This window comes from Sus scrofa, chromosome 5 (assembly GCF_000003025.6).
Source record: "Sus scrofa isolate TJ Tabasco breed Duroc chromosome 5, Sscrofa11.1, whole genome shotgun sequence".
Taxonomy (NCBI): domain Eukaryota; kingdom Metazoa; phylum Chordata; class Mammalia; order Artiodactyla; family Suidae; genus Sus; species Sus scrofa.
In genome coordinates this window covers 39,214,745-39,286,833 of record NC_010447.5, presented here as the reverse complement: position 1 = coordinate 39,286,833, position 72,089 = coordinate 39,214,745, and positions in this window count along the sequence as shown.

Here is a 72,089-nt window from a genome sequence, read left to right as displayed (position 1 = left end):
GTAAAACAGTCATGGCCACAGGCACCAGAACAATTAAGACTGGAAAAAATGCCAGGATTTTTTTTTTTCCCTCTTCTGATGATCTGATAATATTTTTCATTTATTTCTTGGTTTTGTATGGTTTTATCATTAGAGAACAGCAAACATTTTTTGAGCACCTACTATATATCTGAGATAGTTGCTTTTCATAAATGTTATCCCATCTAGATATACCATCTTGGTTCTTTAAAATGGTTCTAATTTTATTAGTGGAAAGAGAGGCTTAGGTCTGAAATGCTGCATGGCGGGAGGCAGTAATAAAAGTCAGACAGGCAGGATACATCTAACTCTATAGATGTTACATCCAGGAAAATGCTGATTAGATGTTGCCAGTTGGAAGTTGTTATTTCTTTTTCCAAGTACAATTGTGTTTGAAATCCTTCCGAGGTTACTTTGATAGAGAAGCCCATATTGCTGTAATCTGATTTCTGGCATGAACACAAAAACTGTCTTAACTTTTTTTATAATCTTGTAGAACTGAACAGGTGATAGATTTCTTAGAAATAGATTTTGGCTGGATTATGGTGTAGAGATGATAGATAAACCAGGAACAAGGCTTGCATCCTCAACGACAGGATGCTCTTTTGGTGTCTTAAGTACCCCTGTTTTTTAACTCAGTCACTGCAACCTGTTTGTTCTCTTGCATTTAGTAAGATTATCAATACAATTAAAATTCACTTGAAGATTCATCTAGCTAAATTAACCACCAGAGGAAAATGTACTTATTTGGTAAATATGCAATTTAATTCCATTTTAAAAAACATTTTTATGGAGTTCCCATCATGGCTCAGCAGAAATGAATCTGACTAGCATCCATGAGGACACAGGTTCTATCCTTGACCTCACTCAGGATCCGGTGTTCTCATGAGCTGTGGTGTAGGTTGCAGATGAGGCATGGATCCTGCATTCCTAAGGCTGTGGTGTAGGCCAGCAGCTACAGCTCCAGTTCAGCCCCTAGCCTGGGAACCTCCATATGCTGTGAGTGCAGCCCTAAAAAAGAGAGACATTTTTATTAGCTATTTTTTAGCTTTCTGAACATTAGTAAGCATGCTGAAATGCTGAAAGATGACCAAGCTCAGGGTCGGCAGGGTACAGTGCTTGAAGAAATCCTGCCACCATCTGTTCTTTCACTGACTTGGTGTCTATGGCTGCTTCTATGTTAGGGTGATAGAGACAGATCCAGTCATCCCATCCCTTGGCATCTGCAGAGACTGATTCCAGGATCCATGGATACCCAAAGCCATGGATGCCCAAGTATTATAGTTGGCCCTCCATATCTTGGATGCCACATCCTCAGATTCATCTGACCACAGAACTTGTAATACTGTAGTATGTATTTATTGAAAAAAAAATCCATGTATAAGTGGACTGGGAAGTTTAAACCCATGTTGTTCAAAGGTCAGCTGTATTTGCAGAGTTGAATAGCTCTGAGGGATAGGGCTAGCATCATGGGCAAGCAACTTGAACAGCTGTAGAGAGTCCCAGGTAGAAGTGTTGGTTCTTGGTTGAATATTCTGCTATAGCCATCTTAAAGCTATTAATAATTTTTGAACAAGGGACTCTGCATTTTCATTTTCCCCTGTGCCCCACAAGTCATGCAGCTGGTTCAAGAGATAGAGACTGTGTGGCTCCAAAAGCCCTCTTTACAGAAAAAGTTTGCCAGTCTCTGAGTTAGCTGGTCATGTTTTCTTATATTTGTAATTATTTAAATCACTTAATGTGTATAAGAACTATACTGGAGAGTATGTTTAAAATAGGAAGAGCTGGGCCCAGACTCAGAGATTCTGGTTCTACAGAGGTCTCCCTATGGCCCAGATATCTATGTTTAAAAAAAGCCTAATGCTGGTTCTGTTGTGGCTGCTCCTTGGGCCACACCTGGAGATAACCTGGTGGGCCTTTTCTACAATGTGTTTGGGCTTTCTCATTAGATAAAGGTTTACTGATTCACCTGCCACTAAACTTTCCCTTTTCCAATCCATTCTTTATACTGTGGTTAAGTTAATCTCCCCCAGATACTGCTTTCAATATCTTACCACCTTGCTCAAGATCTTTTAATAGTTATCTGAGCCTGTAAAATAAGCACTCTAACTCATCTGTTTGGCATTCAAGAGCCTCCCACATTGACTTCCCCAAAGCCTCTTTCCAGATGTCTCTCTCCCGAGTCCTATCTGGAAGCAGCAAATGACAGAGTCAAAAGAAAATTCCAGTTTTCCCATTTGAGTTTTACTACTTACCAACTGTATACTCAGTTAGGGTCCTCAGAATCTTTACCTTGAAAATGGAGACAATAACTTGATGTGAAGCACTAAGAAGGACACAACAGCAAATGCAACACCATTTCTCTAGCACACTTGCCGAGTTTCTTATAAATTAACCTACATTTAACATAAAATATGGCATTCCCACTCCCAGATATTTACACAAGAGAAATGATGGCGTATGTCCACAAAAGAACCTATATGTGAATGTTTTCTAAACACCTTTATTCAAAATCAGCCCCAAAGTGGACACAACCCAGATGTCTATCCACTAATGAATAGATAAACAAATTGGAGCATGCTCATGCTACTTAAAAAAGAATGGACCACCAATCCATGCAACAACATGGATGAATCCCAAATGTGTTACGTTAACAGAAGCCAGACTCAAAAGGTATCTTATATGATTCCTTTAATGCAACTCTTGGGGAAAGCAAAACTATAGTGACAGACCAGGATCAGGGAGATTAGCTATAAATTTTGTAGCATAACAATCTCTCTCTCTCTTTCTCTCTCTCTATATATATACATATATATATACACATATATACATATATATATATATATATATATATATATATATATATATATCTTTGTCTTTTTGCCTTTTCTAGGGCCGCTCCCGAGGCACATGGAGGTTCCCAGGCTAGGGGTACAATCAGAGCTGTAGCCGCCAACCTACACCATAGCCACAGCAACTCCGGATCCGAGCAGCATCTGTGACCTACACCACAGCTCATGGCAATGCCAGATTCTTAACCCACTGAGTGAGGCCAGGGATTGAACCCACAACCTCATGGTTCCTAGTCAGATTCGTTAACTGCTGAGTCATGATGGGAACTCCACAATCTCTATGCAACTTGCCACGATTGTTCAAGTTCATAGAAATGTATATTTAATAAAGTCAATTTTTACTGTATAGTTTGATTGACCTAACTTTAAAAATGTGTTAGCCATTTAATACTTCAAATAATTGGCCACTCAATTTACACTGTTGCTCTCAGAAATAGCTGGATTAAGCAGGAGAACCTAATATGTAAGTAGATCTTGGTTTTCCCTGGACAGTCCAAATCAATGCTTGTTTTCCAGTGACCCAATTGGTGAACCATTCGTCTCAGACAATAGAGACTTGGTGGATGACAGATTGTGTAGTCATGTTAGGGTTAGGTGATGTTCTCATGGTGCTTTAGATAAACTCCTGAGATACCAGGCCATTAAGCAAAGTGTTTGAGTATATTAGACCAGTGCTCACCTTTCTTCTAAGGAAAAGTATAAATTAGAGCACATTCTCAGTCTATGGCTTAGTCTGACTGATAAAATATGTGGCACAGACTTTGGAGTCCAGTAGCTTTAGGACTAAAAACTAGGGCAATTCCCAAGGAAGTGGGCGTGTGTATTTAATCTAAATAACCTCATTTTAATACCTGACTTGCAGAGGTGTTGTAAAGGAAAAATGACTTAGTAAATTGGTGCAAATTCAATGCTCATCGGTTGCTATGATCACTGTTGTCACTTGTTGTCACGATCATCCTTCCCTGTGAGTAAAGAGAACTTTTCCATTTATGATGAGCTGCCTCACCACACTGAGGACAAATAGATTATGCCATGGAAACACACACAGTTTCCATTCACTTCAGTCCTATGTGCTTTGGCCTTTGCTGCCTCTTTTCTTGCCCAAGAAGTGGTCTTGTTGAAGACTTGGTCCTCACTTAAAACTGGGTCCCTCCCTGCAGAATTGCTGGTATTTCTAAGGACCTCCTGTCTCCCTGGCTGTCCATTTGCTGGTTGTTTGTCTGGTGTTTTCAAGACAGGGTGAAATCCATTTAAATCATTTCAGAAATGCAGCACACTCAAGATGTAAGACAGCCAGAAACATGCTTCACCTGTGCCCTCGCTTGGTCACTCTGTGTGTGATCAGATCACTAGTTAGATATCCAAGTTAGTGAGTCAGGATATTCAAAAGAAAGTGTGAAATTCAAATATGATTCATTTGAACCTATAGAGAGATTGTTGATTAATGTTTTATTAAGAGTCCACAATGTGAGCCACCATAATCCCCAGGCAATAAAACAAATAAGTATTTTCTTTGGAGCAATAAATGAGTGCTGTGTTAAGGTATAGATAGGGAATAAAAAGAAATATAAATCTAGAACCAGAGTTGAAGGAGTTTACACTGTAGCTGGGATGACAAAATGAAAACACACAAATCAAGGGAATAATAATACAGTATAGAATTAAGTGTTACATGTCATGGAAAGCCCAGTAGTAATAATATAATAACAATAACAATAATAATAATAATTGTCAGTTAAAGGAGCGAGACAATATAATTGAGAAGTGGTCAGGACAGCTGTTTAAAACCTCCCCTTTATATGACTTAAGTGTTTTTTTACAGGTGGGTTAAGAAATTAAGTTCCATCACCAACTGAAATTTCAGTTAACATCCTAGTCCTGTACTGAAGCTGAGCAACGGCAGTCAGTGTAGCTAGGATTTAAAATAAAATGCAGTTGGTTGGCAGATGCCAGATTGATCAGAGTGGGAGACACTGATGCAAGGAAATAGAATACTTTCCAAGTTTTCCAAAGGTCTATGTGTGAATTTTAATTGTAAGGTACTATGAAAACTTCCAATTTTGTTGTCGTTTTAATAAATTATGGGAATTCTACTTTGCTGTGAGGGAGATGAGAAGCAGAGGTTGTGAAGAAGAAGCTTCAAAGGGCAAATGAAGCCTTTCCTTTGATAGTTTGTCTTGGATAAAGTTGTTTTCTAATGAAAAAAAAAAAAAAAAGGAGGAGGAGGAGGAAGAGGAGAAGAAGAAAAAACCCAAAGACCAAAGAAAACTGCCTGCAAGAGTATATGCTACAGGAGTGTTTGATGCTGACACACCCTGAGCCCCTTCAAGCCCAACGTTTGGTATGTACTACGAGAGAACCAAAGTTCTCAAAAAGGCTCAGGATCAGTGGTAAAGTTTTGCTTTTACCATCTAGAGTGAAATTAAATAGTGACTGAAAACAGCAAAATGTCAATGTGTAAATCCTACACTTATATTTCTTTTTTTTTTTTTTTTGTCTTTTTAGGGCCACACCTGTGGCATATGGAATTTCCCAGGCTAGGGGTTGAATTGGAGCTGCAGCTACTGGCCTCTGTCACAGGCACAGTAATGCCAGATCCAAGCCAAGTCTGCAACCTACACCACAGCTCAAGGCAACGCCGTATCCTTAACCCACTGAGGGAGGCCAGGGATCGAACCCGCATCCTCATGGATACTAGTTGTATTTGATACCACTGAGCCACTATGGGAACTCCTTATATTTCTTTATATTTTGCTATACTTTAAAAATATATATGTATGCTGGTGGGAAAGTAAAATGATACCACCACTGTGGAAAATAGTATCATAATTCCTTAAACAGGATTATCATATGACCCAGGAGTTCCACTTCTGGGTGTATACATGGAAGAATTGAAAGCAGGGACTTGAATAGATACACTCATGTTCATAGCAACATCATTTATAGCAGAAAAAGGTGGAAACAACCCAAATGTTCACTGATGGATAGTGAATAAATAAAATATGGTATATATATATATGATGGAATCTTATTCATCCTTAAGAAGGAAGGAGATTCTGCTGCATGCTACAATATGGATGAACCTTAACGACATTATGCTAAGTGAAAAAAACCAGTACACCGAAGGACAAATATTGTATGATTCCACTTATACGAGATCTTTAGAATAGTCAAATTCATAAGACAGAAAGTAGAATGGGAGGAATGGGGAGTTATTGATTAATGGGTAGTTTCTGTTTAGGAAGACAAAGAAGTTCTGGAGTTGGCGGTAATGGTTGCACAATAATGTGATTGTACTTAATGCCCCAGAACTGTACTCTAAGAAATGCTTAAAATGGTAAATTTTATGTTTTGTGTATCTTAGCAGAATAAAAACCCCCAGACATTTCACATAAAAAAATACATGCATATGCAATGATTTTTTTCCTTGAGTTAATAGCTCCTTTCCTCATAATGCATAGCTGAGAATAAAAAGTGTTTTGTCCAATTCAGTCAAGCATTCCTGTGGGAATCCTAGTTAATTAGATTACAATGCCAAGCCAGGCGATGGTTACTATGATGGGGGATAAAGGAGCCTTGGGAATTTTGCAAACTCAGACCTAGAATTGATAAGGTATAGAGTGCAGTACCTTTATTGGTATTTGTTTATGGGTTCACTTGTGCATTGAGGATATTCCAGGTGCGTGGAAAACATTAAGTAGAGGCATATGGGCTGGAATAAGTATGAGGTGGGGGAGGGGAAGTGAAGGGGGTTAGAGGGTTGATAGAAGGGGCAGTAAAGAAACCATCCTGATTGGAGGGACGATTATATAAAAGCCACTGGTGAGTCAAAAGTGTGTGTTGTGTGAGGTTAGGCTACAGACTGAGTTCAGGTTTGGGTATAATTAATAGGCATCTGTGGCAATTTCTTATTCTGGTTTTTGGGTGCAGCATATATCAAAATAGAAGTCCTTTCCAATGGTGAGATTGCATTCTTCTGAAAAGAGGGAAAGAAATGCCCTTCAGCCTTCAGAATACTTCATTCCTTTTTTAAGGGCTCTGCTACGTGCCAAGATTCTTTAAAATGCACAGCCTCCGTGCATGGAAAAATGAAGCCATTGCAAAGAAGGCAAATTATATTTGCACAGCGCACAATGACTGCACTCCAGTAATCTTAGTAAATGACAAAACTGATAACTGGGTTCTTGAAATCCATTCCTGTGACAAACTCAATGCCATTTCTGGTTATCTGATTTGCTTTCTTTAAAGACTGAAAGGAAGGTCATGATGCATTGACTTGTGGCATAAATATAAATGTTTCCTTCACTTTTTTCTTCTGACATCATCTACGAGTTGGAGAACATGGAGGCTTTTTGTTTGATTTGGAGAAGGCAGCATATTTACCAATGGCTGAAGGGCGATTAGGAAATAATGTAACTTCAAAGAGCATATGAAGAGAGGCCTAGATAAAGATTGCCTGGATCTCTTCTAGATATTATGGGAAGTTGACTTAGGTTAAATTTGAACAAGTCCTGTTGGATAGGTCATTGAAAGTAAAGAATAAGCTTGAGTGTTCTGGGTGTTGTAAAAACATTGTCGACAATAGTCATCCCTTGCACTGTGTAAGAGGCTGACTGTTGTTAGGATCTTGTGATGAAATTTTGAATCCCAGTATTTGAAAAATGCTTGCTCCTACTTCATAGGTGTTTTTGAAACATTTTTCAAATGCTGCAGTTAAAGGTAGAGTGAATCATTTGAGTGTAATCAATAAATATTACTAACAGAGCGAAAAAAGGTCTTCAAACAAGCGTCTACAGGGACAGGCTATATGTTGGTGAAAACTGGTATTAATTTTCTGGGATTACTGAGAGCCAGGCTCAATCAGATTTCTTCTTTTCGGCGAATAAAAAGCGACCATGAATTAGAATAGTGCAGAAAGGACCAAAGTATAGTTTCCAATTCCAATAAAAATATTTAAAGGTTAGGAAGTGCTCAGCATGTGTCATCTGTCCTGAAGCCTAAATTTTAGTACAGCTAATGGTATTTTGCCAAAAAGTAAAGACCAGAAGAGAAAAATCTTCAGTTTAATTTTTAGGCTGCTATGTTGGTAAAGACCTACCATTTCCAACATGGTAGCTACATATACCCACATGGGGCTATTGAGCCCTTGATGTGTGCCAGGTCTGCACTGAAAAGTGCTATGCATATAAAATATACACTGGAGTCTACATTTTTTAGTACAATAAAGGAGGATATTTTATTGATGATTTTTGAAATATTGATTTCATTGAAATATTTTTGTTATATTGGGTGAATGCTAAGTAAATCATTAAAATTAATATCAACCGTTCACTTTTTGTTTGTTTGTTTGTTTGTTTTTGGCTGTGTCCGTGGCATATTGAAGTTCCCAGGCCAGGGATCCAACCCACAGCAGTATAGTTACAGCGCCAGCTCCTTAACCTACTGTGCTGCAAGAGAACTACCTTGGTTTACTTTTTAATACATTTACTAGGAAGCTCAAATTACAGAAGGCGCTTGCATTATAGTTCCATTGGATAGCCCTGGTATGGATGGTACTGTATTGACTATAAGCAGTGTATAACATTGGTGCATTGATGCATTTCATTCTGCCAGTGTAGACATGATAAATTGAAACTCAGTTACAAAATAGGAATCAGGCTTTTTAACCCCTATATTATCATTTTAATAAATGAACTCTTTTATCTTACAGAGGATTAAAAACTACCCAATGTGGCAGTTATGCTTCATCCAGTTTATTCTGCATTTGTTTAATGATTTTTTTTCAGTGTGCTGTCATCATGATAACTTCCTATTCTTTGGAAGAATTAGATCAGATGATTAAATCCCCTTCTGAGCATTTAGAAGGGAGCAGCCAAAGAAAGCTGATTTGAATACAGGGAATAAACAGTAATTAAACTGTAAATGTTGATTTTCTTTTTAAGTCCACTGGCTATTTGGTGTGAATAAAGAGCACATTGTCGTTCTTCTTTCTGCTGCCACAGTTATGGCACATGAGCATCTGAGAATCGTTGAAAGGCTGTGTTAAATTGGGGAGTTTCCCAGGGCTACTGAACTGAAACTGCCTTTGTTTATATTAAAGCCTGTATAATTTTTTCCCCCCTCAAACAGTACACATTGATTTTAGATAAAATCTGAGAGCTTTTTTTTTTTCTTTCTCCTCTTCAAACTCCTCTACTTCACTATAGTCTGGAGAGGAGCTCTGAAAACCTGGAAACATGGCTTCTCACCCCAAACCAAAAAAAGTTTATTTCACTGTGCATTTTTGGGAAACTTTAAAAAATTTTAAAAACCTTGGCTGTTTTTTGGACACACCTGGGGGATTTTTTAAAACTCCCGGGGTCCAAGCTACACCCTGATCAGTTATATTGGACACTCTGAGATAGGATCTGGGGATCTGTTAAATAATTGTTAACACTCCTCAAATACCTCAAGTTATTCCAGAGTGTAGGGAGGCTGCAAAACACTGCTGCCTTAACAGCCTACGGTAAACACCTGTGTTCACCAGCTTTTTCCAGAAGGACTCTGGGAGCCTGGCCTGAAGAATGTAAGTTTCTAAGTGGTTTTTTTCCTCCAGTTGAAAATTAGAGAGGCTGTACTTTGTTCACCCTGAAGCACATAGCAATGCATACTTTTCTTATGCTCTAAAATAAACACTGAAGAGACTTTGATGATTATAAAACTGTTACACATTCCATAATTAATTTGGCTCACTTTATTCAGAGCTATTGGTCTCTTAAAACCACACACACAACACACACACATATACACACACAATGTCAGGCTTTATCCATCACAAATATATTTTCACAGGTTATCACAGTATTCACAGTTTCTGCTGGTTTCTAAAGAGGACATTTTTAACAGAGTGAGCATGACAGGAATTATACTAAATTATTTTGGGTTGGGTTGGGTATTACTGTCTTTGCAAAAGTAATTATTATGACGGAAACCACATTTTTCTATTGTCAAACTCTTTGATTCTCTCAGTATTGGTTCTACTGCTTTTGAAAGACATTTGTGTGGTGAAGGTATTTTGCAAACTGTGGAGCACTAAGCAAGGTAAGTGAATGTAAGCATTCTGTATGTTTTATGAAGTTTAGCATATTCATATTTAAAATCAATATTAAACGAGGCAATTCCTGTTGTGGGGAGCCATGAAAAATGATTTATTCTGGGGTTGCTCACTTGGGAGTGAGGTGAGCTTCTTTTAGGTATTTCAAAATGGATGGGGTGTAGAGTATAAAAATCCTTGAGTCAGTGGCAGTTTGGCGTGGGCCATTTTATTATCCACAGCTTTGAGAGTTTTCATTCATTTGTTCATTCATTCATTCACTCAGTAAATATTCAGTGATGGTCTACTAGGTGTCAGGTAATATTCTAGGTGCTAGCAATGAACAAAGCAGAACAAAAACAAACCAACCCTGCCATCATGGAGTTTATGTTTTAGTTGGCTGAGACCAACAATGCATAAGCATATTCTAGAGAAAATGAAAGAGAAGACAGGGGATAGGAAGAGCCAGATTATAATTTTTCATGTGACTAGTGCCAGTCTCCCCAAGGTGATATTTGAGCAAAAAATTGCAGTAGGTGTGGGAGTGAGTCACACAAATACGAGAGGAAGGGTATCCAGGCAACAAGGACAAGGACTACAAAGGGCTCGAGGTGGAAGCACACCTGGGCTTCCCAAAGAAAATATGGGAAATATGAATTTCACATAAATAATGCAGAATTTTAAAATACAAATATGTGCCATGAAATGGAGGGGCATGCTTCTACTAAAAAAATAGTGTCCTGTATGTTTATTTCCTAAATCTGGCAACTTAACACTACCTCATATATTCAAAAGAGTGAAAGGAGGCCAATGTTTGGAGGGGAGTGAGGAAAAGGGAAAGTAGAAATAGACCAAGTAAGAGAGGCTCTGGGGCCAGAATGTGTGGGGCTTTGTTGGCCACTGTAGGACTTTACCTTTTACTCCAACTGAGACTGGACATCCTTGCATCTTTGGAAGGTCTGAGCACAGAGATGCAATGACCTTTCTTAAAGTTTAAAAGAACCAGTTGGCCTGCAGTGTTACATGGGGGCAGAAAGGGGCAGAGGCACAGAGGTCAGTTTGGAGGCTATTGCAAAAATCTAGGTGTGAGGTTGTAGAGGTGGTGAGAATCTGGGTCTATTCTGGTGGGAAACCAACAGTGTCTGCAGAGGGACTGCATGTGGGGTACAAGGAAAAGAGAAGGGACTGAGTTAAATGAAAAGGGGAGACTTCAGGTGGAGTAGGAGGGGAGGATCATGAGTTTTTTTTTTTGTCTTTTCTAGGGCCACACCTGCGGCATATGGAGGTTCCCAGGCTAGGGGTCTAATTGGAGCTGTAGCCACCGGCCTACTCCAGAGCCATAGCAATGTGGGATCCAAGCTGTGTCTGTTACCTACACCACAGTTCATGGCAACGCTGGATCCTTAACCTACTGGGCAAGGCCAGGGATCGAACCTGCAACCTCATGGTTCCTAGTCCGATTGTTAACCACTGAGCCACGATGGGAACTCCAAGTTTTTTTGTTTTTTTTTTTGTTTTTTTTTTGTTTTTTTTTTTTTGCCACACTTTTTTTGGCCTACGAAATTTCCAGGGCCAGAGATCAAATCTGAGTTGCAGCTATGACCCACACCACAGCTGGTGGCAACTGCTATATCCTTAACCCACTGTGCCACAGCGGGAACTTCCATGAGCTCATTTTTGATGAGCTCTGTTGGCTATGTCTATTAGTTTTCCGAGTGGAAATGTCAGGTCAGCAGTTAGACATGCCTTTCAAATAGCAAAGTCTGGAATGGTACCCTTTCACCTCAGTGAGAAAGGGAAATGAAAGCAAGGGTAAGGAATGGGTGAGAAGGCTGCTCAGAAGAAATAGATGTTCTTTGCTATGCTTTGGGGGACTTTACTGAGGAGTGCGGTTGTCCTAGGGAGCTGATAACTAGGGGCAGCTGCCAGTGTATGGCAGTCTCCTGAATGCCAGGGGAAGATAGGCCAGTGGAGCTCTCGGATGGCAGATGCAGAAGCTGAGCTGGATGTCAGGTCTCCATGCTTTGAGCTGCCAAGGTCCAGTTGATGGGGTGAATGCCACCACCACCTCAGGCTCCTGCAGCCTGGCCAGGTCAGCCCCTCCTGCCACGTCCCCTCAGAACAGAGTAGTTGTGAGAAAAATGTATGGGAGTTACTCTCCCTGTAGATTACCTCATAAGAAAAAAATCTCCATGGATCTTGTAGTCTCTGCGTTTTTTTTTCTTTTTGTCTTCTTAGGGCTGTACCCCTGGTATATGAAGGTTCCCAGGCTAAGGGTTGAATAGGAGCTGTAGCTGCTGGTCTACACCACAGCCACAGCAATGCCAGATCCTAGCCGTGTCTGCGACCTACACCAGAGCTCACAGCACCCGATCCTTACCCCCCTGAGTGGGGCCAGGGATCAAACCTGCATCCACATGGATACTAGTCAGATTCATTTCCGCTGATCCATGACAAGAACTTCTCTCTCAATTTTATTTCATGTTTATTGTTGTTATTATTATTCACAGCCATTGTCCTCAGTCCAGTGCTCTGGGATGACTGAGGCTCTCCCTACCTTCAACTCACACAGCACAGTTCCATTTGGGCTCCAGGAGCCCTGTCCTTCCTTCAGGGTTGTAAGAAGGCCCTGATTCTTCCTGTCAGAGCTGAGGCGGCCAGCAGATGTTATCATTTCATCTCTCCCACCCACTAAAACTTGGCTCCTCCTCAAGGCACTTTTGCGTTTTCCCACAGTTTCCTTCTTGAATCTTTTTTCTCTCAGTCACTGTGCTTTCTCCTCCCATTCTCTGTAGATTCTGTGAGAACTTGGCAGTTTTCTCTTTGGCTCATTTTGTTACTTTCCCTCCACCCTCTCCCGCTCCCCGATTTCATTTCTCATGGCTTGTTATATACTGCAATTTGGTTTGCATTTTTTGTTTTGACTCTCATCAATAAGGCTCAGAATGGAGCCTTTTGTTTTCAACCTTCCTTATGTTACTTGTGGATTTTTCAGTTTCCTTCAGAAATCAATTATAAGTCCCTCATGAGGAGACTTCATTTGGGCAAGTTTTGGTGATTCTCCCCATGCCAAGTCTGTGATGGGGCTGCCAGCTGGGATAAAATATATAACAATTGTTGTTAATATTTTCTTTCAAGATTATCAAACTACACTCCAAAGTTTCCCACCGGCTTTACATGGGGAAGAAATTATTTGATCCAGAGATCTGGGTGTAGGAGATCTACATGGTTCAAGTCACTTGGTTAATGTTGTTTAATGACTCGGGCTTAACTAGAACTCAGACTCTAGTTCCACATGGTTCTTGGGCTCCCTTTGTTTGACCCTCTCTTTCTGCCAATTAGCCGGCTTTGAATTCAAAAGCCTTTTTCTTTGACGCCAGTGATTGTCGGTTATCTTAGCAAATTCCCCCTCTAGAGCTTAGAGAAGGGGCGAATTCTCAGTCTGTAGCCACTGGTGTCCTCTTTCAGGTCCGTGGGAATGTGATATGGGTGAACTTTTCTTGGAAGGAAGTGCCTCAGTAATCACTAAGGCCACTGTGGATGGGTCCTAAAGAGACTTTTCCTACAGCAAAATCTGTTCTGTAGCCAATATTTTTGTGGTCAATTTTTATTGTTCTGCATAGGCCATCCTGTCTTTGGCATCTACAGTTTTCAAACTGGTTAACTATAAAAAGAATGTGGACTCCCTCCCTCCTTCCTTCCTCTTCGCTCTCACTTCCTTCCTCCCTCCCTTCCTTCCCTTCTTCCTTCCTTCCCTTTCTCTTTGTGCCAGACACTGTGCTAGACTTTTTACATAGAAGATGCATTTAGTTCTCACAACCCATTTTATAGATGGAGACTGATCCATACAGAGATAACTAACTTGCCTGAGTTAGAGCTGGTTAGCATGGGAAACCAGAGTTTGAACCAGATCTGTCTGACTCTAAAACCATTGTTCGTAAGGACCAAACTTCTGATACAATTTGGGGTCTACACCAGATCAGAAGAGGATCAAGACAATTTCTTTTTTTCTTCCAAAGGTTTTAGTTTCCTTAGAATATTTCCAACTATTGTGATACTCATTTGAAATCCAAAACTTGGGTTGTCCTTGTAATATTCTTTCTCTAGTCCCAAAGTCAGAACCCTGATTAGCCACAAGAAATCCTAAACCTCTAAGCTGCTAATTAAACAAAAATATTGTTTTGAACATAATGAGTTCCTAAATCAGAAACCAACTGTATTGTACATCAGCAATAGACTAAATAGCTACTAAATGCCAAGCTATGGGGAACAGGTACTCATTAAAGACAGACTGTCTAATTCTTCCATGATTGCTACACAGTGATTTTTATCATCTTAACACATATGCCAGATGTGAGGACATTGTTGAAATGTCAGCTCCGGTTAAACATGGAGGTAGAAGGTGAGAGAGTCATTTGTCTTCTCTTTACTGTTGCTCCCAGCAGAAGGTCAGTAGATGAATTCCAAATGAGAAGCTGAACTTACTTGGCCCCTTTCAACGTGTGCTTGATGAGGTGTTTCTGATGGGGTTTTTATTGGTTAAGCTTGAAAGATCATCTTTTCAGAAAGGTCAAATTCTCCATTATCAAGGAATAGGGAAATCAGGCTAGAAACTGCTATGACTTCTGCTGCCAGTTTTCTTCCTTTCTCATTTCTTACACATAAGCAAGAAATATAAAAGGCATACAGGTAACAGGTGGGATGTCCACATGGAAATAAGACTATATTATGTTTCCCTTCTTCTGCCTGCTATGATTATACACCTGAATGTAAGGAAAAGTTGAGCAAAATTAATGGGGCCAGGAATACAATTCACTTTTTTCTTCTTCTACCCCAGCTGCCTAGGATCCTTAGTGTGATGGTAAAGAGCTCAGATTCTGTAGTTGACAAGCTCTGGGCTTAAATCCTGGCTATTTCCCTACTTGATTTTGGGCAAGTGACACAATTTCTAAATTTGGAGTTTCCCATTTATAAAGTAGGGATGAAAATAGAACCTGTTATAATATGGTTACTATGAAGATTAAAAGGATTAATATCCCCAGACATTAATCCTTTAGCATGGGAAGTATTGACTAGATAGGTGGTAGCCATTTTAAAAATGTATTATTATTATCACAGAAAAAATACGTATTCATTAGTTGAAGATACTGTTGGAAATAGGGATAGGAGCTCGTAAAGGTTTGCATCTACTAAACCCTAATGCCCTGTCCATCCAATTCCCTCCCTCTTGGCAACCACAAGTCTGTCTCCATGTCTGTGAGTCTGTTTCTGTTCTGTAGATAGGTTCATTTGTGCCCTATTTTAGATTCCACATATAAGTGATATCATATAGTATTTGTGTTTCTCTTTCTAACTTACTTGACTTAGTATGAGAATCTCTAGAATGAATAAGAAATGAGGTCCTGCTATATAGCACAGGGAACTATATCCAATCACTTGTGGTAGAACAGGATGGAATATAACATGAGAAAAAAATGTATATATGTATAATTGGGCCACTTTGCAGTACAGCAGAAATTGACAGAACACTGTAAATCAACTATACTTTAATTTAAAAACATGGAAAGAAAAGTTCATAAAGAGAGTGGGAAGATAATACTGGGACACCCTGATACCAATTGTATGTAAATCACTTAGCAGTATGCAGAGTAGTGTTTTCAAAATCCTGTGCTCTGAGACAAGACTGAATCACTTCTATTTCCATCAGTAAATGCTGAAGGCAGTAACAGGATGTGGACCCAGAGGTCCTGCCTGTCTACCTAGAAATGACTAATCTCCTTTCTCTAATTTAATAAAGGAGGATAACATTGGAGTGGGTAAGAAGAGAGAATATGAAAGTGAGGAAAGTGGCTAGAATGGGAGGTGGGGATGGAAGGAAGAGGAAAGGTTCTAGACCCCAATCAGTTCCTGAGCTGTGACTGGAACATCATTTGCTATCCCATGTCCTCTATCAACTTGAGTTACCAAGCACAAATCAGAGCTCTGCATTAAGCTGTGTGACATACAAGTGCCTAATTCCCACCCTCCCAACTAGCCAGGGAAGGGGTTTCTTAGCCTAGTTCATCCAGAAGGCAAGGGCTTGGGTAATGTGGCGGGGGGGGGGGGGTGTTGGTTGGTTTTTTTGTTTTGCCAAACCCACAGACAGCATGCAGAAGTTCTTAGGCCAGGAACTGAACCTGCACCATGGCAGTGACCCTAGCCACAGCAGTCACAACACCAGATCCTTAACCTGCTGAGCCACAGGGAAATCCTTGGGTGATGTCTTTTGAGGGCTGGTATATTCTTTTATAATAAGGAAATATAGAAATATATATTTCTATATATATATTATTTCTTAATATAGAAATATAGAAAGCTTTTGTAGGCCCATATGGGGGAGAGACCACCATTAGAAAGCTCACCCTGGCATGGAGGGAAATGCCTTTGAACTCTACATCCCAGCAGGATGAGCAGAGAACTGGGAGATCAGCTCACCTCCATGGACTATCCCCACATGAAGTTGTATTCAGTAATATAGGCAATTAAAGAGTTTCCTTCTTTTCCCCTAGGTTTCCTTCTTCTACTCTGTGCATGTTTTTGGATGAACTATATTTAGCTTTTAGGTGAATGTTTTGAAGGCATCCTGATTTTGTTGAAAACTGAAATCATCCCCCTGGAGTACTGGGTTGTATTAGGACAGCCTCTGCCAATCTTTGTAAACCCTTTGCTTTTCTGAATACAGACATTGGACTCACATCTTCTTAAATGTAAATGATTCCATCAAATTCATTCCAACTTTCGTACATGTATGAGTTTGGTCTACTTCTAAGCAAGCCAAGCAAATTCTTCAAATTCCAAACCCAGTTACTGATGGAAGGAGTTCCTATGATTGCCTAAAACAGCAGGATTCTGCCAAATTGTCCTCAATGCCAGTTCAACAGCTAGGGTTTTTTGGTATCATAAAATCAGTGCTTATCCTGATTCTCACCCCCTGAGCTGTGTTATCCAGACCTCTGCCAATAGATCTGCATCATTGTTGTGTGCCTTGTTTGACTGCCCTGTCTCCAGCTCTGTTGAGACTGTCTGTGGGTGGCTTCCCTGTGCCGGGATGACAAGGGCAAAGGTCAGAAGCTTCCATGATTCATTTCCTTTTTGCTGCACGCAGTGGATGGTTTTCTGGGTGAGTCACTCAGATGCCAAACACAGGAGGGATTTTCTTCACAGAGAGGCCCTGAGGCTCTGCTATGCCCTGAACTGGAAGAACTGAGTTCTTAATATCTTTTTAAAAATTTTTGTATTTATCTCGATGATTTCATAACCCCCTTTGTATCCCCTGTCTTTGTGTCTGATGACTGCTTTGTGAACACTGCCAAACCTTTGTAGAACTTTCTGGTATCTTGTGGAGCCCCATTGAATTCTGACTCGAATAATTGGACTCTTAAATATATACTCCCAACACACTCCAGTACTAAAAAAAATCTCTGGTATGCCATCTATACTGGAGCTTTAACAGTAGTCTACTCATGGCTCCTCAAAAATCCACCCTCTTTTTCTCCCAGAATAACAATCTATGGAAGGAACCTAGATATCAACAGAGAAAGATGTTTAAATAACTAGAGCTAAGCTCTGCAGTAAAGTGTTTTTTCCTCAATAAAGGGAGGGTTATTATTTTCTTTCCTTTTTTAACCTTTTGAAAATTATGAAATAGAATATACAAATAGAAAACATAAATATATAGCATAATGTATACTTACAAAGTGAACACCCCTCAATCAAGAAAGGGAACATTGCCAGCCCAGATACCCCTCCTTTGTTGACCTTCTAGACCACACCCCCTCCCTCCCTCCTAGAAGTAACCACTATCCTAACTTTGGTGATGATCACTTCCTTGCTTTTCTGACCACCTCTGGTTGCAAGGTTATTATTTTCTAAAACAGTATCGCTTCTATCTTCTACTGGTGGCACAATATCTTTCATTTGTATTAAGCAATGACCACAGGATGACATTGGGCTGGAGTTATGTATATGCACTGTTTTCTTCCTCACCCCCAAATTCCAAAGAACTGCTTATCTATGTTTTCTGTGTCATGAACTAACAACATTCCTGGTACGACACATGTTTAAAATAATGACAGAGAAGAGGTAAAATAAGCACGAAACTTTCTGCGGCCTACCTCTTGCATTCTGGGTTTTCTGAGCTGCAAGTAGAGTGGTGGATGATAGGAACCCTCCTCTCCTTCCTATGACATCCTCATTCTTTAATTTCCCTGGGAAGTAGCCCAGAAAGTTCTAAAATATGTAGAACCTGGGCATGAAAAGTACCTATTTACTTGTTCTTGGACTACTCATCCCCCTCACCTTTGCCTCCAACTGTGAGAACAGTCATGTCATTTCAATTATATCATCACACTATTCATTGCAACTCACCCCAGGGATTCTTTGACCTTCTTTGGTCTGATACATTCTCTACTGAGCTAGGAATAAAGATATATGGGAATAGGACTTAAAGCCTCATTCTTCACATTTTTGTTACCTCATCTTCCTCTACTTCCTTGACTGGCTCAGGCAACCGTTGGCAACCACGTTTTAAAGTGCTTCCATTTCTATGAAAATGAAAAGCTTGGATTTATTAGTAGTAATGGATTCAAGATCCTAGGCATTTTTCTTCTTAAGAGCCTGGCTTAGACTTGGGAACCTACAAGATAACAGGCCTCAGATTTTGGTAGCTCCATTAGGGTTGGAGGGAGGATGGTCAGTCTTTGAAGCTCTCTTTTGATTCAAGGCCACATTCTGTGTTTCCTGCCAGCACAGGTCTGGTGATCTCTGTGACCTCGTGCCCAGAGCTTGTAGATAGCTTTATAAGCTTAATGGGAGAAAAGTCAATTATAAGACATCAAAGGTGATGTGGGTGGGATTGCCCTGGAAACACCCACTGGACTATAATGCTGCTCACTGTGGAATACCATTTGGTGAAATGCCTCTCCATCCTGGGCTTTATCCAAGATGTGGTCACTGAATCCCCACAAGGCCTTTATGTTCCCCACTGTGGTCCTCATAGCCAGAGTTTCCCCATGAGTAGGTTAGATACTTGTGTAAAACAGTTTGGTTAGTGGAGGAGCAGGTATTGGAAAAACAAACAAGACAGGGATTTAATTTTGGAGTAAGTCTGGAGGTGGTATTAACGGAGGAAGTTAAAGTTATTTTCAGAGGTGCTTGTGAATTGTCCAGATCCATGTCCTTAACCTTGGGATGGGGTAGCATCTGAGTCACACTAAATGCGGAACCTGAACAGGGCTCCGAGCCTGTCACAGGGGCCAGGATCTTGGGCAGGTGGCTTTCATTCACCACATGAGTTTTGGGGCCCAGTGTTAAAGGTCCCAAAACCTTTTTATTTTATTTTTTTTTCAGAGGAGGAAGTTGGAGAGAAACAGAGGTGGCAGCTCCCACGTTAACATACCTCTTGGACTTTTTCACCCGTGTGAGATGAGGAACCCTTTTTCATCCTCTCCCTGACCCAGGCTCTGCTCTCCAACTCCTCCAAAGCGATTCATTGTTATCCTCTTACAAAATGCTTTCCCACCTTTTCTAATATGTAGTTTGAATGATTTGTTTATTCTTGATTTGCTCATTTGATCAACACAGTTTTTGAGCTCACACAAATTGCCAGGCACTGCCTCAGACCCTAGGGATGCACAAGTGAATGACACAGATGAACAACACCATTTATTTACTTTTAAAATTTTTTCATTTTTTTTCAATGAAATTTTTTACTTATTTATTTTTTGTGGCCACACCCACGATATATGGAAGTTCCTGGGCCAGGGATTGACTCTGAGCTGCAGCTGCAAACTTTGCCACAGCTGTGGCCATACTGGATCCTTTAACTCACTGTCCCAGGCCTGGGAATGAACCCATACCTCTGTAGGAACCTGAGCCACTGCAGTTGGATTCTTAACCTATTGTGCCACAGTGGAAACTCTTCAATGAACTTGTAACACACAATGGTGCAATTATAAATGCTATGAAAAAGTTGCTTATGTCAGTTATCATAGGAATGTTAGGAAATAATGCCATACACCCAGATCAGTGTCACACACCAGGGAAATAATAAGGATTTTGCCAAGAGATGGAGCCTGAGCCTGACAAGGAAATAGCGCATGTGTCATTTTCCTTGTTATCTTCCATGCTCTTTCTATATTGGCAGCAAAGTCTTGGATTTTGTTTCTGTGAATTTTTGTGGATTTTGTTTGTGATTTTCAATTTGTGATGTCATTGTAGGAGCATTGTTATCATTTTCATTTTACAGATGAGAAAACAAATTAGAGAAGCCAAGTCGATGGTTCCCTTACTAGTGATAAAAACTAGATTACATCGAACAATAAAATAAGTAATAACAGCATTGGATCAAAACTCAGAATAGGATTAATATCCATGAGCCATGCTATCAGTAAATAATTGAATAAATAAATAAATTGAGGAGAAGGAACAGTTAGTTAATTACAGAAGAATTCCAGTTAGTAACTGTAGAAGGGATGAAGGAAACGGAAGATCACAATTAGAACACCACAGTAATCATTGTTGCAAATATCAGCGCATGAAAGTTTGAGGACCAACAATGTTTGCAGCTTCCCAAAGTATCTCTCTCAAGGTATTTACTAATTTAAAAAGGAAGAATGGTAACTTTACTATTAATAATGTTAATAGTAATCCAGTAGATACCACCCCAACTAAGTGAACAAGTTTACCACCATCATAAGATATAGTGATGTCTTGTACCCTTGATATGATGCACTAGAAGGAAACTTTGCTTTTGTGGTATTCTTGCTAAATATCAGTTTCATATCATATAACATCTCATACAATATCAATTTCATCATAAGAAAATCTCTGACAAAAACAAATTAAGCAACATTCTACAGTTATCTACCACTGCTCTCACAAGTGTCAAGGTCATGAAAGTCAAGGAAAGTTTGAGTAGCTTTCACAGTTTGCAGGAGACTAAGGGGACATTGCTCAATGCAATGTGGAATCCTGGAAAAGAAAGAGGATGTCAGTGGAAACACTGGTGGAAACCAATAAGTATAGTGTCATTTTAATTTCTTTATTTTGATAATAGTGTTATGGTCACACAAAATGTTAACATTAGGAGAAACTGGGTAAAGGATATACTCAGTTTCTGGAAATTCTCTGGATCATTTTTGCAACTTTTTGGTAGTCTAAAATTATTTCTAAATTGAAAGTTAGGAAGTAGATTATAGAGTAGATTGCTAGATCCCATCTCAGACTTACTAAATTGGACATTTTCAGGTTGTATGACTCAGAAATCTCTAGTGGAGAACCCCTGTGTACAAAGCCATACATAGAGGAAGTGGTAGGACCTGTATTTGAACCCAGGTCTGCCTGATTTCAAAGCTTCTGCTCTTTACAGACTTGAAGTCAATGGAGATTCAGATTGAAAATATAATTGGTATTAAGATAAAAACGCTCAGTGCAAATACTGTGTTTTTATATCCTGTTCTTTTGAATATATAGCCATACATGCATTTAATGAACGGAATAGATCGAAAACTAAATCATTCTTCCTGACATAGGCAGCATATTTATCCCAACCAAATGCTGTATGTGCAAGTTATAATGCCAACGTCTGCTCCATTGTTGGTAGAGAGGAACTCACAACTATGATTGTAAAAGTCACTTTTGTAAAATATAGTCAAATCATAAGATTTTAATGATACACACACACACACACACACACACACACACACACACACTCACACATGCATTTTGGACTATGTAAAAAGAGCTAAATCAAAATGTGATTACCCAAGAGTGGTAAAAAGTTGATGGCTATTTTAATATGTCTTCTCTCCTATTGGGCACAGCTCATCTCTCAGATTACTTCAGGGTCTGGCACGTAGAAGTTCCTAGCAGACTGGAATTACCCACACTGGGATGGGGGATTGGTTGCCAAAGAGATGTGGTGAGAAGTTGTCAAAAGGGTCTGTGTCTTCTTCCTTGTCACTAAATTTATACCCTGCACTGTATTAGTCCCTAGAGATATAAAGATGACTACGGCAGAGTCCCAGCCTTTAAGGAACTCCTGGCTTGGTTTGGGTGAGGAACATATAGTAGATGCATGGGTCAGACTGGGGAATGGGCAAATGAAGGCAAAAAGAAGGAAAACATTGCTACTGGGGGAACAAAAATGGTGTCACTATTTTCACACAGTAGAATGTTAATATAATTTATCCCGGTCTGATGGCTCTTTTCTTAGAAGTTGGATTTGAACCCCTCCTTTGTGAATAGTGGTCCTCCTCTCTGCCACGGGTGGGGCCATGGTCTGGGAAGGAGAGGATGAGATTTGGAGAGAGCCTTTTGCTCTGCACAATGTAGCGGCAGGAATTGGGGACTGTCACTAATAACTCAAAGGCAGCTGGAAACACACAGGCATGTGGCAGCAGGGGGCGGGGGGCAGCCCATGCCCTACATTTTCCCATATGTATTAGAGAAACAAGGACCTTGGAAGGGGTGGGGTGGCAGACACTTGGGCACCTTTGGAATTAGAGAAGTGGGGTACTAACACTGTAAGTTGGCGGAGTCAAGTGCTGATTATGGTGGGACCACAGAAGAGAGGATCTGCCACTTTGACGGGGCGGGGGTGGGGGCCAGGGGCCTGTAAACTTCACAGAGTACATGATATGTGCGGTGAATCCTAAAATAGGAGTAGGAGTTCATTAAATGTCTGAAAGAAAAGAGTTTTCCAGAAAAGGGGCTTATATACATCAGTGGGTTCTAGTCCCACCCCCAGTACCCTTTGAGCTTTTCTTTGCGTGAGCTATTCTATCTGCACAGGGCTCCTGCCAAAATACAACCAAGTTCCCTGGGAGGGTATTATGATCTTGTAGCAGCAGTTTCAGAGGAACATGCCAAGTGAGTTTTGTTAAAGGAAGAGAAAAAAACAAAACAAAACAGGGCATTCAGCTCTGGGAGGTCAAATCCCATCCATACTTTACCCTCATCTGGGGGTTAAGTGGAGGTCCTGGGTACCAGGAGGGAAACTGAAGAATAGTGGTGCTTGGTAGGGGAAGAGTAAAGTGTGTTTGTTGAGGGGGACAGGGTCCAAAACAGACTCTGAAGATGAACATTACCTCCTGAGCCATGCTGGTTTTGACAAAACTGCTTGGCCCTAGTTTAGATGGCAGATGACTAATAATTTGACCATTCCAAACCATGACTGTGTTTGAAATGAACAACATGCAGAACAAACATATGATAGTAATAATAAATTTGCTTGTAGTCATTGGGAACTCATTGGGTACTTTATATGCAATTTCTCATTTCAAACTTCTTGCAAACTGGTGAAACAGATACTATCATTAGCATCTCTATGTTTCAGGGGAAGGAACACAAAAAAAGTGAACTGACTTGGTAGTGGTCATAGAGCCTATAGCAACAGATCCTGGATCTCAGTCCAGGCTTTTAACTGCTGGCCATGCTGTCTTTCTGCTGCTGGAAGATTCAAGCCAAGATTTGAGCATTATCTTAGTGATTGCATAAGCACTAAAGGTCTTGTGTGAGTTTGTTTTGGGTGAGACATTTCTTTACTATGATGGGTTGTCCTGTACAGTAGCACCTACAAGTCCTCCTCACCAACTACCCCCTGACCATGAACCATGAACCATACCTATCCACACCCACTGCCCCGTGCTCCACAGGCTGAGAGCCATGGTGGGCTCATGAAGCAGAACCTGAGCCAAACAAACCTGGAAATCGACCCCAGGCAAGAGCTTGGGGCAAAAGCTTGTGACGCTGGGCAAGTTTATAAGTTCTCCAAGAATCAGTTCCTCTCATCTGGATAGTGAGATTTGTTCTCCAGATCTCATAGGATTGTGGTGAGGAGCCAGCAGTGCTTCAGAGTAAAGTAGAATTTTGTGCAAAGTAAAAAGACTAATAAAAGTCGCTGTTCAAGGAACTCAGAGTTTAGCAAAGTGAGTGAAGCCTTCAACTGACCCTTGTGCACAATGAAATGATGTAGAGTTTTGCTGTGTGTGATCTGTGGCCAAGAATATCACCATCAAATATAGACTCTTAGGCCATTTCAGCCCTACTGATTAAGAATATGTATCATGACAGGATCTCCAGGCCATTTGGATGTACGGAGTTTTTTTTTTTTTTTTTTTTAATTTGTCTTTTATTGACGTATAGTTGATGTACAATATTTTTTGGGGGGTGGGGGGTGGCTTGGCCATGCCTGCAGCATGTGGAAGTTCCCGGGCTAGGGACTGAACTTGTGGCACAGCAATGACCTGAGCCATGGCAGTAACAATGCCAGATCCTTAACTGCTAGGCCACCAGGGAATTCCAACGTACAATATATGGATGCACATAAATTTTGACAATCTCTGGTTGTAGAGCACTCGGGAGGAAACAACTAAGTCTGTTTGTTGCAGTAGCTGAGGCCATCTTCTTCCAGAAAAGGGAACACTAGACTTTGAAAAAACAAGCTTTTAAGAAAGCTTAAGAGGGAGTTCCCATTGTGGCGCAGCAGAAGCGAATCTGACTAGGAACCATGAGGTTGCGGGTTCAATCCCTGGCCTTGCTCAGTGGGTTAAGGATCTGGCGTTGCCGTGAGCTGTGGTGTAGGTTGCAGCTGCGGCTCGGATCTGGTGTTGCTGTGGCTGTGGCATAGGTTGGCGGCAATAGCTCTGATTAGACCCCTAGTCTGGGAACCGCTACCAGTGCGGCCCTAAAAAAACAAAAAAGAAAGCTCAAGAGAAAAAAGTATGAGTCTGCTAGGTAGGAGCATAGAGTTTCTGTTCTTGGAATTATTTCTTAGTTTGAGACATTTCAGCTCCATAAATGGTGAACATAAAAAAAAAAAAATCAGGAAACAGGAAGGTCTTTGAGTATCCAGGTTTATGTCTGATAATAGTTTTAATTTAGTTGAACAAACATTATTGGACACAAATTACTGATTGTTATTCCATATGTGTGTTCCAGGAATGAAGGGTGAACAAAACAGGTGTGTCCTTTCCCTGAGTTCTGAACCCAGAAGAGCTCAGGTTGGAGTTCTGGGAAAACTATACACCAGCTGTCTAAAGGTGGGACGTTTTTATGCCTCTCCATTCCTCAGTTTCCACATCTGTAAATGGGATCATAGTGGTACCCATCTCATTGGCTTTGTGTGAAACTTGCATGAGTAATACACTTAGAGCACTGAGAATAGGAACAGGCACATAGAGAAGTTTATCGGGCACTTTCTATAATTAGTTGTTAGTGTGGGCAGATTAATTGGAAATTTTGGAATAGGTTAAACATTTCTGAAGGCTTTTCAAGATTCCCTGGATGGCCAAATTACTTGTGTTGCTTGCTACTTGACTGCAGAGAGAGCATTAAACAAGAGGGTAGATAATATTTAATATTCACCATGGTACCTAGTTATGAGCCTGTCGAAAGATTTTTCCTCTTTAGCAGTTTAGTCCTGGCTCATTCCTTGCTAATTGTGTGACCATGAGCCAGTTACTTAACTCCCTGGGCCTCAGTTTCCTCATATGTATAAAGATGATAATCATTGTACCTGCACATAAGGTTGTTATCAGGATTAAATGAATTCCTCTACGTAAAGGGCTTAGAACACTGCCTGACCCATATTAAGAGATTGATAACTCTTAGCAGTTATCTTCATCCTCATACTTCTTCTTTTTATAATTTCCCTTAGTTTAAAGAGCTGTCTGAAAATTAGGCCCCATATAGGGCATCACTCACATGTCAAGTCAGGCCTGGTTCTGACAGTATAGTATCTTTTATGCTCCAACCCTCAGTTGTTCCTCCCCTCTGGCTCGATAGGACCTTGGCTTGGTTGGCTATTAGGCTACATAGAGTCCTCTGTGCCCACTCCTGCCATGTGAGCAAAAAGGAAAATGGTGTGTAACTCCTCAAAATAGTCTGTTAAGAATTCCCTTGCCATCACCACCCTCCAAACTCTGCCATACACAGTCTTCTTCCACTTCGTGAATTTGGACATACGTCTAAAATTTTTACATCCTTAGCATTGACAATGTCTTTAAAGGGAACAGATAGACTGAGTGCATCTACAAAGATGTAGACCTACCCTTGAAAATACGGCAGCTGTTCTGAAACTGCCTATCAGACCAGTCTCATACTTTCTCTCCTGCTAGGTTGGGTATTCCATTGTCTTACCCTTTTCGTTCCCCTTTCGTTGCTACACAATGTACTATTTCACTAGGAGAAAATAGAACACCTGCTGTAAATCTTTGAGGATTTTGTTCTGTGTTTTCTTGTAAAGCCAAACCAGAAATCCCCAGTGGTGAAACCAGCTGTGTCTCATAGTTAAACACAAACTATAAAGTATCAGGGGAAAGAAAAAGTGACTTAGCCAATGAAAACTGTACATAGGGGGGCCAGAATCTGTTTTCAAGATTTATGAGCTGAAAGCAAGTTACGCTTTAATGAGTATTAAATGAAACCCATCTTATTTGAGGAAGACAGGCTGTATTTTTTTACAGACGTGTACATGGAATGCCTCTTTTCTGAAACTTGAGTTGTCTCCTCAAAATGATATCCATGTCAGCACATGATAATAAATCTTATTTTTTTTAAATTGTAGTTGATTTATAATGTTCTGTCAATTACTGCTGTCATACATATGTATACATTCCTTTTTGCATAGTATCTTCTTCTTCTTCTTCTTTCTTTTTTTTTGTCTTTTGAGGGCCACACCCACGGCATACGGAGGTTCCCAGGCTAGGGGTTGAATTGGAGCTGTAGCTGCCGGCCTACGCCACAGCCACAGCGACACCAGATCCGAACCATGTCTGCGACCTGCACCATGGCTCACATGGCAACACTGGATCCTTAACCCACTGAACAAGGTCAGGGATCGAACCTGCAACTTCATGGTTCCTAGTCAGACTCATTTCCGCTGTGCCACGACGGGAACTCCATAAATCTTTTGAAAACTAGTAAATATATGACGATTTGGTAGTATAGAAATTATATATTTTTTCCCCAAAATATGTCAGATTTTTATCTACAGGGATATGATATGAGTGAAGGGTGGGAAAAGAAAGCAGGGTCTTACATTTCAACTACTTTACTCTTGGTTTTCAGGGACTCGTGATTTTGGAAATAAGGCCCAAATTTGAACAGGGTGTTAGACATGGGCAATGTCTGTCTCCAGCACTTTCAGTACTTTTTTCCTATGTTCCCAATTCTCCTTCAGTCCTGGCTGCCACAAGGAAATCCACCCCCTCTTTCTTACAGCTCCTACCACCAAATGTCACCAGAAACAGATTGACTCTTAGTGTGACCATGACCTTTTAGAAGAGCATTTGCATTTGAAATGTTCTCACTGAGTATAGAAAGAAAGGCTGGTACTTTGGGAGCATGGAAGGCATTAACAGTATTTTGTGGAGGAGTTTCCCATCTCAGGGCATCTGTCAGATCATATTCTCCATTCCGAGCAACAAGCAGCGCAGAGGCCCCAGAGAAGGAGGTGGTAGAGTTAGCTTCTCTGTGGTTCTAAATCACAGCAAATACTAACTTGGAGCCTACCTGTCTGGACCAGCTGTGTATGGACGAGACAGATACAGAAACAATGCCAGAAGTGCGGCCAAGCCGGCTTGACAAGGAAGTGGACTGTAGCATCTGTTAGAAATGCCTTCCCCCAGGCAGGATAGAACTGGGTGCTGGAAAAAGGAGTGTGGGGGACTGTGTATGGAAGACACAGGCCTCTGTGAGAGTCCAGTTGAGTAGGACTGGAATTTAGAGATCTCAGCCTTCTAGGGTGGCACTTCCAGAAGAACAGTCTGAATTTTCCAGAACTATGTAGAAGTAGGGCAATAATTTGGTGCATGAGGCTATAGCCTCCAGTTGAGTCAGCTTATGTGTCTTTTTCCAGGTTAGGACATACATACTATATTTCGTTGGGATGACTGGTGTCTAATTTGGGAGACGATGCATTTAGTGGTTAAGAAAGAGAATTTGGGGGTTCTCTTTTGGTGCAGTGGGTTAAGGATCCAGTCTTGTCACTCCAGTGGGCTGGGGTGGCTGCTGTGGCGTGTGTTTGATCCTAGGCCTAGGAACCTCCACATGCTGTGGGTGCAGCCAAAAAAAAAGGAACAGAGCTTGCTGTGAGATGAAAGACAAAAATCCCTCTAGGGCAAGAGTGGCACCCATCCTGTTTGTTCTGTTTATTGATGTACCAATACCTGGCTCTGTTCCTGGCAGAGTATATACTCAGTAATTCCTTGTTGAATGTTGAGGGAGTGAATAGATGGGTGTATGAATGAATGAACCAACCTGTTTGAAATCCCAGAGCTGCTGTATTTTACCTTTATGGTCCTGGGCAGGCTACCCAAGCTCTCTGAGTCTCAATGTTCTTTTTTGCAAAATTGGAAAAAATAATACTTACTTTACATTTGGAAGAAATAAAACAATCTAATGTATCTATAGCCTTAGCACATTGCTTCAATAAAGATTCATTATCATCACAGTAGGAGCAGCAGTATTAACATTAATTGCTCCCGTGCTTACAGTGTGGGCTTGTTTGTCATTGCGGGAGGTAGTAAAATAAGGGATATAGATTCTTGTAGCAGCCACTGAGGGGGTCGACAGTGGGGAGTCGACCACAGAGGTCCTGGAGGAACACCCCACAGAGGTGTTTTAAGAGGTTTAGATGAGAGACCGTACATGCTTTGGCCTTGGCAAATGTAGAAAGGCTGGGGATGGGGCATGTCTTAGAAAAATTGGGTCAGTTTGAACAGGAAATTGGCCTTTGGGAAGTCACAGACGTGTTTGGCCTCAAAGCTCAGGCCATTTCTACCATCCTGTGCCACATATGCCTACCTATATGAAGAGAGTGTGTGCACACGTGCATATAAGAGTATTAAAGACTGGGGAAGGCATTGCCTGGATGGCAATAGAGAAAGAAATTCATGGGGGTGGGGGGAGGTAATGGGAGAAAGGGAGGGTGTGTTTATTAAAGTGAATTCCTGCTCTTTTTCCATCCTGGCTGGCGCCAGCCTCGCCCATGGCCTTGCCTATGGGAAGCATGGCTGATATGTTGACACACTGGGTTTTCTCACTCTGATGTGTACTCATTCTTCTGGTGGAAAGCGATGTTTGCTGTCATGTGATCTTATCCTGTGTTTGGAGCCAGTTTTCACAGCCAGTACCATTTACAAATCATTTGCTAAAAGGGAATATATAAAATGCATGAAGGGAGAATCAATAGAGAAAGTGGACGCCACCAATGTATCTTTTTCAGCCACAGTAAATCAGGTGTTGGGCTGGGCATTTAACATACATTATGTCTAATTTTCACAATGCCTCTCTCCACTGTATAGATGGGAAAACTGAGACTTAGATGGGTGAATTTGGTTGGTGTGTTGTGAAGTCAGGATTCAAACTTGTGGGTCTTCTTGAATTCCAAACCAGTGCTTTTTTCAGCCGTCTGTATTCATGGGCGGATTCAAAGCCCAGCCAGCCCCGCCCTCCTTTTGTCTTCTTCCCCCCATAGTGACATGGATGGCTAGTTCAGTGATGGGATTGGCTATTGATGGAAAATATTCACTTGCTGCTCCAGGAACCATGGCTGAGTCTCAACTCATTAAGAGCAGTGAACGTGGAGTTCTTAATCTGTGCCGCTCACATCCACGATCACATTTAATCCTCACCACAAGCCCATGAGCTAAGCACTCCATGGGCAGAGGGCTGGGTTTAGCACAATGCCTTCCCAATGCGCTGCCAGGCTTCGCCTGGGTGCGGTCCCCTCCGCTGGCTTCCAGGACGGATATAGTAAGAAAATTACACTCTGGTTACTTACTGGGTTCACAGCATTCTCCGCCAGACCACAGACAGCTGGTGTAGGCTCTTTCCTCCCCCAGAAACAAGTGAGTTATGAGTGCAGATGCAGTTCATTGCCAGTCAATGAGACCCACAAGCTGGGTGGGACAGTGGTTTTGGTGGAGGCACATCCCACCTTATTACCTCCGCCCCTGCCGAAGCAGAGAGAACATTAGCTCATATTTGTTGAGCCGTTGCTAAGTGCCAGGCCCTGTTCTAATTGTTGGACATGAATTTGCTAATTTAACCTTCACACCAACTCTCTGAGGGTGGAAGTGAGACAGAAAGGTCAGGGCCACTTGCCCAATGTCTCACAGGAAGCAAATGGAAGCCTTTGGATTCAAACGCAAGGCTATTTGTTTTTAGAGGCCACATGCCCAAAAAGGAAGTCTAGAGTTGATAATCTCACCCAGACTGTAACTTCTTTGAGGAGTATTGGTGTTTTGGGCCCTTTTATAACCCCCATATGTACATAGTAGGGACACCGTAATTCCTGTTGCTCAGTGGGGCTGTGGAAGGGTGGTAGCCTCAAAGGACTGGCAATGGCATGGAGCATAATGTATATGCTAAGTGCTTCTTAACAGACTTGGGTTGGGGCCAGGGTTATCTTCCTGTTCTAGATCTGACCTCCATGTGCTCCCTTTGGCCAGTTGGCTACACTTATTAGGGTTTTCCCACCTACTTTCCCGACAGAGCTTAAGGCCTTAGCATTCTGCTCATATTTCACTTTTTTGTTGTTTTAAACAAAAAACACTTTTATTTTATTTTATTTTTTACATTTTAAAAAATTAAAGTATGGTTGATTGACAATGTTGTGCAAATTTCTGCAATTCAGCAAAGTGACTCAGTCATACATGTATAGACATTCTTCTTATATTATCTTCCAACATTTCACTATTAACTAAGCCTCTCACCTGTGTGAATAAGGTTGAATTTCTACACAGAGCCTTTTCCAGTCAAACTTCCATACTTGCTGCTTTCTGAGCTGTGATCTGACCTGGGTGGAGGAGGTGTTATTTTTCAGGCAAGGCCAGGGCTTTAAATTGTTCATTCATCCCTGGGCCCTGCGCTCTCCCATTGGTTCAGCTGTCAGTTGGCTGCACTTCATTAGCAGGACCCTGAGCTGGTTCTTGGGAGTTTCCTGTCGGCCAGCTGCTGCGGCCGCCCGCCAGGTTGGCAGGTACCAGGTGTGGCCAGCAAACATACCTGCCTCAGAGGCCATTGCCCTTTGAAGTGCCGCAAGAATGTCACACTTCAAAGAAAGCTCCCTGCAGCTGTCACCTGGCTATCTAGTGGAGGTCAGAGAGTTAATATGCAACCACAAAACCCAGGCCTCCCACCTCCAACCTACACCTGGGAAGCTGAAACACGTTTTCCTCTGGTGCAGAGGATTTGAAAGTATTGTTCCTGATTTATCTCAGCATTGTTCCTGATTTATCTCAGCCAGAGCTCTGTGCCCTGTGTCTTTAGATAAAGATCCATTGTACATAACCATCCGACAATAAAATAAGTAAATGAGTTGCATTTTTCTTTTCTGAATAGGAATTATTTAGTAATGGAGTAGGTATTTGCAATTACTATTAGCAGGAATTTAATTATGGGACTAATTTGTGAAAAAAATCAGCGAGGCTTTGTACAAATGTGGCACCTTTTATCTGAGGATCACAATGCATTATATGCAAATTATTGAACTCTCCTGTGCCTGATATGCACTCAATTACTGCTTTAAAATTTCCTTGGGCAGCCAGCACTCTGGGGCTAGGGTGGGAGGCCAAAGTTTATTTATAAATTTCAGTAAGATGGATGTAGATTAGATCTAAAAATGGACTTCCTGGTCATGATGTTATTAAATGAGGGACTGAATTACTGTGTCAGTTTTTAAAGACTTTCATGATGAGGTCTTCCTGCCACTTTGAAGGAGCACTTCTCACCACCAAACCATCATCTTCCTGCAGTAGAGCAAGCCGAGTATTCAGACTTAAACACAAGCAGTAAACTATCAAGAGAAAGAAAAAGAGAATCGGGAGTAAGTGATCTAGGAAAACCCAAATTCTGGATGATATTTCTTTAAGACTCTGGACTCTAGGAAGACCAGGGCAGCAGTAAGCTGTTGGTGCCTCAATTAACATCATAAAGAACAAATTTTTCACATGCCTTTGATGCTGTTTCTATTCACAATTTCAGACTTCAGCTCCCTTCCCTCCCACCCTCACCTACATATTCCAGTAAAGGTTATATGCTTCGTGTGTCTAAAAGGCAGGAGAGACAGCTGTCTGTACACATGTGCTTGGAGGTGGAGTTTCATTTCAGATACCTGTCTAGTGCCAACTGATCCATCAGCCCCAATGTCCTAATATTCCTTCCACAGTTGGCTTTTATGGGCTTCAAGTTTCTTTCACCTGTTCCTCCTTGGGCAGGGAGAGGAAAGATTTTGCAACACAGCAGGTTTCTTGCAAACTGTCCTCAATGTCTTGGATGGTGAAAACTTACTCACCTTTCGCTGTCTTTCCCCTGATCTTCAGGGAAAGCTTATTAGAACCACCAAAATTTCTGTAGCTTTGGTGCTAAACTATGCAGTTAGTTTTCTTCCACCCTTAGGAGTCACTGCTGGACTCACATCCAGCTGCAGTACAGTGAATGGAAAGTCAGAGGAGCTAATACAAGGATTTCTGAAATTGGTTGCTTAGTTCAAAATCTGGCCCTACCATGTACCAGGCATCTGCCTCAGTTTTCTCATCTGTCACATGGGGAAGTACACATCCCTACCTTATCAAAAAATGTGAGGGTTTGCATGTAAAACACTTAATAAGCACATAGTAAGCACTAAAGAATATGCTGGTAATACTAATTGTTACTGTTAATTAATCAGATTCAAAAAAATATAAGGGTGGGTCTTCTGGGGGATGAGTTGGGCTTATATCTCTTCCTAGGTCCAGAACACCTTCAATTATTATGTGTTTCTCAAATTGTTGGCTGGATCTTATTAATGTTTTATGAAATCAGTTTACCTGGGTCTCAACTAGGCTAAGGAAAAAGGAGAAATGGCAGTGCCTATGGCAAATATTAAGGGTGGTATTGTTTTACAAAACTTTTGTTTCTATGGTATATGTTGTATATTGTATATTGTATATTGTATATTTACTTATATACTTACATATGCATATTAACATACTCCAAGAAGTTATCTTGAATCACAATGTAAAATATCTTATTTCAATGGCATTTAAAAAAAATGAAAAACATGAGACTAAAAATACAAGCTGAAAGGAATTGCTTGTTGCAACTCTGAGACTCCTCTCCATCACTGATTATACACTGAACTCTTTCAAAATCTATGTTTTTTTCTTTTCCTTTTTAGGGCCGCTACTGTGGCATAAGGATGTTCCCAGCTTATGGGTCGAATAGGAGCTGCACCACAGCCTACCTGACAGACACAGTAACACAGGATCCAAGCTGCATCTATGACCTACACCACAGCTCACAGCAATGCAAATCCTTAACCCACTGAGCAAGGCCAGGGATTGAACCCACATCCTCATGGATACTAGTTGGTTTCTTAACCTCCTGAGCCAAAATAGGAGCTCCATCAAAATATATATATATTTGGAATATGGTTAGGAAAAGTCATAAATGCAGCCAACAGAGGAAGAAAGAAATCATTTAAATGAGTTACAGGGCAGGAATTCACATAGTGGCTCAGTGGTAACCAACCCGACCAGTATCCATGAAGATGCCGGTTTGATCCCTGGACTCCGCTCAGTGGGTTAAGGATCTAGCGTTGCTGCAAGCTGGTATGTAGGTAGCAGATGTGGCTTGGATCCTTTGTTGCTGTGGCTGTGGTGTAGGCTGGCAGCTGCAGCTTGGATTCTACCCTTAGCCCAGGAACTTCCATGTGCCAAGGATGCAGCCCTAAAATGAAAAAAAAGAAGATAAATGACTTACAGAGCAAGGTGTCTATAATATGTAAATTATTAAAACTCTGCAAAGTAGATACATCAAAGGGTTAATATCCTTACTGTATAAAGAACACTTACAAAGCATATAAATAGTTAATTCATAAAACAGATGAATAGCAAACACACATATAAAAATATTTTCAGGGGAGTTTCCGTTGTGGCTCAGTGGTTAACGAATCTGACTAGGAACCATGAGGTTTCGAGTTCCATCCCTGCCCTTGCTCAGTGGGTTAAGGATCCAGCACTGCTGTGGGCTGTGGTGTAGCTTGCAGATGAGGCTTGGATCCCGCGTTGCTGTGGCTCTGGTGTAGGCCGGTGGCTACAGCTCCGATTGGACCCCTAGCCTGGGAACCTCCATATGCCACAGGAGCGGCCCAAGAAATGGCAAAAAGGCAAAAAAAAAAAAAATTTTCAGGGAGTTCCCTTGTGGTACAGTGGGTTAAGGATCCGGTGTTGTCACTGTGGCAGTTTGGGTTACTGCTGTAGCATAGGTTTGATACCTGACCCAGAAACTTCCACATGTGGCAGGCAAGGCAAAAAGATAAAAAAATAAAAATGAAAAATATATATCTTCAGCTTCATTAGTAATAGAGGAATCCAGAGGAAAACTGAAATTATTTTTTCACACATCAAATTAACAATTTTGTTTTATGATAATACCCAATGTAGAGAATGTTATAGGGTATTAAATAGCTCCATGCAAGACTAGTGAGAAAAAAGATGGGTTCACCTTTTCTGAGGAGCAGTCTGGTAATTTGGTTGCAAAAGTTATTCATAAGAATGTATATACCCTTTGAATCAACAATTCTGCTTGAAAGAATTTGTCCTGCGGTTATAAAAAAGGCAAGTAAATGAACTTTAGCAGTCAGATGTTCATTGCAGGAATGTTAAGGTGAAAAATTTGAAGGTCATATTTTTTTCAAAAAAAGACGATTGATAAAATTTATTTTGGTGCATTGATACAATGGAATAAGAGATAGTCATTAAAAATGATGTTGTATGGAGTTCCCATTGTGGCTCAATGGAAATGAACACAACTAGTATCCATGAGTATTCAATCTCTGGCCTGACTCAGTGGGTTAAGGATCCAGTGTTGCCATGAGCTGTGGTGTGGATCTCAGATGCAGATTGGATCCCAAATTGCTGTGGCTGTGGTGTAGGCTGGCAGCTGCAGCTCTGTTTCAACCCCTAGCCTGGGAACCTCCATATGCTGCAGGTGCTGCACTAAAATAAAACAAAATAATACAAAAAAAAAAATGAAGTTGGGGTGGTTCCTGGGACAATTCCCCTTTGTGGGGGCCTGGTGCCCACAAGCAAATCCCACCTTGAAAGGAAGCTTACTTTTTTTGGGTGCTAGACATCTTTTAAATTGTTTAAAGATTTAGACCTTAAGTTTTGCAACTTTGCCAAAGTACAGCTAATTGAATTTAGGCATAAGTGCTAAATTGAATAATAAGAATATGATTGGCTTTTAGTAACATATAATGTAGAAGAAATTGTAGGTTACTTATGCGTCGGCCAAGTAGCCCATACCCGCCCTACTCTTCTCTCCCTGAGAGCCCTGACTACACCCAGATAGAGCTTGGCCTTCCTCCCAGGTGAAACCTGATGCAAGGGTCAAGCATTCCAGACTGTGTGTTGTTGTTACACCCACTGATTGAACTGCTGTCCCTCCTCTGCCTGGGCCAGGTGGACTCAGTGCTATGAACCAGGCTGGAGGTACTTCCAGCCACCAGGATGCTGCCTACCTGCGAGCACCCTTTCGTCTCTGGGAACTGTGGTGGGGGCAGGGCTTACTCTCTCCTGGACAGCAGCCCAGGGGTGGGATGGCCTGGGACTCCATTCACTTTTCCTTTTTCTCTTCCTCATATCTGTTGAGTATAACTCATAGAATTTTTAAAAAATGTGTTTACTCCTGCTTTTGAAATGAGGAAATCTGTCTTTACTCAGACAGTAACATGGAAATATGGCTAACAATGGAAGTGAAAAAAGCAGCCATCATACAATATTATATACATTTTAGTATTACTTTGGGAAAAATAGAATGTACTTATGGATTCATACACATTGAAAATAGATTGAAAAGGAGAATATATAGCCCATAAAGTAAGCAGGAGTTTTTTTTTTTTTTTTTTTCTGATTAGTAGAATTCAAGTGATTTCTTCTTTCAGTTTATCTCCGTTTCGTAGTTTTTCTTTAATAAGTGCATATTTAATAAGGAAGACAAAAGGTTTTTGTCATTGCTATTGTCCTGTTCACTGCTGCCCAGGTCCTAGGATGATATCTAGTGCACAGTAGCCTTTCAATATATATATTTTTTTAAATTTTTAAATGTTATGGCTGTACCCATGGTATGTGGAAGTTCTGGGGCCAGGGACTGAATCCAAGCTACAGCTGGGACCTATGCCACAGGTGTAGCAATGCTGGATCCTTTAACCCACTGCATCGGGTTGGGTATTGAACCTGCACCTTCGGAGCAACCTGAGCCACTGTAGTTGGATTCTTAACCCACAGCACCATAGGGGGAACTCCTCAATAAATATCTGTTTGGTGAATGAATGAGTGAATGTTGAAGGTCATTGCTTCCATGAGGAAGAGAAAGCAGTAAAAAAAGACTTTTTGTTTTGTTTTTTGTTTTTTTTTAAAATTTTTATCTTTAAAAAAATTTTCATTATAGTTGATTTATAATTTTCTGTCAATTTCTGCTGTACAGCAAAGTGACCCAGTCATACATATATATATATACACATTCTTTTTCTCATATTGTCTTCCATCATGTTCCATCACATATGATTGGATATAGTTCCCTGTTCTATACAGCATCATCTTATTGTTTACCCACTCTAAATGCAAAAGTTTGCATCTACTAACCCCCAAATCCCAGTCCATTCTGCTCCCTTCCCCTCCCCCTCAGCAACCACAAGTCTGTTCTCTATGTTCCTGAGTTTCTCTTCTGTAGATGGGTTTATTTGTGCCATACTTTAGTTTTCATGTGTAAGTGATATCATATGATATTTGGCTTTCTCTTTCTGACTTTCTTCACCTAGTATGAGAGTCTCTAGTTCCATCCATGTTGCTGCAAATGGCATTATTTTGTTCTATTTTATGGCTAAGTACTATTCCATTGTGTATATATACTACATCTTCTTAATCCATTCATCTGTCAATGGACATTTAGGTTGTTTCCATGTCTCATCTATTGTGAATAGTACTGCAATGAACATACAGGTGCATGTATCTTTTTTTTTCTTTTCCTTTTTGTTTTTTAGGGGTACACCTGCAGCATATGTAAGTTCCCAGGCTAGGGATCAAATCAGAGCTATGGCTGATGGCCTATGCCATAGCCACAGCAATGCATTATTCAAGCTGTGTCTGTGACCTACATCACAGTTCACTGCAACACCGGATCCTTAACCTACTGAGTGAGGCCAGGGATCAAATCCACATCCTATAGATAAGAGTCGGACTCATTTCCACTGTAACACAACTGGAACTCCCATGTACCTTTTTGAATGAAATTTTGTCCAGATATATGCCCAAGAGTGGGATTGCTGGTAGTTCTACGTTTAGTTTTCTGAAGTGCCTCCATACTGTTTTCCAAAATGGCTGTACCAATTTACATTTCCACCAGCAATATAGGAGGGTTTCTTTTTCTCCACACCCTGTCTAGCATTTGTTATTTGTAGACTTTGTATCATTTATAAATTTGTATCATTTATAAATGATAGCTATTCTGACTGGTGTGAGGTGGTACCTCATTGTAGTTTTGATTTGCATTTCTCTAATAATTAGTGATGTTGAGCATTTTTTCATGTGCCTTTTGACCATTTGTATGTCTTCTTTGGTGAAATCTCTGTTTAGTTCTTCCGCTTATTTTTCTGTTGAGTGTTTTTTTGTGTGTGTGTTTTTTTGTTTGTTTTTTGCTATTGAGTTGTTTGTATATTTTGGAGATTAAGTTCTCGTCAGTTGCATAGATTGCAATTATTTTCTCCCATTCCATAGGTTGTTTTTTTGGTGTTTTTAATCATTTCCTTTGCTATGCAAAAGCTTCTAAGCTTGATTAGGTCCCATTTGTTTATTTTTGTCTTTATTTCTATTGCCTTGGGAGACTGACCAAAGAAAATATTTGTACAATTGATGTCAGAGGATGTTTTGCCTATGTTCTTTTCTAGGAGTTTTATGGTATCCTATCTTATGTTTAAGTCTTTAAGCCATATTGAGTTTATTTTTGTGCATGGTGTGAGGGTGTGTTGTTGTTTTGCTGATTTACATCCAGCTGTCCAGTTTTCCCAGAACCGCTTATGGAAGAGAATGTCTTTTCCCCATTTTATATTCTTGCCTCCTTTGTTGAAGATTAATTGACTATAGGTGTCTTGGTTTGTTTCTGGGTTCTCAGTTCTGTTCCATTGGTCTGTATATCTGTTTTGGTACCAGTACCACCCTGTCTTGATTACTGTAGCTTTGTAATATTTTCTGAAATTTGGGAGAGTTATGCCTCCTGCTTGGTTTTTGTTCCTCAGGATTGCTTTGGCAATTCTGGGTCTTTTATGGTTCTATACAAATTTTTGGATTGTTCTAGTTCTGTGAAAAATGTCATGGGTAATTTGATAGGAATTGCATTGAATCTGTAGATTGCTTTGGGTAGCATGGCCATTTTAACAATATTAATTCTTCCAATTCAGGAGCATGGAATATATTTCCATTTCTTTGTATTCTCTTTAATTTCCTTGATTAATGTTTTATAGTTCTCAGCATATAAGTCTTTCACCTCCTTCATCAGGTTTATTCCTAAGTATTTAATTCTTTTTGGTGTAATTTCATTTATTTATTTGTCTTTTTAGGACTGCACCAGCAGCATATGGAATTTCTGTTGGCTAGGGGATGAATCAGAGCTGCAGCTGTTGGCTTACACCCAGCCACAGCAACATGGGATTCGAGCTGCATCTGTGACCTACACCACAGTTCATGGCCCTGCTTAACCCACTGAGCGGGGCCATGGATTGAACCCACATCCTCCTGGATACTACTCAGATTTGTTACTGCTGAGCCCTTGGGTGCAATTTTGAAAGGTATTGTATTTTTATATTCCTTTTCTGATATTTTATTGTTAGTATACAGAAATGCCACCAATTTCTGAATGTTAATCTTGTATCCTGCTACTTTGCTGAATTTGTTGATCAGTAGTTTTCATGTGGAGTCCTTTGGGTTTTCTATATATAGTATCATGTCATCTGCATAGAGTGACAATTTTACCTCTTCTCTTCCAATTTGGATACATTTTATTTCTTTTGTTTGCCTGATTGCTGTGGCTAGGACTTCCAATATTATGTTGAATAAAAGTGGTGAGAGTGAGCATCGTTATCTTGTTCCAGATTTTAGCGGAAAGGCTTTCAGCTTTTCTCTCTTTTCTCAGCTTTTCTCTGTTGGCTGTGAGTTTGTTATAAGTAGCTTTTATTTTGTTATGTTCCCTCCATACCCACTTTGATAAGAGTTTTATCATGAATGGGTGTTGGATTTTGTCAAATGCTTTTTCTGCATCTATCGATATGATCATGTGTTTTTAAACTTTTGTTAATGCGGTGTATGATGTTGATTGATTTGTGTATGTTGAACCCTCCTTGTGAACTTGGGATGAATCCCACTTGGTCATGGTGTATAATCTTTTTTATGTGTTGTTGGATTCAGTTGGCTAAAATTTTGTTGATAATTTCTGCATCTATATTCATCAAAGATATTGGCCTATAATTTTCTTTTTTGGTAGCATCTTTGTCTGGTTTTGGTATGAGGGTGATGGTGGCTGCATAGAATGTCTTTAGGAGTGTTCCTTCTTCAATCTTTTGGAAAAGTTTAAGAAAGATGGGTATAAGTTCTTTGTATGTTTGGTAGAATTCACCTGTGAAGCCATCTGGTCCTGGACTTTTGTTTGTAATGAGTATTTTTATTATGTATTCAATTTCATTTCTAGTGATGGGCCTATTCAAATGACCTATTTCTTCTTGATTCAGTTTTGGTGGGTTGTATAGCTCTAGGAAGTTGTTCATCTCCTCTAGGCTGTCAAATTTGTTAGCATATAATTTTTCATGGTATTCTATTTTTTTATATTTCTGCAGTATCCATTGTAATTTCTCCTTTTTCATTTCTTATTTTTTTCATTTGGGTTCTTTCTTCTTCTTGGTGAGTTTTGATTTCTTCCTATGTTTGAATCTCTATTTTATTGATTTCCTCTCTGATCTTTATGATTTCCTTCCTTTTGCTGACTTTAGATTTTGTTTGTTCTTTTTTTTTCTAATTCTTTTAGGTGGTAGATTCAGTTGTTGATTTGAGATTTTTCTTCTTTTTTTGAGGAAGGCCTGTATTGCTATGAACTTCCCTCTAAGAACTGCTTTTGTGGCATCCCATAGATTTTGAATGGTTGTATTTTCTTTTTTTTTTTTTCTTTTCCCCCACTTTTTAGGGCCTCACTCATGGCATATGGAGATTCCCAGGTGAGGGGTCGAATTGGAGCTGTAGCTGCTGGCCTACACCGCAGCCACAGCAATTCTGGATCCAAGCCTCATCTGAGACCTACACCACAGCTCATGGCAAAACCAGATCCTTAACTCGCTGAGCAAGGCCAGGTATCAAACCTGAAGCCTCATGGTTCCTAGTTGGATTTATTTTCCCTGAGCCATGATGGGAACTCCAGAATGGTTGTATTTTCATTGTCATTTTTCTCTAGGTATTTTCTCATTTCCTTTTTAATTTCCTTGTTGACCCATTGGGCTTTTTTTTAGTAGCATGTTGTTTAGTCTCCATGTAGTCAGTTTTTTTTCCTCATTTCTTTTGCTGTGGTTGATTTCTAGTTTGATGCCATCATGGTCAGAGAAGATGCTTGAGATAATTTCTATACTCTTAAATTTGTTGAGGTTAGTTTTGTGCCCCAGGATGTGGTCAATTCTTGAGAATGTTCCATGTGCACTTGAAAAGAATATATAATCTGGGTTTTTTGGATGTAATGTCCTGAAAATATCAATTAAGTCTAACTGTTCTATTGTGTCATTTAGAATCTCTGTTGCCTTATTGATTTTCTGTTTAGAGGATCTGTCCACTGATGTGTGTGGGGTGTTAAAGTCTCCGGATATTATTATATTCCCATCAATTTCTCCTTTTATGTCTGTTAGTATTGGTTATACGTATTTGGGTGCTCCTATATTTGGGGCATATATATTGATGAGTATATCCTCTTATTGAATTGATCCTTTTATCATTAAATAAGGTTCTTTGTCTTTCTTTATGGCCTTTGTTTTAAAGTCTGTCTTGCTTGGTACGAGTATTGAAACTCCCACTTTCCTGTCTTTTCCATTCACATGAAATATTTTTTTCCATCCCCTCACTTTCAATTTATGTGTCCTTCACCCTGAGGTGAGTCTCTTGTAGGCAGCATATTGTAGGTTCTTGTTTTCATATCCAGTCTGCCATTCTATGTCTTTGATTGGAGCTTTCAGTCCATTGACATTTAAGGTAATTATTGATAAATATGTATTTATTGCCATTTTATTTTATTGCCATTTTAAACCTTGTTTTCCAGTTGATTCTATGCATCTCCTTTCTTCCTTTCTTTTCTTTTTCTTTTTTTTTTTTTTGGTTGGATGATATCTTTTTATTTTATGCTTGTGTCCTCTTCTTTTTAGTTCCTGTGAATGCATTGTCTGGTGTTGATTTGTGGTTATCCTCTTTCAATTATGTTAACCCTTTGCTGTATCTGCTTGCTTTAGCCTGATAGTCATATAGACTCAAACACATTCTAAAAAAAAAGAGTCTAGATTTTCTTACTTTCCTTCCCCACATTTTATTTATTTTTTTTTAGGGCTGCACCTACAGCATATGGAGTCCCCAGGCTAGGGGTTGAATTTGAGTTGTAGTCACCAGCCTGCACCACAGCCATAGCAATGCAGGATCTGAGCCACATCTGCAACCTACTCCACAGCTCACAGCAATGCCAGATCCCCCACCCACTGAGCGAAGGCCAGTTGGATTTGTTTCCACTGCACCACAATGGAAACTCCCCATTTTATAATTTTGATGTCCTTTAAAAAAGACTTTTGATTCACTATTCCCATCAAATTCTTCCAATAATCTTGGCTTGTCAGGTTCAAGGTTAGAGCTTTGAGGTATATGTTAAAAAGCACAGTTAATGTCTTTTTCAAAATCACTCATGGTTTTGAGCCCCCTGCTGTGTGCTCTCTTTCCTCCAGTACAGATTGTTTCTGTCTGTTCACCCAAGGGGCTGACCATACCACATCAGCCTTTCCTAAGGGTTAAGTACCATGCATGTGACCAAAAACTTGGTCCTTCTTGTTCAGCCTGAGTCTGGCCAGAAGAGAGAGAAAGAACAATCTCTTCCTAGACTATAGCTATCTATGTATTCAGTGCCCTTAGATACAAGGGGAGGGGGAGGGGGAGGCAGGAGGGATTGGGGGGGGTAGGGGAGGAGGTGGGACTCACCCACCATTCATCCTCCAAGAAAGCTGAATAGCCCTTCATACGTTCTGTGTACTTTGAGGTGAACTTCTGTCCTTACTGTTGAGCCTGTGATGGGAGTCAAGTGCAAAGAAAGAATTACATCTGGTTTTATTCAATTTATATAATTAATTCTGAACAGTCATTGGGTTCCAGATTTTAAGCATGGCCTGGATTTGTCAATTGAATTAAAAGAGAGGAAAGGGATTGATGGTTGCAGGATCCTTGTTCCCTGTCCTTCTTCACCGGGTTGTTCTGAAGAATAATTTAGCTGAGGTACCAGGTGCAGAGTTAGGAATGAAGTTCTTGATGAGTAAATGGAAGTTCCTTTGTCCTCTGCCCTCTGTCCCTTTACATCCTCTACAGTGCAGGCTTTCCTTTGGAGGTTGTGGTAGCTAATTATTTCAAGCTGGTGTGGGAATTTAGCCCCAGAGATTGACTGGTTGATCAAAATTTGGATTGTTGTGACCCAAAGAAGCATGGCTCTATGCCTCATTAAATGGCATTTTGTCTTTCTCTCTCCTTCAGGCTACTCTTCTATTCATATGCCTCTCCGAGGTTGCCACTGATGAATCTGAGGTTTTCAAAGTACCGTGCAGTTTGTGGGAACTGAATAAATTTCTTCAAGATCTAACATAGAAATAAGTCTGGGTCCAAGACCCAAAGAAGTCACTGGGAACCCAATCAGAGCTGGGCAGCAAGCCCAGACCCAGGCTAATGAGACGTTTACATTCTAGGCCTTTTCTTTCAATTTGGTCTTCATGGGACCCATGTATGCAGAAGCCCAGGCAGAGACCAGTGCTTCCACTCGTGCCCTGGTTCCTGAGGCAGGAGCATTATTAAAACACCCCAAACCCAACACATTCAGCAAATAACAAATCCTCAGCCCCAAGCAATTACTTGTTTTGCTCCTTTGTTTTTTGCAATTACTTGTTTTTCATTTAAATCCTCTTCTGAGCCTTTGCATCTTTTACCTTTGTTCAGTCTATTTACTACTAGCGTCTAACTTTTTACTCTGAGAGGAGGTGAAAATAAACAAAGGAAATGTAATCTTGTTTGTTTCAATATCTGTAGGAGTACTTTATCCTTAGTTCGAGATCTGTTGGAATTTTAGGAAAGCATTTTAATCTATTGGGTTCAGGAAAACTGAAAAGGGGAAAAAAAAAAAAAAGAATTTAGAGTTGGAAAGTCCGGCCTAGGAGGACCTTAAAGGGATGGTGATCATTTGTTTGGAGAATAGTATTGACATTTCAGTAAAAACAGAGTGATTACTAAGAAAGGTAGTTGGCTGGCCAACATAGAAAGGACAAGAGGGTGAGGACTTATGTTCACTTAAATGAAGTATTTTTCTCTTAGGTGAAAGTTGTTGGATATTAGTGTGGCAGAATGTGGTATTTCTTCTAAAAATAGGAAAGTAATTTGTATAATATGTGCTAGTGTGTGGAGGGGAGAACCAGATGGCTTTGCCAGGAAACTTTCAGGTCTTTACAGGATAGGGAGAGATAAAAGGGAGGCAAACATAATGTTTCATGAATGGAGAATCATTTTTTTAAATCAGGGGTGAGAGGAAGCAAATTGAAATTTCATTTCCAAAAATTTTTGTATTCCCAGATTTTGGAATTATTTTTCTTTTCTTTCTTCTGTCTTTTTTCTTTTTTTCCAGCCTCACCGATAGCATGCAGAATTTCCCAGAGCAGGGATCAAACCTGAGCCACAGAAATAACCAGAGCTACACCAGGGAGCACCAGAAATTACTTTGCAATAATGGCTCTTAATAATGTAATATTAGAATCTCACTTTTATTTGTTTTCAGCACGATTTCAGAGGTGGCAAGGAAAATAATCCCATTCTTGGAAATAAGGGAAAAAGTGGAGAACAATTTCCCATCAAGGTCATATTGGGGGAATGTTTAAAAGCCCACCAAGGATTATGTAATTAACCAAGAAAAGTTTCCTTTTGTTTGACACACTGTTTGCTACCAGCAATGCCTAGACTCTGTGGGGTTATATGTTAATTTGTAGATTTATGTCTGGTAGGAAAGATAACTTCAAAGATCACCCAATTGGACATTAACCAGTTTTGTATTTAATGTAGCAATTTTGTTCAGACATTCTCTTTTATAAATTTCTATAAATACCCAGGTCTCCAGATGCCCTGGGAACCACCACAACTATTCTGCTGGCTCCCCCATCAATGAGTTGAATTTGAGTTAACATGTGTTCAATCTATTTTTGTATGAGTTATATTTTAACTATTTAAAAATTATTCTTTGACAGTGGAATTTGATCTCTTACTGTTTACTAAGATCTCTCATAACTTCTCTTCTGCTCTTTGATGAATGCTGAATGGAGTCATGATTTTACTAACATTTATTTTGGTGGAGGCTTTATGTGTAATGCCACCTGTATTCTTCAAAACATTTGTAAGCCACCAACGAAACTGTTTCCTGATGTAAATCAGTGTGCAAAATCTGTCCTTGTTCTTAAAGGAAGTTAGAGTGAATGAGCTTTCATCACAGCAACCTAGGAATTTTATCTAAATGGGAAAAAAATCAGGGTTTAATGTATTTCAATACTGATTGACAAAGAGCAGATCTTGTTATACGTACGGTTTTTGCTGGCTTTTGTGTTAAAAGTTTTATCTACCCATCTAAATGGTTTGTAGAATAAAAGACTAAATTGGTTTGAAAGAAAAATAAGTTCCTTAATAAGAAAATAATCTGAACCATAGACAGTTGAATTCCTTCAGAATTGTTTGTTTGTTGCCTGAATTAATTTGCCCCCTTGTCTTTAAATAATGAGTCACTTGAATTTAGCTACTTTTTGGTGTGATACAGTTGCATCTTTGAAATTTAGGGGATGCAGAATGACCTCAAATAATCTTAGCTGCTTATACAGAAAAACAGACGTGAGAAACTGCCAGTTTGAATGCAGTAGAAGCACATACCTGGGACCTTAGCCATTCTCTTTCTCTTCCATTCAGATAGGTAAACTGGCCCCACTCAGTGGGTTAACAATCCGGCATTGCCATGTGGCATAGGTCACAGATGCAGCTCAGATCCCACCTTGCTGTGGCTGTAGTGTAGGCTGGCAGTGTAGGCTGGCAGTGTAGGCTGTAGTGTAGGCTCTGATTAGACCTCTAGCCTGGGAACAGCTCCGTGTGCTGTGGGTGCTGCCCTAGAAAGACAAAAGACAAAAGACAAAAAAAAAAAAAAAAAAAAAAAGTACCTGGTAACCCCAGAAAGGAAATAAATACATTTGTACTTGTTTTAAGAAACTGTCTGGAAGCTAGAAATAAAGCTCATGACAAATGTGCTTTGGATGTTTATCTTAATGTTTCAGTATTTAAAATCAGAACAGGAGTTCCCGTCGTGGCGCAGTGGTTAACGAATCCGACTAGGAACCATGAGGTTGCGGGTTCGGTCCCTGCCCTTGCTCAGTGGGTTAACGATCCGGCGTTGCCGTGAGCTGTGGTGTAGGTTGCAGATGCGGCTCGGATCCCGCGTTGCTGTGGCTCTGGCGTAGGCCGGTGGCTACAGCTCCGATTCAACCCCTAGCCTGGGAACCTCCATATGCCGCGGGAGCAGCCCAAGAAATAGCAACAACAACAACAACAACAACGAAATAAATAAATAAATAAATAAATAAAATCAGAACAATTTTTATAAACAGAGAAATATTTTTCTTTAGAAAACTCATTTGTAGTTAAATTTTTGCTTAGGAGTTCACATAAATGGACTGCCAAGGAAGTTTTTTCTTATTGAAGGCAATGAATAATGACTGGAAATAACAAGTGGGTTGTGTTTTATTTATTTGTTTATTTGTTTATTAAATTAAAGTACAGTTGATTTACAATGTTTTGCCAATTTTCAGCAAAGTGACCTGGACATCCATATATATATATATGTATATATATATATATACACACACACACACGCGTTCCCTTTCTTATCCTCCATTGGGGTCTATCCCAAGAGGTTGGATATAGTTCCCTGTGCTATACAGTCAGAACTCATTGTGGGTTGTGTTTATTTAGAAAGTAGTATTCATCACTTTTGCTCTCTAATCTATGTTGTGTATATGGAGTGGTCTTTGTCTGAAGTTGGGGCAAGCATTATACCCCTCATTGTATTGGTTCCTTTAGCAACTTATTTCCAATGGAGTATCAACCAATATTTGACAGAAGAGGGGATGTATATATTAAAAATCTAAGCGCAAGCAGGAAATTCTTTACTACGGTGATTGACAAATTAAGAGTTGGTTAAAAAATAAAAAGATAGAATTGGGATAAAATTTTTTGAACACAATTTTACTAACCAATACGGCAATTAATGGTATTTTTAAGGCCGACATGCCTGGTATTAGTTTTCAGGCATCTAAATGATAACAATTTTAAATGGATAATCAGATTTACAAAACTATTTTAAACAGTTGTCAAATCTCCCTAAACATAAAGAAGTTTACTATTTGTTTCCTTTTTGACTAGTAAGCAATTATAAATAAGTATAATGAAATATCTTTGGCCTTAATAAAATGTCTTCAAATTTTAAAAAATTGGGGTTTGAAATTGTTGAATCCAGTTTCTAGAATCACTCCTACCCCCTAGGCTATTAGTGTTTTCTTGGTCTTTAGAATATAGGCTTTATAAAACCAATTGATAATGGTTTTTCTGCCTGCCTTTAGAGCTGCTTATCTCTAAAGAAAGTTCTGCAGGAGTTATTTAATGTTAGCTGAGAGGTATGGTTATCTTAAACATGCAATGTTTACATAGTTCTTTGCTGAGGCTTCTCATCCAGCATTCATCTATTTGGGAAAAATAGACATGATGATCTGAGAGCTATTGACTTTTTAGACTCAGAGAGTTGGTCAGGTTTTTTGGTTTTGTTTTGTTTTGACAACCTAATATTTGAAAAAAAAATTTTTTAATGCAATATATATTCCTAGCTGAATATACAGAAAAGAATAAAGACTCATAAAAGCTTGCAGTTCATTCACAAGGCTAGATTCTACCACCAGCCAAAGAGGCCCTATTTCTCTTTTGTTCAGCAATATCGAGGAGATTTCTACTACTTGCAGGCAAAACTAAGCTGCTAAGTACACTTAAAACCTTTCCTGGAGTTCCCATGGTGGTGCAGTGGTTAACGAATCTGACTAGGAACCATGAGGTTGCAGTTCAGTCCCTAGCCTTGCTCAGTGGGTTAGGGATCTGGCGTTGGCGCAAGCTGTGGTGTAGGTTGAAGATGTGGCTCGGCTCCTGCATTGCTGTGGCCCTGGTGTAGGCCGGCAGCTGCAGCTCCTATTTGACCCCTAGCCTGGGAACCTCCATATGCTGCAGGAGAGGGCCTAGAAAAGGCAAAAAGACCAAAAAAAAACTTTTCTTCCAATTATGTTTTCTAATTAATAAAATGACACTAAGTTCTAAATAGAAAAATAACAAGGAGTTCTCTGATGGCTCAGCGAGTTAAAAACCTGGTGTCGTCACTGCTATGGCACAGGTTTGATCCCTGACTCCAGAGCTTCTTTATGCCGTGACATAGCCAAAAAAAAAAAAAAAAAAAAAAAAAAAGACTTAATTAAACGAAAGAAAAATAATGACAGAGATAAATTATAGTTTTCATTCCTTTAGACATTTCAGCATTTTGTTCATGTTATGACATATGGCCCACAACTGGTACCTTTAAAAAAAAATCAGCTTGGCTCAGTTTTCCTGTGGTAGGTGGATAAATCCTCAACTTAAAGCACTTTTTACTAGAGAAAAAAAAAAAAACTTTTTTTTTACTTAAAATTTTTTTTCATGTTGATTTACAATGTTCTGTCAATTTATTTTTTTTTTTATTTTTATTTTTTTTTGTTGTTGTTGCTATTTCTTGGGCCGCTCCCGCGGCATATGGAGGTTCCCAGGCTAGGGGTTGAATCGGAGCTGTAGCCACCGGCCTACGCCAGAGCCACAGCAACGCGGGATCCGAGCCGCATCTGCAACCTACACCACAGCTCACGGCAACGCCGGATCGTTAACCCACTGAGCAAGGGCAGGGACCGAACCCGCAACCTCATGGTTCCTAGTCGGATTCGTTAACCACTGCGCCACGACGGGAACTCCTGTTCTGTCAATTTAACCTTTTTAAAAATAACATTTTCTTTTCTTTTTTTTTTTTAGGGCTGCACGTGCTCGTATGTTCCTGGGCTAGGGGTTGAATTGGAGCTGTAGCTACAGGCTTATGCCACAGCCACAACAATGCTGGATCCAAGGCACATCTGCTACCTGCACCAGAGCTTGTAGCAATGCTGGATCCCTAACCCACTAAGTGAGACCAGGGATTGAACCCTCATCTTCAGGGATGCTACGCTGGGTTCTTAACTCCTACAACATTTGCTTGAAGTCTTTTTTTTTTTTTTTTTTTTTTTTGCCACCTCCTTGGCATACGGAAGTTCCTGGACCAGGGATTGAACCCAAGCTGCAGCTGCATGAGCCATCCATTCTCTTTGCTTGCCCCAGCAGTAAGCTTTTCTCTGCTCCAAACTCTGATATTTTGGTTTATTTGGCCTCACAGGGCATTGTGCAGGGAATTTGGTTTGATAACACTTGGATATTATGTCCTCTGAGAAAATCCCCTTCCCTCTTTGAACTCCCATAGGAACCTGTTCTCCTACCCCACAACGACAGCACTGAGCATGCTGCATTGGAACCAACAATCTCTTCCATCCAACCCCAGATGCCTGAGAACAGAGAAACTCTCTATTTTGCCTATTATTGTAACCTTGGTACCTAGCACAGTGCTTAGTACATAGTAGGTGCTCAATAAAATTTTGTTGTATTATGTATTAAGACCTCTTGGGTGCTGGTGGCTCTTGTTAGCTTTGCATGTTAGTTAATGTGGACACTGGAGGAATTGGGTGAATCTAAGGCTTTTTGGGACATATTTTCATGTGCAGGGTTTCCAGGAAGGATGAGTTGGGGCTCTGGAATTCCAAGGCAATGGGGATGTGCTTCAGTTTCTACTCACTTTGCTTCAATCCTCAAATTGAATCTTTAACCCTAAAGAAAATGAATCATCCCTGATAAATATATTGCAGGGGTGGAACAAGACCTATAGTAGGCATTGAGATGGGAAAGAGGCCAGTGCCTTTCCTGTTTACTTTTGTGCCATCATAGAACACAATAATATTTGTTTTTCAGTTGGTAGGTCAAGGCCCTGTGCAGAGCCCTCATCTATATATGAATGGGTGGCTGTTTCCTATTCCTTTTTCTGGTATTAGGCTACTCTGAGACTTCCTCCAGAGGTTTATGAGTATCTTCCCTGTAGTGGACAGCTGGGAGGTTAAACTTCTTTCTGGAGGAGATAAACCTTCCCTGAGTCATTCAAAGGCTTCTTGTTATTCAGATTCCTTTCTAAGTGTCAGGTTAACCGGCTGGACCTGTGGCCTCTCTTCTATCATCTCATCTGCCTCTTGATCTTTCTTGTTCATTTGTCTCTGCAGAATGAGGATAGTAACTGGTCAGGCTGTGTGTACAGCATATGCAAAATGATGTTGCTGTTTTGTCCAAGGAGGAGCCCTTTACCTTCTTGCTACTTGAATGAGAAGAAAAGGTCTATTAAGAAGGTTTGTGCTGGGTAATGATTATGTGACTCTATCTCTTTTAATTCCTGCTTTAAAAAGGAAGTGACTCATAGATAAACTGGACTTGAAAGAATGTCTGGCTTATGCAAAGCTCTTATTTACATACTAGCCTCTTTCATTCACAGGGAAATAGGGACTCAAGGACTTTGCGGCAGGAGTTCCTCCCTTTTTACTTCTGTTCTTTGATAGACTGTGGCCTAAATGATCTCTGGAAGGTTTTTTTTTTTTTTTTTTTTTCTCTGCCCTTAGCAGGCCCCCCCCACCCACATCACCAGCTTTCCCCTTCTCTCTTGAAAATAGATATTGCATGAATGTAAGAGCACAGACCAGAGAGATGCTATCAAATGTTTTCTGTCTTACATTCCTAACTCCTCAAAGTCTCAGGCCCTTTACCACTAGTAGCTGACATCTGTCTAGATGGTGCTTCATTTACTCCTTGCCTATTCCTTCCCAGGGTTTAGTAAAGTAGTTTTGAGTACAGTTTAGAAGCATGTGCTTTAGAGTCAGCTATACTTGGCCTGGTTTGTCTCCTATTACCTGGTAGTCTTAGAAAAGTCATTTAACCTCTTAGCCTGTTTTCTCACCTGTAAGTAGGAATCATAGTAATACTTAGATTACAGGACTGCTTTGATGGTGACATGAGAATTTATGTAAAGCACATGACCTAGTATCTGGCCAGTGGTAAACTCATTCAGTATTCGAGATGATCGTTGGTAAGCATTTTATTTGTAAGCTGATTTAGCCTTCCATTCTTTTTTCATTTTAGGTTTCTTTTTTATTTTTATTTATTTATAATTTTTTAATGGCTGCAAATGGGAATTCCCAGGCCAGGGACTGAATCTGAACTGCAGCTATGGCAATGCCAGATCTTTTAACCTACTGCGCCAGGCCAAGCATCAAACCTATAATACCACAGCAACTTGAGCCATTGCAGTCAGGTTCTTCACCTATTGGGCACAGTGAGAACTCCTAGATTTATTTTTAAAATGTCTTTTCTTTCTTTCTTTTCTTTTTCTTTTTTTTTTTTTTTTTTTTTTTTTTTGTCTTTTTGCTATCTCTTGGGCCGCTCCCGCGGCATATGGAGGTTCCCAGGCTAGGGGTCGAATAGGACTGCTGCTGCTGGCCTACACCAGAGCTACAGCAATGCCAGATCTGAGATGTGTCTGTGACCTACACCACAGCTCAGGACAACACTGGATCCTTAACCCACTGAGCAAGGCCAGGAATCAAACCCGCAACCTCATGGTTCCTAATCGGATTCATTTCTGCCACACTGCGATGGGAGCTCCCTTCTAAATCATATTTATTTATTTATTTATTGTCTTTTTAGGGCCATGCCTGAAGCATATGAAAGTTCCCAGGCTAGGGGTCCATTCAGAGCTATAACTGCCAGCCTACGCCACACCCACGGCAACACAGGTTCTGAGCCGCGTCTGTAACCTTTGCAACGCCAGATCATCAACCCATTGAGTGAGGCCAGGTATCAAACCTTAATCCTCATGGATACTAGTCAGATTCTTTTCTGCTAAGCCACAACTGGAACTCACCATTTCTTCAATTTAAACCACTATTTTACTTCTCACTATTTGTGAATAAATCAATCAATAATAATTGAATGGCGCTGGTTTGTGATTCCAATTATAAGTACCATCCATATCTCAAAAATTCTAATTTGTTTCTGAGCTTGCAGGGCAGGCAGATCAGTTGCAGGATGAGGTGTTTATACTACTTGATTACAAAGTTAAAGGGGTTCCTAAAGGCCAGATTCTTTGCCCTGCCCACTGGCTTCTGAACCGGAGATGACCTCAGGCTGGTGTGATCCAGAGTAACTTCCACTTAAGCCTGGTCCCAGTTACACAGCAGCCGGGCGGGGCCCTAGACAAACAATCCTTTCTTGTTTTCCCCTCCATTAAAATATCCCTTTGTACACTCATAGACAGTTATTAACTTAGCCATAGCACATATATTAGTTCAGGTAAAAATTACTAAAACAGGAGTGAACTCCTTTGAGTTTTCCTTATAGGTTCCCATTTTTATACCTTTAATATTTCTTTTGCTCTATGAATCCTGCTTTGGTGCACATTCATTCATCTGTTTTCTCCACCCCTTTCTCCCGCTCCCAACTAACCAGCTAACCAGTGGCGAATAGAATTGTGAAGGCTTTAAGTTAAAGAGTTAATGACATAGTCCTTCTATCCATGCATTCAACAACTATTTGGGGGCATCTTCTCTGGGTGAGGCACTGTCCTTTATGTTGAGTGTATATTAATTTTTTTTTTTTTTTAAAGAGAGACATAGTCTTGTCTTTATAGAACTTATAACAGTCTCATCTTTCTGGGAGGTTTTAGAGTTCTTCTAGGATCCATCAGCACCCAACCTCCCAATTTCATAACTGTCTTAGTTCTGTTTGCCTTTCACCTCCATCCCACTTCAGCCATCCTTTTACATAGGCACTTCATAGGCATTTACAATTACACTTGACCTTGTCATCGTCCAGAGCTGAAATCTGAAACTCCATAGACTGGATTGCTAACCACAGGCTCCCAGTTCTTCAGCTTTTTCACCTCCATTTTTCCAGCCATGCATTTTCTTTAAGACCTCCAGTTCCTTTTTGTTCCTACTATATCAGTCACTTCCATATTTTCATATCCTTCCTATCCTGCCTAGATTGGATGATGGCTTAATGCTTCACTTTTTCTCTAGTCAGTACCATCATATCCTTTACACCTTCTTCTGCCATCACATCTTTCAAGATCCTTACCCTGTACCAATGCGCCTTCTTCACTTTTATATCAAGCCTCTAATATCTGCTAGGAAAAAAAAAAGACTGAACTTTGTCATAACACATTGTGTTCAACTTTAGTCAGGCTTAAACAATTGCTGCATAGTAATCTTCCTATATGTCTTTGGTTATTCTTTTTCATTCCCTATGATTGCCTTATTTTTCTTCTGGCTTTACACACACACACACACACACACACACACACACACACACTTGGTATATATATATATTTGGTTTTAAAAATTATATTATGGAAAATTTCAGAAATCATGTTCTAAACCTCCACCTATCTATTACTGAGCTCATAACCAGTCTTTTTTCATGTATGGTCTCTATCCCACCCCTAAATTATTTTAAACCAAATCCTTGACATCATATTATTTCATCTGTGGATACTCTATGCAATCTAAAAGAAACGAACACTTAAAAAAACCCACAGTAACAGTATCTCAATAAAATCGTTAATAGTCACTTTCTAATACCACTAGCCACACAGGCAGTTTTCATATTTCCTTGCAGCCTTTGGACTTTTTAAAAAAATTTTTTTGAATCAGGATCTAAATAAAGTCAGTATCTTGTCTGGTAAGTCTCTTTTAATGTAAATTTCTTCCTCATTTTCTCTCTCTCTCTCTTTTTTTTTTTTGCAATATACATCTGTAGTTTTTCTTTGAAGAAACCAGGTCCTATGATTGCTTTTGAAAGCATTGCCATATTACTATGACCTCTTTCATTCCTGTCGGCTGATCAGGATTTATAGAAAGAGCCTCTTAACTAGCTTCCTTAGTTACCCATGATCTTATTAACATTTGCTTCCACCATTCCCTCCTGTGCTAGCCTCTGAGGAGAGCTTCCCTTCTCCTTCCTATCTAAGGTTAAGTCTCCTATCAGTGCCCTTGGTCCCTCTCCATCAGGCTCTTAGGGAATGCCCTCCATTTTTTTATCCTCCCTCTCCTGGATATTTAGCCTCTCCCCTGACTCTTTTGCTCTCAGAATATAAACATTGAAGGGCTCTCTCAAGTGTACAAACCAACCAACCAAATAACACACACACATCCCCCAAAACTTCTCTTGGTCTTGTGTATATTTGGATTTTGGTCCCATCTCACATTGTTTTTATTTTATTTTAATTACTCAATGAATTTTATTATGTTTATATATTGTACAACAATCATCACAACTGCCAGTTTTATAGCATTTCCATCCCAAACCCCCAGAGCATCCCCCTGTTTTTATTTGATTATTATTGTTATTACTTGTCTTTTTAGGGCTGCACCTGTGGCATATGGAAGTCCCCAGCCTAGGGGTCGAATTGGAGCTGCAGCTGCCTGCCCACAGAAATGCCAGATACAAGCTGCATCTGTGCCGTACACCACAGCTCATGGCAATGCTGGATCCTTAACCCACTGAGCAAGGCCAGGGATCGAATTTGCGTCCTCATGGATACCAGTTGGGTTCATTACCATTGAGCCACAATGGGAACTCCTCACATTATTTTTAAAACTAAACTTCTGAAAAAAAAACCCTGCATTTATTTTTTTCCATACTTTCAACTTCCATTTACTCCCTAACCCACTGCCTGGCTTTAGTTCCTATCACTCCTCAAAAAGTGCTATATTCTCCAAGGGTACTAAAACCTCCTGGCTAAATGGTCTGAGTATGTCATTTGATGTCTCTAGCATTTCCCAGGGTTGGCCACTCCATGCTTCTTGAAACATTCTTCAGCTTCCATGAATTGTTTTCTCTTGATTTTCCTTCTGCTTCTCTGATTGCAACTTTTCAATTCTTCCGAAGGTTTTTCTTCTTTATCTGCCCTTAAATTTAAGCCTTTCATGAGTTCTGTATACTTTCTCCAGTTGATCTCATCTATTCCTATGAATTTAACCATCATCCTTATGAGGACTCCCAAATAGATATCTCTGACTCTGAAATCTCTCTCCTATGTCCTGGATCTGTGTAACTAATTATTATTGGACAGACACTTTGATCTCCATTAGACAATTCAGACTCAATTTAGCTTAATTCATCCATTATTTTCCCATTTAAACTTCTACTTTCTGCATTGTCTCGCTTTGAGAATAGTATGACCTGGGTGCTTAAGCCAGAAATTTGGTAATTACCTTTGACACCTTCTTCCTCCCTGCTCTTTCCTCCTATTTCTAACAGATCCTCAACTGATATTAATATTAATGACACACTTCTCATGTTCTCTGAAGCTCCTCACATTTTACTTAGATTACTTCAATAGCCATGAGTCATTCTGCCTCCTGTCTAGGACAGTCCAATCCACTTCCCACACTGCTGCCTGAGTAATCATATGAAATCCTTCAATGGCTTTCCATTCCTCCAAGAAGAGAAGGAAGCTTGGTAACACAGTGTATAAAGTCCGGTGTGGCTTGCTTAGGTCTTCACCCCTTCAGCCTCCTCTTCTGTCTTTTCCCCTCTAATACCCTAGACTCCACCTGTTTGTGTTTCCAAGATGGGCCCATTTTCTCACCTCTAGGCCTGCTCCCCATCCTGCCATGCTGATTTAAACGCCCCTTCTGCTCTCTGTTTAACTCAACATTTGTGCCTCAGGTCAGGGGTCATTTCTTCTGGGAAGTCTTCTCTGACCTGTATCCGAGGTTAGAAACTCTTCTTATCTGCCTGCCTTGAGAAATCCCTCCAGAGAGGCTCATAGCTCCATCCCAAACATCCTCCTTCACCTACTCATCTGGCCAATGCTCCCACACGTAGCTCCCTAAGTCATGAGCCAGCCTGGCTGAAAAAGATCTCCTCCTCATTTTGCAGATAAAGACTTGCTCAGTCATAAAAAAGGACAAAATAGTGCCACTTGCAGAAACATGGATGCAACTAGAGATTCTCATATTAAGTGAAGTAAGTCAGAAAGAGAAAGACAAATACCATGTATCACTTATATGTAGGATCTAAAATATGAAACAAATGAACCTATCTACAGAACAGAAACATACTCACAGACATGGAGACAGATTTGTGGTTGCCCAGGAGGTGGGGGGAGGGAATAGGATGAACAGGGAGTTTGGGTTTAGTAGATGCAAACTATTGCATTTAGAGTGGATAAGCAATGAGGTCCTACTGTACAGCACAGGAAACTATATCCAATCTCTAGGGATAGACCATGATAGAAGATAATATGAGAAAAAGAATATATGTATATGTGTGGTTGGGTCACTGCTGTACAGCGGAAATTAGCACAACATTGTAAATCAACTATACTTTAACAAAAAAAAAGACTTTTCTGTTTGCAACTTGCTGTCCTTAAGAAGGGAAGTTTTGAACAATTCAAAAACCATTTACCAAGGACCTACCATGGGCAGAGGTCTGTGTTAGACATTTTCAGGGTATAAAGAGGGAAACCCTTTCCTCAGGTTGTTTAGTGAGGGAGAGGAGATGAAATATCCACATTAAAAAAAAGAATACAGCCAATAAAGAGGTTCAGCTACAATGTTGTGAGACTTCAGAAGAGGGTGTGATAAAGGGCTCTGAGGTCACAAGGGGGCCAAGGAAAGCCCTGTTGGGGGCTAATGTTTAAGCTGAGCCTTGAAAGTGGATGGATCAGGTAAGCTGAGCCTTGAAAGTGGAGGAAGAGCATTTGGGGCAGAGGGGCCTGTGAGAGGAAAGGCAGAGGCTAATTTGAATTTTAAACTAGAGCATAATTTGCTAAGTGCCTGAGAGTTAGCAAGACTTTTCATGCTCCTCCACTCCCCCTTTCCCCTTTCCTTTTAAATTACAAAAACTGTAGAATCTGATCATGGATCTTCTGCAATTTGGAAAATATCTATATAGAATAGATATATTATCCTGTATCATCATGTTACTTTGGTTATCTGCTTTTTCCTAAAGTTCAGAAAGGCAGAAACTTGGTAACATTGATTTATTTATTCAATAAAGAGTTATTGATCTTTGCTAAGAGCTGGGTGTAATGGCATTTGCAAAGATAAAACAATCACTACTTCCAAGAAATCCCAGTGTTCTGAATGTGGTAAGAGGTTATCAGGTGGTTAGAAAACAATAAGGTAGTAAATACTGTGACACAGGTATGAGAAAGTTGCTATAGGAACTAAACCAACTCAGGAGCCCCTGTCTCTGGTGGGTAGGAGGAACCAAAGAAGATATGAGGAAGTTCCCATGTGGCACAAATGGTTAAGGATCCAGTGTTGCTGCAGCTGTGGTACAGGTTTGATCCCTGGCCCAGGATCCACATGCTATGGGTGCAGCCAAAAAAAAAAAAAAGATGAAATTTGTCAAGAATGCAAGGGTGGAAAAGTGTCCCAGAGAGAGCCACAGTTTATGAGAAGGGAAATGGGAAGTGAAAGATGGGAGCAGGGTGGGCAGCTTTTTGTACTTCTACAGATTTACAAAAGGGCTTTGGTCATATTTCTTCCCTGATGTATATGGTAAAAAAGAAGAGAAATAGATTAAGTAAGAAGAGAAAAAGAATAAGGCAGAGTAGAAAGGAGAGGGCAGATCTGACTCTGCAATTCATGTGCTATGCAACTGAGGAAAGTTGCCTAATATCTCTGGGCATCTACCTGTGGGGACGCCAGCCCAGTGATCTTTAAAGGCTCACCCCAGCTTTAGTGATCTGGAACCCTGATTTCCATGACTCTGATGACAAAGCTGGACATACATCTATACATACATATGGACATACATATATCATATTGATGGATCAGGATCTTTGGCTCCTTATTTGCTGAGAAACAATGAAACCTGTTTACTATTTCTCCCCCATGACTGAGCAGTGTTAAGCTTTTACCCATCAGCAGTGGTTGATTTTCCTTGGAGGGAGGGAAGCATCAAAATTTTTTTTTTTTTTAATTCTGACACCTTTCCTTGCTGCAATATCAGTACTGCCCCTGAACTACATAATAGGGTGATAAGAACTGAAATTACTCATTGACTTTATCATGGGGCTATTTTGAAAACATTATCTCATGTTCTTTTCCTAGAATATCATCAAGTCTCTACAACATCAGTTCCTTAAAAGAACATGTCCTTTTTTTTTTTTTTTTTCCAACTGAAGCCAAAATATCTTCCTGAATTGTGTCTTCAGTACTGCTAACTTCCTTTCCTGATACTGTGGCCAAAAGCATAGCCCTGAGCAAACTCTTTGCCCCAGCAGAATCTGATAGTGTTGGCCAAATTTGAAATTAGCTGTTTTTTTTTTTTTTTTTCCAGTAACTTGTTTATCTTTACTCTTTATGTAGGTTATCTGCACTGTAGATTACTTATGGCATCTTTCTTTTTTTTTTTTTTTTGCTATTTTAGGGGGCTGCGCCTGTGGCATATGGAAGTTCCCAGGCTAGGGGTCGAATTGGAGCTGCACCTGCTGGCCTATACCATAGCCACAGCAACACAGGATCTGACCGTAGTCTGCAACCAATACCACAGCTCATGGCAACACCGGATCTCTGACCCGCTGAGTGAGGCCAGGGATCAAATCTTTATCCTCATGGATACTAGTTGGATTTGTTCTGCTAGGCCACAATGGGAACTCCTACTTATGGCATATTTCAAATCCTGGCCTCAACTTCTACCATCATTCCCTGTGGTTTTGTCATTTCTTTCCTCATCACTGCTCTCCAGCCAGTCACCCTGTTTTCAGGCAAAGAGAACAAATTAATCCTAATGTGAGATCAAGCAGCATTTCACAGCTGAATTCACCATAAATTGATATTTTACATATTCTCAAAGGTAGAAAAAGAGCTTTCATGTTATCTGAGAGTTTAGTTTGACTTGTTTCCATTAGTGTGAGAAATTGTTGTCTAATTCTAAAACACTTCTCTTGTCTGACTTTGAATCCTTATTCATGAGATCAGATGAAGTGAGCATTCATCAGTGTTTCTCTGGAAGGATGCTTTTAAAACTTCCTCATGAGCTCCAGTTTTCTTTGCCTTTTTTGATTTATTGATTGATTCGTGCATTCACTTTTCCAAAAACATTTAATTCATTTTTTTATATTGCTCTCTAAACTACTTACATATAAAGCTAATTTTAGGCAGCATCCTTAAATAAGGTTAAAGCAGTATTAGTTAAGGGAGAAGAGAGTCAGCCTTGTTTTATGATAGCCAAAGGCAGGGACACACAAGGTAAGATAATTTGAAGCTTCTGGGAAGCCCAAGGGCTTGATGGCTTAGATTTCAGTTCTTAGAACTTGTTTCAGCAATAGTCTGGCCTCTCCTACAGGAGTCATAAACATTAGAATAGGCAATACCTTCAGCCAGATGCCCTGGAAAAAAGTTTGTTAAAATGGAAGAAAAACAAGTTAGCTCTATCACATACATTGGTATGACTCCCAGGACTGAGTCCTTTAGGTCTGCTAATTACTTTTTGGGTGAATAAATGCATATGAGGAAACACAGGTAAAGATTTTGCTGGAGCATCATTAGGCAGTGAGCAGAATTCCATGCAAAGCGGATTGAAACTGAGACCAGATAACTAAGGAATTGACATAAAGGATCACTTAGGATGCCGCTACACAGAGAATTTAGCAATAAATAGTTCTGCCAACTCTTGACCTTTTCAGCTGTAGCCTTTAAGATTTTGCAAGTTCTTTAATATAACACTTTTTTTCTTTAAAAAATATCTTTGTATATCAAGCAGTGCATTTAAAGCTTATATAAGGATAATGCCTTGGAAGTAGCATTTCTCTGTTATTTTTCAGATCGTCCTTCTGGATAGAAGAATAATGTAATGAAAGTTGGATGAATGCAGAGATTTTTATTGAATACCACCTTATTTTATATAGTTTTTAATATTTGATGACTCGTGTCTGCTAATTTAGGAGGAAAAAGTACTCTTTGAAACCTTCTTTTGCGTAGGTTATTTTACTTGCTATTTTCTGGATCTGGAGGGTACAGAAATGATGTATAAAATAGTAAATGTTAATGCTTTTAGTTGCGCAGGAACTAGATGTCCTCCTGGTCTTTAGCCAGCCCCTCAGAAAACCTGCTATTCTCTTGAACAGTAACTCCAGGGCTGGTAGATGAGTGAGGTATTCAGTGAATGTGTCAAGAGTATGGGAAGGACCAAGGTAGAAAGTCAGCTAGAAGCTGACAGTGCTAGTTACAGAAAAGAGGACTTTGAAAAAGAGTGAGAATGAATGGATAAAAATGGTTGACTCTAGGTGGGAGGTTGGTGGATGATGAACCAAAAAGTGTGGCCACTCTGAGGCTGAGGATCAAATTAAGCAAAGAACAAACATGTACTCTGACCAGGGGCTGGGCCGTCTGCATGGTGAGTGAGGCCATTCCATTTACTGGGTGTGCATTCATGGAGCACAGGTGTGTGTGTGTGTGTGTGTGTGTGTGTGTGGTGTGTAGGTGGCTGGAAATTGAGTTAGACTAGAGGTAGACTAGATTAGACTCTATCCCATCATCTGCTCTATCCTTAGCTCCAGCCAATTGTTGCCATGTCAACCCATGGCAACAATTGGCTGCAGCTAAGGATAGAGCACAATGGGATCCATGGCATCTTGGGAGCATTGGGACATAGGTTCAATCCCCGGCCTGTCACAACACTAAGGATCTTGTGTTGCTGCATGGGGTGTAGGTCACAGCTATAGCTCAGATCTGATCACTGGCCCAGGATCTCCACATGCTGCAGGGGAGCCAAAAAAAGAAAAAGAAAAAGAAATGGGAAATCTGATATCTTAGAGGGAATAATCAAATGTAACACTGCATTATGAAAAAATTTTTTAAGATTTATTTATTTTTTGGCTGTACCCATGGCATATGGAAGTTCCCAGGCTAGGGACTGAACCTATGCCTCAGCAGTGAACTGATCCATGGCAGTGACAATGCTGGATCCTTAACCCACTGCACCACAAGAGAACTCCAAAAAAAAAAAAAAAAAGAAAAAAAAGAAAAAAAATTACTTGAGCCAATCTGACCATGTCTATGGGCTGATAGGATCCTCTGGGGACCAGCTGGCCATCTTTATTCTTTTTTTTTTTTTTGTCTTTTGTCCTTTTTTTTAGGGCCACACCTGAGGCATATGGAGGTTCCCAGGTTAGGGGTCTAATTGGAACTATTGTTGCCGGCCTATGCTGGAGCCATAGCAATGCCAGATCCAAGCCACTGTGACCTATACCACAGCTCATGGCAATGCCAGATCCTTAACCCACTGAGCAAGGCCAGGGATTGAACCCACGACCTTATGGTTCCTAGTTGGATTCGTTTCCACTGGGCCACGACAGGAACTCCTGGTCATCTTTATTCTAAGCCGACTTCAGAATTACATGCTACCTGTTGAGACTTGTGCTACTTATTATGGGTAATCTCAATACCTCCATCTAAAGAGTGGCTTTAAGAAGATTTAGTCCATAGAGTTGTTTAATTCAAAGAATTTATGATATCCTTCAGTGGGAAGTATGTTGCCTCCTATCTCTGAGAGCCCCTGCACTATTAATAGTCCCTACTCATGGGAACATCTTAGAGTCATGTCCTAAATTATGATTTTGGAAGTCTAAAAGGATCCCTAAAGGAATTCCCTGGTGACTCAGTGGGTTGAGGATCCGGCATTTTTGTCACTGCTGTGGCATGGGTTCTATCCCTGGTCTAGGAACTTCTGCATGCTGTGGGCACAGCCAAAAAAAAAGTGATCCTCCTGGTCAAAGGAAGATCTTATAGAGGCTTTATTAGCTACAGTGAGTGTATGTGTGTGTATGTTGGGGGGGCAGTTGAGAGGGAGAAGAGCTGGGGGAAAGAATCCTGGAAAGTAATCACAGACCTCAAGAGCAGTCCGTGCTGTTAACAGTTGCTTTAGTGGCTGAATGGAGTTTCCTCTCCTGATTGTGAGCCTCCCAAGTTTTACTAGCTGATTACTAGATTTAAAGATCTCCTTAAGGATCGTGGAGTTGGGTTAGAAAGAAACAGGTGAGTCAGGAGTTCCCGTCGTGGCGCAGTGGTTAACGAATCCGACTAGGAACCATGAGGTTGCGGGTTCCATCCCTGCCCTTGCTCAGTGGGTTAAGGATCCGGCGTTGCCGTGAGCTGTGGTGTAGGTTGCAGACGCGGCTCGGATCCTGCGTTGCTGTGGCTCTGGTGTAGGCCGGTGGCTACGGCTCCGATTAGACCCCTAGCCTGGGAATCTCCACATGCCGTGGGAGCGGCCCAAGAAATAGCAACAACAACAACAAAAGACAAAAAGAAAAAAAAAAAAAAAAGAAAGAAACAGGTGAGTCAAACATCCTAGAGATCAAATGGTAGTACCCTTCTTTTATGGAAACATGGATGTCACTTGTAACTTTTCTTTATCATCTAGCTAATTTCCACTACAGAGAATGTTTTTACTTCTGGGGAAGTGGCTTCATTTTGACCCTGAGCTGAAGGTTTTAATGAGCTTCTAACACACACACACACACACACACACACACACGTATATATATTCCCCCCCCCATCTAGCTTGCTGACATAAAGGAATTCTGAATGTGATCTTGTGTAAATTCAGGTTCCTGCTGGGAGAAGAAAATTCAATAAAATGGGCCCTGGTGATAAAGTTTTATCTGCGTGATCGAAATGGATATGAGCGCAAACACTTATCTTAGGCTCATCTCAAGCACTTTTCTCATGATCGGCTTGAAAACCTTGCCTGCCTGGTGCTGAGAGTGTGCTGACATGTAAGTTGGCAACAGAAACCGAGCAGGCAATCAGCTGAAGTGAGATCTTCAAGAGCATCAAGATGTCATTAAGAGAAAATTGGAAGGCCTTTGAATTAAATGGAGAGAGGTTGAGTTCACTTTATTGTTAATTCTTTAGAAAATATTTGTAGTCTTTGCTTGCCATCTTTGCTAAATTATTGTTTTCCTGGCTGCCTTCTCACTCTCCCCAGCCCTCCCTCAGACATTGTAGAGTAGTTTTGGAAAAGACTGATGTTAGCTGCGGGTGTTTTTGGATTGATTGAGAGAAGAGACAGAAACTGAGCCAATGGGGTGGAGTGATCTACAAAATGATTTAAGAAGTAGGAAATGCATAGGGCCTATTTTAGACAAAATGGTAATGGTTGGGTGGCCTCGACCTTTACTGATTATTCTTTCTCACTTCTAGAAAGGCATTGAAGATGCATTTTATACTTTAGTATGAATTACATTAGTTTCACTTTGCATTTTAAAAAAGAAATAGCTAAGACTCCAAATATTTTTTGTCCCATGTGGCCTTGAAGGACCATTGTAAAGATACAAGAAAAAATTTTTCTGGGTTTAATCGAATTATCATCTGATTAGATCTTAGCTTTAGTATTTTCCCTCCTCTGCCTTCATTCATTTGTTTGTCTGTTCATGCCTTTTCCTTCCTTTTCTTCTGCTCCTCCTTATTCCTTTCCTCTCCATTCCCTCCCTCCTTTCCTTCTTTCCTATCAAGAGAGGAAATGCAGAAGTTCCCTGGTGGCCTAGTGGTTAACTGGTTTTGTCATTGCTCTGGCATGGATTCCATCCCTGGCCCAGAACTTCCACATGCAATGAGTAGTGTGGCAAAAAAAAAAAAAAAAAAGAGAGAGAGAGACAGAAAGAGGAAATGGAAAGAGAAAGGTGGGGCTGGGAAATGTGCTTTTATAAATGCTTTATTCCTGCCAGGATATGAAATAAGTTACAATTCATCAATAAGAATATTTAGACTCTTGAATATAAACAACTTCCTTTCTCTGCCTTTTGTCAGAGGAGTAACTAGTGCTTGGCCAGAGAAATTTCATGGTGCTTCAGGCTGGACCTCCATCCTAGGGGTCCCTCCTCGCTGCCTGTGAAAGGCAAAGGGAGGAGAGCTCAAGCCTCCCTGAAGTGCCCTGTGTGATGCTGGGCACTCCTGAGCATCCTCTGCGAGCAGAGAGGCAGCCCCGGCCTGGGTGCTTCCTTCCGCTCCCAGCTGTGTGTGGTGTGTCTGTGTGAGATGGTGAATATACAGATAGCAAAAGGTCCTGTTGCTTCTCTCTCTTATCTCCCCCACCATGAGCCTCCTGTAGGACCTGGTCCATGGGAGAAACTCAGAATCTTTTGGTTGAGCAAAGCATTATAAGGCAAATTTTGCAGTGTTTTGGAGCCATTTTCTCAATCTCTCTGAAAGTTTTCATTTGGTACTTTCTAATTTTTACTTTTTTTTTTTTTTTTTTTGTCTTTTTCTTTTTTTGGCCGCACTCAAGGCATATGGAAGTTCCTGGGCCATGGATTGAATCTGAGCTGCAGCTGCGACCTACTTAACCACAGCTGCTTAACCCACGGTGCCACAGCAGAGGGCTCCAGTTTGTACTATTTAAAAAAAAATCCTCCCCATCCCTTACGAATTCTTTTATCCTAAAAACATAACAATGCATTTCTGATAATATATGGCTATTTATACTTATAGACAGAGGGCATCAGATATTAGAGAAGTAGAAAGGAGAGTTTTAACAGCTTTGAATGTAATTTAAAGCAGGATTTAAAAAAATGCTAGGCTTAACCCAGTAGTGGGTCATCAGTTCAGTATGGTTGAGTTTCAACTTGTAGCAACATTTTCTGAAAAAGGAAAAATTGAAAAGAAAATAGCCAGGGTGAGCTCTGTTTCATGAAACTTCTGTTTCAGGCACACACCTGTGTGAGGGCGTGACCTGGGTGTGATGTAAGTGTGTTTCTTACAGTGGGTCCCTGAAATTTGAACCTATTGATTTAAGGCATTCATGCTTACTTGGTTCAATTTAAAGTAGTAAACGTTGTCTAAGATCTTTTATCATTCGGTTGACCACTGAGCTTACATTTCCAGAGAAACTATTGCACCTGACCAGAAGTAAAACCTTGATTACAGAGATAAGTCATTTAAATATCTACTTGTACCAGCTGTACTAACACTCAGCCAGTGGCTTAGGCAATCAGCTCCCTACTGCTCCAAATTAGCTATTAGTGGATTACATTTTGTAAAAAGATCATCTGCTTATTAAAAAAAAAAAAAAAAATCTTTGTGGAGTTCCCTTTGTGGTTCAGTGTGTTAAGAACCTGACACAGTGTCTGTAAGGATGGGGGTTCAATCCCTGGCCTTGCTCAGTGGATTAAGGGTCTTGCATTGTGTCAGTGGCATAGGCCTCAGATACAGCTCTGATTCTACCCCAGCCTGGTAACTTCCATATGCTGCAGGCGCAGCTGTAGAAGGAAAAAAAAAAATCCTTTTGTAGTAATGTTGGGAAGGTGTGAGAACATACTAAAATGGTCGTCAGTGGAGTTGAAAGGTTGTTTTTTTTTTGTTTTTTACTTACCCTAGAGAGGACTGGAACAAACACTTTTATCTGAATCAGGGGATTCAGTTTCATTGGATACATGTGGTCAAAGGCAGAACAGAATTTAAGAGTACAAGAGTAAACCTGGCAGAAGAGAATTTAAGAATAAAAGAATGAACCTCCCAGTGACATCCTCTGTTCCTTTCACAGCCACTTGGCTGACTCGTTTGCCGTCATGATGGGTGACCCCTGACATGCTTATCTGGTCAGCCAGTTATCTGAACAGAGTCTGTCCACAGCTCCTAGGTCTGGAGTGAGGTTGTGTCATAGGAAATGCATGCCTGGCTGGTGTTCACAGCTAGAGAAGGCAGCAGAGGTGTGCCTGGCTAGGCTTGCTTCTGAGGAACCATCCAGCCCTGGGATGGTTGGAAAGGCTATAAGGTACCACACAGGGCTGCCCCTTTTGGATGTGCGGGATGCAGGCCTGAGCTGCTCTTCAGTCTGACAAAGATGGAAGGTTCCCCTCCCACCCCCTTTAGGCAACCTGTCCTGTATTGTTCAGGGCAAGGCACAAAGAAACCAATTGATTTATAGAATCCTTTTAAGGAAAATAAAAGAAGACACAAAAAACCCCTCACAAAACCTAGGGTCTGTGTTTCCATCTGAACCTGGTTTTTGTCTTTCCTGGAAATAATGCTTCTTGGATGGATTCACAGCTTTGGAAATTCCTCATGTTGTGGAAGTGCTCGTATTTATTTATTTATTTATTTATTTTTGCTTTTTAGGGCTGCACCCACGGCATATGGAAGTTCCAGGCTAGGGGTCGAATCAGAGCTATAGCCGCTGGCCTTATGCTACAGCTACAGCTACAGCTACTTGGGATCAAGCAGCATCTGAGACCTACATCATAGCTCATGGCAGGGCTCGTCTTTAGACAGGCCAGTGGGTATTACTTTTTAGTCTGTCCAAGAACTAACTCACTTTTCCCTCTCAGACAATATAATGTTCCCTAGACTGAGGAATCGGCAGATGGCTCAGGACAATATATTGTTCCATTTAGAAACTGACCTTTTAATTTCGTCCTTGTTCTCCCACCCCCTTCTGTTATTTGAGAGGTCAGGGAGGGACAGAGCCCTGCAGGAGGAAGGCTGTGATTTGCTGGTAATCTCCCCCACCTCCAACAAGCCACAGGGCATCACCCGTTGCTGCATCTGGACCCCTTGAATATGCTGTCTGCCAGTTGAACTCTTTTTTAAGTGCCGATCTGAAAAGAAGAAAAAAAGTAAGCTGACATCTCATAATGAGAGGAATTCACCTCAAGCGTGGACATCAGAGACAAGGCTTTGATGGAAAAATGCCTCCTGTCTTCTTTCCCCGGGAATCCCAGCCTTTATTCCAGGACCTTTGAACTCATTGTTACTGAACAATGGTTGGTGAGAAAATGGGAAAAGGAGGCACATTAAATCTGTGGATGGGCCCATAGTACTTTTCATTCAGTGGAGAAAAGTGGACACTCTTGAGGGCACAGGGATTGGGTCACTTAGGTTTCAATTGTTAAGTTGCTGGAATATCTAGGCCTCTTGTTCTCTTTTCACCCTGTTATTTGGTCATTAACCCAACTGCCCAGGGATTGAGTGCTGGAAGGATGAAGGGATAAAACTAAAACAAGGGCCGGCCAAAATGGGTGAAGGTGGTCAAAATGTACAAACCCCCAAGCATAAGATAGAGGAATCCTGGGGATATAATGTGCAACCTGGTGATTAGAAAAAAAAAAAAAAAGAAAGAAATGGAGTTCCCATTGTGGCCCAGTGGGTTAAGAACCTGACTAGTGTCCATGAGGATGTGGGTTCTACCCCTGGCCTCCCTCAGTGGGTTAAGTATCTGGCATTGCTGGAAGCTGCAGTGTAGTTCCCAGATGTGGTGTGGATCTGGTGTTGCTGGGGCTGTGGTGTAGGCTGGCAGCTGCAGCTCTGATTGGACCCCTAGCCTGGAACTTCCATATGCTGCACATGTGGCCCTAAAAAAAAGAGAAAGAAAAAGAAAAAAGGAATCCCAAACCTAAATGCGCATTTCCATTAGAGAATAGACAAATCCTGATTCTACTTGATAAAGAGTTTAGCTCAGTCTTTGGCACTCAGGTAGTTCAGGAGGGCATCGCCTTAGTCTGTTCTCTCCTTTGCAGCGACAGACTTCTAGTCATCTGATTTTGCAGGGTGTTTGCCTCGTTAAGCAGTTCCTGACTCCAGTTACTGAGGCTAACTGAAAGTTAATTGGATGTCTGCTCATTATATTGCTTACTTCCTAGGCTAAAAGTAAGAGCAGTGCTCACACGTCAAACTTCGGTCAGGAAGTAGTGTATGATTCAAAGTGTGAGGAAGGCTTTCTCCCATTATCTTTTCCCAGGCACCTGAAATTAGAATTATTCATTTGGGCTAAAATTTAGCTTTAGTTTTCTGAGGGAAAGGTAATGACATTCATATTTTAAAACATTTTTCTACATTTTTGAAATGGATATGCATTGCAAGTGATGAATATATTAGAGTGTTTTTTTTGCCCAGCCATATTTAATTTATAATGCATTTTCAGTGGTTGGGACTTGGAATGCTATAAATACGGTATATTAAGCAGCTATTATATCTAAGTATATAATATCTCAGTATGAATTATATCAGAATTTTTGTTTCTGTAAAGTTACCTGAGAAAAATGCTTTGTGGAATTAAGGATGCTAATATATTTTTTTTTGTTATTGATTTTTAAAAGTTTTATCGAAGTATAGTTTTTTTCTTGAAAATAATTCTTTTTAAAATTTATTTTTATTATTTTTAAATTTTTTGCCTTTTAGTTCCACACCTATGGAAGTTCCCAGGCTAGGGGACAAATAGGAGTTGCAGCTGCTGGCCTACGCCACAGTCACAGCAGTGATCCTTAATCCACTGAGCAAGGCCAGGGATTGAACCCACATCCTCATGGATACTAGTCAGGTTTGTAACCCGCTGAACCACAACAGGAACCCCTAAGAATTTTTTTTTTTAAAGTTTTATTGAAGTATAGTTGATTTACAAGGTTATTATAATTTCTGCTGTACAACAAAGTGGTTTAGTTATACATGTACACACATCCAATCTCTTTCAGATTCTTTTCCCTCACAGATCATCATAGAATATTGGGTGGAGTTCTCTGTGCTATACAGCATGTCCCTGTTGGCCAATCATTCCATATACCTCTGTGTATATGCCAGTCTCAAACCCCTAGTCCATCCCTCCTCATTCCCCAACCTGTCACCTTTGGTAAACACAAGGTTTTCAGAGTCTATGACTCTGTTTCTACTCTACAAATAAGTTCACTTTTATCCTTTTTTAGATTCCACATGTAAGTGATATATTTTGATTTTGCCTTTCACTAACTTCACTTAGTATGATAATTTCTAGGTCCATCCATGTTGCTACAAATGGAATTATTTCATTGTTTTTATATGGTTGAGTAATATTCCGTTGTATATATGCACCATATCTTCTTTATCCATTTCTTTGTCAATGGACATTTCAGTTGCTTCCATGTCTTGGCTATTGTAAAGAGTACTGCAGTGAACATTGGGGTGCTCTTTTCAAATTATGGTTTTCTCCAGATAGATGCCCAGGAGTGGGATTTCTAGATCATATGGTAGTTCTATTTTTAGGTTTTTTTTTTTTTTTGTCTTTTTTTTGGGCAGTACCCATGGCATGTGGAAGTTCCCAGGCTAAAGGTCCAATTGGAGATGTAGCTGCTGGCCTATGTCACAGTCACAGCAACACATGATCCGAGTCATGACTGTTACCTACACCCCAGCTCACATCAATGCTGGATCCTTAACCCACTGAGCGAGGCCACGGGTTGAACCCATGTCCTCATGTCCTCAAGTCTCTAACCACTGAGCCACAATGAGAACTCCTATTTTTAGTTTTTTAGGAATGCTAATATATTTCTTAAATAAATATCTATTGAGCACCTTGCAATGTTCTAGGCTCTGCTTTTATTGACATGATCTCACTTGATCTTTAAGACAATCCTATCAGGCAGGGATTATCTTTTATTATTACTCTTATTATTATAGAATTTTGGCTCAAATAATTTGAGTGAATTTCATTTATTTATGTAACAAGTATTTATTGAGAATTACTAAGTATTCAGGCATCCTTTTTAGTCCTAAGGATTTAGAGATGAAAAGATAGGTACGTCTCTGATCTCTGGAAGCTGTGATAAACAAGCAAACCAATAAATGAGATAATTTCAAATATTAAGTGCTATGAGGAAAATAAAATGCATTGCATCTGGGAATCACCGATTGTGTGTGTGTGTGTGTGTGTGTCGGCGGGGGGGTCACCATTATATAGGTGGAGGGAACAGCAGGTGTAAAGCAATAAGGATTTGCTTAAGGCTTGGTGACCTTTCAAGGTCACCCAATGAGTAAGGACCTCTGCGTTTTAATCCATTTCTGGGATAGGAAGCCACAGTGGCATGCATGAAAATTTTGCTTCTTTAAGGTGAAGCCCTGAGAGTTATTGGAGCATGTTGAAATGATTTTTGCAGAACTGGAATGGTGCCAGGACACCTGGGCTGCGAGGTCCACCCCCTCTTCTCAGAGCATTAGGGACTTCAGAGGAAGTATTTGTTTTCATCATTTCTGGAAATGGGATTGTCCTTTGATGTTTTCTCATTCTGTTTGCCTGACGACCATACCAGAACCAGACTTTTTTCAAGGCCTCTCCTGCCTAATGAACTAGAGGCTTTGGAAAAATCTGCCAAATAATAGAAATATTTCTCTTTCAGCTTAACTGCTGACCCAGACTAGTCAGAGAAACAGCCTTTCAAAGGATAAATCTATGAAATTCCATTTCTGGGGGCAAGCGCCTTGATTTGCATTGAGCATTGTTGTAAATGTCAACTGTCCAGCCCCCACTGCCAGCTTGAATGGCCATCAGTGTTTATCCTCCCAAGAAAATTGCACCAACTTATTCAGCCCATAGTTGGAGGTTGTGAGGCTGTACTGTTTCTTGTTAATCACAATTGTGCCCCTCTTATCTGTCCTTCTTCCTTTTTCTCCTATGAGCCACTTCCAAATTTTCCAAAGTCATGATGAAATACTGACTTCAGTCAGCTGGGCTGTTGGTTTTCCTGGGCTGCTCTGCTGAGCCACATCCCCGGGACCCATCCTGTGGAAGCCTGGGAGGATGGCAAAATGTGAGCTGGTGGGAGGATATGAGCTGGTTGAAGACTGTGAACAAAGGAACAAGCTGCAGCAGCTTCTTCCTTCCCTTGACACTGGAAGTAGATGTGAAGAGCCCAAGGCAGAGAAGGATTCCAAATAAAAAAACACCAGAATATAGGAAGTTCCCACTGTGGCTCAGCAGTAATAAGCCCAACTAGTATCCATGAGGATGCAGGTTCTATTCCTGGCCTTGCTCAGTGGGTTAAGGATCCGGTGTTGCTGTGAGCTGTGGTGTAGGCCGCAGAGGTGGCTCGGATCTGGTGTAGGCCTGCAGCTGTAGCTCTGATTCTACCCCTAGCCGGGAAACTAGGCCACAATCGCAGCCCTAAAAAAACCCAACAATGCCCCCCTCAAAAAAACCCTCCCAGAATATAATGTGCTCTCTTGTTTACCACTGTATCTCTAAGACCTAGAACGTGGCAGATGTTGAATAAACACTTATGAATGACTCTCATGGCAAGTTGTCTTCACAAGCTTACCCATACCCTCCCTGGCCTCTTCTGTCCCTTTCTCACTGACTGCTGCTGGGCTTTGGCCAGTTGTTTGCTCTTGAGGAAGAGATTGAGACTAGAAAGGTGGGGGTGGTGGGGAGGGCCGGTCCTATTGGCAGGCTTGATTGGCTGCTGTGATCGTGACTCTTTCCAGCTGCAGAGCACTTGTGTGTGATAAATGATACAGAAACATGACCCGGGCAGCCAACTGGCCCCTCACCAGTTCTTTGTAAATATCAGCCAGAGGTAGCTCTGGGCTCTGGCCAGGCTAGAGACAACCAGAGCCAATCTTGCAGGTTCCTTGTCCTCACAGGGGTCTCATCATACTGCTGCAGCTCTTGTCTCAGCTCCAGATACTGGTTGAGGAATTATTGGTAATTTTTCTTCAGAGAATCAATGAAGGCAATGCCATTCTGCCACTTCTCTCTGCCTGGCTCTGCTTGCTTTGGCAGGGAATGGCTTTGTGATCTTCTCTCCTGCACTCTCATCTCTTTGATTCCAAACTATCTCTCCTGCTGGTTACTTGTTCTTAGAGGGATAAAACCCAAGCATGGCTTTGATGGAAGTGACAGGAGGATGTGTTAGGTCACTTGAGGGGTCTGTGTCTTGAAATTTATTTTATTGGTGCTTCCAAGTTGCATGACACTGAGCCAGTCTGGGAAGGAGCATGATAGAAATGACATCTTTAGTCCAATGATTAAGGGGCTACGGTGCTGTGTTTTGTGTTTTTTGAGATTCAGATATTTTTACTCTTTAGCACTTCAGAATTGGGGAGGTTTCTTCCTTCCTTCCTTCCTTCCCTCCCTCCTTCCTTCTCTCTCTCTCTCTTTCTTTCTTGTCTTTTTAGGGCCATGCCCTCAACATGTGGAGGTTCTCAGGCTAGAGGTCAAGTCAGAGGTATAGCTGCTGGCTTATGCCACAGCCACAGCAATGTGGGATCCTTAAATCACTGAGTGAGGCAAGGGATTGAATCCACATCCTCATGGATGCTAGTTGTGTTCATTAACCACTGAGCCACGATGGGAACTCTGGGAGGTATCTTTCTTATAATGTATGTTACACATTAATTGGCAATGTTTCTTTTTTCTTCTTTTTCAGTGGTGGATAAAATAATGGTGTCTCTCACAACAGATGAAATCTTAGACTTGATAAAATAAAGCAGTAATTCTGCCCAGAAATGTCTTACTGTTTTTTTCTTTTTTGGCGACACTTGTGGCATATGGACATTCCTGGGCCAGGGATCGAACCTGAGCTGCAGCTGCAACTATGCCCCAGCTGTGGCAATGCCAGATCCTTAACCCTTTGCACTGGGCAGGGGATCGAACCAGCAATACCACAGAGACAAGCCAGATAATTAACCCACTGTGCCACATTGAAAACTCTGTCTCAATTTTTTTTTTCAAATAAGACTTTACTTTTTTAAAAGCAGCTTTAGGTTCACAGCAAAATTGAGGGGAAGGTACAGAGATTCCCTCTGTACTCTTTTCCTCCACACATGCATAGCCTCCCTTGTT